The sequence below is a fragment of the Coffea arabica genome, chromosome 8e (genome assembly GCF_036785885.1).
Source record: "Coffea arabica cultivar ET-39 chromosome 8e, Coffea Arabica ET-39 HiFi, whole genome shotgun sequence".
Classification (NCBI taxonomy): domain Eukaryota; kingdom Viridiplantae; phylum Streptophyta; class Magnoliopsida; order Gentianales; family Rubiaceae; genus Coffea; species Coffea arabica.
This window is the reverse complement of record NC_092324.1, coordinates 49174529-49243770: the sequence shown is the minus strand read 5'-3', so window position 1 is coordinate 49243770 and position 69242 is coordinate 49174529. Positions and strand designations below refer to the sequence as shown.

Genomic DNA, 69242 nt, shown 5'->3' with positions numbered 1-69242 from the left:
AATTTTAGAAGATGAAGAAATAGCAGAAAATTTACAAAATATAAATAAGAAATTAGAAAGTGTTCTGGTGAGGTGGCACAATAGTCACCTCTCATTTGTAGACCCAACCTACCCAAGTTTTTGCGTCAATATGGTCGGGCATGCCAACTAAACTACCGACGAGACACATGACCACCACAATTTTCTTTATGTGCTTCAATTTTAACTCATATTCAGGAGGATCAATATACATAGTCGTCCATGCAAGCTTTAAAAAGCCCAACTCACCTAAAACTTCTCCAACATCAAATTATAAAACCCTACTATCTTTTACCTATTTCCTTTGTAAATGTTTCAAGTTTTGGATATGGCCTCCATGAACACTACTAGGGCTATTGCTCTCTTTCTTTGTTTCCACGTTCTCTTTTTCACTTTTGCTAGTGCATGCGGAGGCGGTTGTCCTCCAAAACCAAAGCCAAAGCCAAAGCCAGGCAAATGCCCTAAGGATGCACTAAAATTAGGTCTATGTGCAAATGTCCTTAGCCGATTGCTTAATGTTACTATTGGTAACCCTCCAAAGAAACCGTGCTGCACATGGATTCAAGGTCTTGCTGACCTCGAGGCTGCTGTTTGTCTTTGCACCGCGATTAAAGCAAACATTCTGGGTATCAACCTTAACGTCCCACTTTCCCCAAGCTTGCTACTTTCGTCTGTAGCGAGAAGGTCCCAAAGGACTTCGTATGTGCCCAGAGAGCTAAGAGGACTTTCTCATTGAACTTTTCTTTCCTTCTGTTTTGTTTTTTCCTCTCTTAGTTTTGAAATTCTTGTTGTGTGTGATAAACCAGAAAATAGTTTGGCATGTGTATTTACTTGATAACTTCTCGTTTCCATTTTTACTTGTGTTTGTGAGTTTGATTGTTTGACATTAAATAAATTTTCAACCGTAAAATCACATGATGAGTCACGTCACATCTACAAAATGCTGTGTATGTACCTGCAAGTGCTCACAAACTCTTGTTTGGATAGCCATTTTTTCTCAAAAAGCTTTTATACTTTCCGTGAATATATTTTTTAATTATATTTGTATGTTAAATGCATCAAATTACTATAGTACAATTTTTCTACAAAATCTCAGAAAATTGCAATCCTAATACAAATATTGAAAAATCTACACATCGTTTTCGCGCCATAGAGTCAGACCTTAACATTTTTATCTTTTTTTTTTCTCACTTAGTACTTTGTCATGTAAATTACTAAACCATGTAACTGACAACTCAGGACAAACAAATTGACAGACGGCACATCTTCAACAGCTTTAAAAAAAAAAAAAAGTCAATATGAAATAATGGCTAAGATCCATCTCCAACTTCCTTACTCAGAACTATGCAATTCGGTTGCAGTTATTGTAAGTAAGTTTCCACCGATAAATTTGACATAAAAAATGTCATATGTAAATTTTCAGTAAACGGACATATTGATTGATCTCAAAAATTCATTTTCTCATTCAAGCAATCATAATTTGTAAAAAAGGAAAAAAAAAAACAATTTGGACTATGCTATGCCAATCGGCCTTATTATTAGCATTTACTATCCACGGATTGTCTATGATAACCATGACATATAAAGAATCTAGCTAGTTCAAAGTTTCAACTTTAGATGCTTAAAGTCCTAGTTTTTGTAGACTCTCAAGTCTCTCTCTTTCTCTCTTATAAAGTTTTAGAGCCTCCTTTAAAAAGATAAAAAAAAAAAAAATCTAGTTTTTGTAGAACCACCGATGAATGTGTCAGAATTCTATTTAATTCAATATAAAATGGAGAAAAAGCTTAATTCTTGCTCATCTTTATCCAATCTCCAACTCAACTTTTAGGTGCTCATTTTTATAGCTCAGGGTGCGAGAAAAAGTAAGAAACTCAAAAATTAGAGGTATACGCGAGAAGCATATAGTTATAGTTTGCTAAGAAAATATTATGCAACTACACTACCATCAATAACTTCTTCATGTTTTCATGTTTGTTTAAGAAATAAGAAGGAAAAGCTAAGAAGAATGACATGCAAGCCAGCACAGATAAAGTTTCACTTTGTGATGTTCAGCCTTTTCCAGATGATAATAGCTCAATTAAACATGTGCAACCTAATATTTTCTTTGTCTTTATGAAGCTTATTTGAATACGCTATACTAAAATACAACAAAATTCAAACAAATGTACGTAACACAGGGTGATTACGTCTATCTTAAACTTGTGCCACTTCCTTCAAGTGGTAGCAAAAGTCCTAATTCCTTCGTATTTTTTAAGGGAAATGTTATTTGCACCTCTCCTTTTTGTTATTTACACTCTTACTATTATTTTTATTATATAGTTTCCATTTATTAGACTACATGATATAACAAATAGTGGGATCGCATATAATAAAATATGAAATGCAAATAACATTTTTTTTTAATTGTAACACATACTTTCAGTAGATAACTTATATTTAATGGTGATATACATTTTCTCCCTAATATTTAATGGTTATGTAGATTTTTTCCTTAATGCACTTACCATGCTGCACAGATTAAAATAAAACATTTTTTGCCTAAACAGTTTTTCTCCAAGTCAACTTTAAAATTAAAGGACACAGTCCTAATTCCTTCTTTTGACTTAACTCAGTTTCAATTTGTTGAAACATTTTAACTCTACACAATATTTATATGTGATCCATTTGTCTAATTTCCCTCCAAAGTAACCTTTGGTAAATTATTTTACTTACTACGAATTAATTCTATAAGAAACGAAAAAGCCTTGTTTCCACTTCTCGAGTTCTCCTGAAGGGCTCAAGGCCAAGAGGGCCGCATGGTCTGCTGTTTGAGTAGCCTGATGTAACTTGAAGAGAGTTGATTGATATGATGGCCCGTCTCCTACGCTTAACAACGATGGATCGAACACAAATTGCGTGTTATCATTCTGACAGGTCATGCTTATCCCTACACGAACAAAACAATACAAAAAATAGATCAAAATCGAGATTTTCTACACGAAACCAAACAAAAATAGAGGAAAGGGAATCAGCTGATAATTAATCAACCACAATGCCTTAGCTTAACTGGACTTTATAGGTTTTTGGTTCTTTGTGAACCAATTCGATTTGAATATTGATACAAATATAAATAAGACCAAGTCCATCCACCTATTGAAGTCTTCCTCATTGATAGGGAAAGTCGCTGCATGGGTATACAATAATAAATTTAAGTAAACGGATGTTGATATGACCCGATTAGTTTCAAGTGTATATATCTCGAGAATAAGAAACGAAAATTGCAAAATTATTATTTCATTTCTTATTATAAGTTCCAAGGAAAGAAAAAGATTCAATCATTTTATTGTCTAACGACCTTTTGTGTGATTCTTTGCACGTAGAATATGAAATCTTAGACGAAGTGTCACAGGTTTTGCATCACATAAGGGCTTCGTTCTCCGTTAATTACGTCCAAATCTACTCTCAAGTGATCCACAGGTACGATAATTAACAATAAATAACGGGGATTAGTTGGTGAGAATGGAATAAAAGATTTGTTAATGACGGTGTTGGACATGTGATTTTGGCTGGAAGCTAGTTAACATTCTGTAGTCGAGGCTGTGGAGCCCGTAGTACATTCCATAACGGTGGCCAAGAAACGCCAATGAAGAAACTTGCTACCGCATAATTCCAAGATGCGAACCAGTTTAGTCTTTTCTTGTCTAATATGTGAACAAATTTCAAGGTGAGTCGGCTGGACAAATGAAGCTCATATTGACTAGCACAAATTGTATCAGAGTTAAATCAAATCCCAGCCCAATTAGTGGATGATATGGTAGAAGTATGGTTAACATCAAATGTACTGGTCATGCACTTGACTACTTCTGGAAAAGAACGTTGCTTTTACCGAGTCTGGTTTCCCCTTGTTTAGGGATGAAAATTATCACTCAAGTTGATGCCATGAAGTCTACACGCGGCACGACCTCGTCTAGATAGCTACGCATAACCTAGGTTCTACCCACACGTGATCCTCAGTGTCACTTTTTCAGTGCCACTTCTATATTTATGTCAAGTATCTTATTTATTTAATTTGTCATATGTTGTTTATTTAAATTTCCTCTACCATCACGTGATTAGTGGGATTGACACTGAATTTGACATCCAGTAGTAGCACGGAGGATCCCAACTGAGTTCCACATGGGGTATAAAATTGAATGGCCAGGAAAATTTTAGGCCCTGCAATGACCTCGACCTCAGAACTTGGCTTGTTAGGCTATTGGGGACCTTGAATGACTTGGGATTTTTGTTCCTTCGCGCATCGCGGATACAGGGATTGAAGGGTTAAGGTTTGAAAAATTCCAGCATGTCTCGCAACGAAATGACTGCCATTTCTTATTCTGCCAACAAAGATTGATGGGTGAACTTCAAAATCTCCATGTATGTACTAGGAGGTACTGATGGTTGTATTCCATCACTGCTAACGAACTGTTGGCGCAGATATTAAGAGAATTTGCTTCCTTTGTTTTGTACATATAATTTAAGTTTTTTTCAATATATAGTCCCTTTTATTACAAAAAAAAAAAAAAAAAAAACCAACTGTCTTTTATTCTCATTTGCTAGGTTTAGCTCCAACACGAGTCAGGCATAAATTAAGTTTTACGAGAAAGTCTAATAAAGTTGCTTTTGAATCTCTATGCCATTCAAGCCTTCTTTTTTGGACCCGGTAGAAATAAGAGAGCTGCATAAATAACACAAACTTTTGCCATTCCATCCAAGCTATCTTGTAAGGAATAAACACATTAAACAAGAAATAAATAAACCCACTAGAAAGTAGAAAGTTTACAGCATAGCTAAGTTTTGGTGAAAAAATGTACTTCATGTGGAATATGTATAGTTTGTAATCTGAAACTACCATAGATTAGGGTGGGATAAACTCTAATTCCTGTCCAGACTCCAGACTTGATCTTGAGTTATCGAGGAACATGGCAATTTGCATTTTCCCCACCTCACATGCACGCATCCAATGGGTTTGCCAAATCTATGTTTGTGTTGCCAGCTAAAATCTCCAGGGCACATGGGTCCAACGCAATTCTTTAATAATATACCTTCAACATAAATCAGAAAATTCACTCCTTGCTCACTATAAAAACCCTCAACTTCTTCCAAAACATTGCACAGCAAAAACCCTTCTTTCTTGACTAAACCAACAATACTTAGCTACTATTGGGGCTTGAGAATATGGGTTCCAAGGCCACTACAACCCTAGCTCTCTTTCTTGCCTTTAACCTTATCTTTTTCACTCTGGTCAGTGCTTGTGGTGATTGCCCAAAACCAAAGCCAAAACCGAAGCCATCACCACCACCTGCTGTACCATGCCCGCCTCCTCCATATTCTCCTACTCCCAATCCTCCTCAAAAATATTGCCCAAGAGATGCCCTCAAACTGGGTGTATGTGCTAATTTGCTGAATATAATTGGGATCTCCATCGGATCTCCTCCAACAGAACCGTGTTGCTCTCTCCTTCAAGGCCTTGCTGACCTGGAGGCAGCTCTTTGCCTCTGCACAGCCATCAAAGCCAATATTTTGGGCATCAACCTTAATGTCCCAGTTTCCCTGAGCGTGATTCTGAATGATTGTGGCAAGAAGGTTCCAAACGGGTTCCAATGTGCCTAAACAGACTTGCTTGTTTATTGTTCTAATGTGCTTTTCATTTGTTGCTCAACCATGAATTTACTTCTAAAGAGTCCTCCCCCTAAACAGTGGTAAGGGTAACTTCTTGTTACTTTTGTCTAAATGTTTTCTCAGCTTTGATGTTTGTGATTTCTCATAAGGTCTAAGCTTGTATCTTTCTATGTCGTGATCAATAAAAAGTTAATAAGCCTTTTTTAGTACATTCATGATGCCATTTTCTGATTCTGTAAAGGAAGATTACTAATTTTATAAGCATAAATTTTGGATTAATGCATGGATATTCTCGTTGTTGGTCTAAAGCCAAGATTCTACTGCAGTAAGATATCCGCAACCTGCAGTAATCAATCGATTCTTGGTTAATTATTACTAGTATGTATTGGAGACATGTTTACAAAAATGGATGTCTAATATACTGCTTTCTTGATCTACAAATTCGTACGTTTATGTTTGGTAAATGGCTTCTGCAACTTTCCATCGATCAATCAATTCCATTAGCTAAGAACCTGCGTTGGGATTCTTTCTTATCTAATGGGACTTGGGAAGCGGACGGAATTACGGATCAGTACCCAATACGATGTTGATATCTGTTGATACGTACACTCTTCCGTGTACCAACTACGCTTGCAGCACTTCCCTGTCCTCCTGATGATGGAAAATGGACGAGAGAAGTCGGGTCCATAATGCTTTACCTAGGCTGTGAAATATCGACGTCCTAAAAAATTCTGTCCTTTATTTTTTGTGTTGGTGGGAGTGAGAAAGAGAGTATATATCTTTAATCCGTCCTTTATTTTTTGTGTTGGTGGGACTGAGAAAGCGAGAATACATAAAAGATAAATATGTGGTGATTAAGCTACTCTGATGTTATTTCGGTTTTGGGATAAATTTTATTTATTGAAAGTAATAATTGATCCTTTTATCCATTGCCAAATTGCCGGACAAATTCGTCACAGTAGTATTAACTTTTAAAATGTTAAAATAAGGAGGGACAAAATGGTATATACAAGGAGGATGAATCCTAGAATGAGTCCAGAAAGCAGGAAGTAGAGTTTTATGGATATCTTTTAAGCACATCCTTGTAGAGTTGGAGTTTCCACAGGACTATCGCTGTAGAGGCAGAATATATTCTTTCCACTTAATTAGGAGATAACAAAAAAAAAAAAAAACTACGTTTGTTGTGCATGCAGCTAATTCATCCACGTACTTAACTAGTTCTTTTGCATGTTCCTCTTTCATCAACTGCCCAATTATTTGCAACCACTGATAATTTTTGTTGATTTACTTTTGCAAAAGTTTGTTTACCTTGAAATGTTTAAAAAAAAAAAAAAAATCGTTCATCCCAAAAATAATTGTAATTGCAACCCTAGGACTTTTTTCTGCGTTAAAGATTGGAGCAAAGCCGAAGAAAGCCAGAAAGTACGTTAAAAATAACCAACCAACATATATTTAAGTATTGTCAGTCTAAACCTTCGAATATTTGACACTATCTCTGGTGAGTGAGGTTAAAACATAACAGCGATTTTCCATATATAATGACCCAAAATCAGGCAAATTTCCAAATTAAACATGCTCAAACAGTACGACAAAGCAGTCTAATGATCTTTTCGAAGGTGATTACATGCGAGTCATTATCAGTTAACCATCCTGCATACAATATTACATTCTTTTGTGTGTGTGTGCCGACATCATTTTTTTTTTTCCCTTTTTGACAAGATTGTGTGCCTGACGTTTATTATCCTTAATTTGATGATGGCCGTGAGACTGCCCCTGATCATGTACGTATTTCCTTTCCATGCAACTTGATCAAATATCATTAGTCCCCCGATCCCAATCACTGGAAAAGTTATACGACTTAGCCTAAACTAATAATGTTGACCTGTGACCAGTAGTAATATTCGCTCTTCACTAGCTTACCCGACTGAAAGCAAAATGAAGATAGAAATATTTCCAGACCAGATAAAATAAAATGTGGACTGAGATTCTTTAGAGATGTATGAATTAGTTAGTTCCACATGACATGATTGCGTTCACGGACCAGGACACATTTTAGAAGAACGTTATCTGGAGACCTGTTGAACAGTAGATGCTAGCAATGCCCGTGATGCTGGGTTGGTAAAAGTCCATAACTCTTCATAGCCAGGCAAAGAAAAATGCCTATCTCACGTATGTATGGTTGGTTTGTTTAAAAGCCAAGATTCTTTAGCTCCTTGTTTGTTTGATATCGACTGCTAGCTCCAGTATTTGGGAATAAAAACTTCAGAAAGATGATCATCATGTACGTCCAGAATCCGTTGACTACTTTTCCAGTCTCCTTGACATCGAAAGACTTTGAAAATATCTAGTCGGTATATTGAGCAAGTTTTTGTTTCTACATGGAAAGGACTATTACATAAGTTTGATTGATATGGAAAGGCTTTGTTATTGTTTTAATGTTTAATATTAGGAAGACCTGACACAAAACTCTAATTTCATTAAGACTAATCCCATAATGACAAAACTAATCCCATATATAGTCATGTTTGCCCATGCAGTGAAGTTAAATTAATGATGAGTGAAGAAAAGCTAGCTAGGTGTCATTTTCTCTTTTGATAGCCATTCCATAGTAATCAAATCACTAGGGATCCTGTAACCCACTAGCATTAAACTACTTTGGTGATCGTCTTTTTCTTTATCCTTTTTTCCTTTTCCATTTGTCAAGACAATTCTAAACTAATTGCCCTTAACTAATCTCATCGTACTAACTTTCGTGTACCATAGCATCCAGGAATATCACTATAGCCACCCACTGGATTACAAAATACCACACAGTTGTGGCTTGGATATCTCCTGATTTCGCTAGTATCTGCGGTCCCCTCTTGTTGTAATTGCAATATAGTAATTGCCACCATTATAATCACCAAAAAAATCCCGTGAGCCTTCTTTGGCTCAATCCATTCACATTAATTCCGATCGTGCGTCACTCTCTCAATAACTTCTGTAGCTGTTATTTTCAACTCATCGTTGGCTGATTATAACGTCAGATCTTTGTTTTTTTTTTTTTTTTTTTGGGGGTCTGGCTACTTTCTGAATCAAAATTGTGCACCTACATGAATGGGAACGAATTTTACAACTGTGTGCAGAGATATGTTATGGAAACTATACTTGGTGCATGGACATATTGGAAAGCTACATTATCTAGCTAGGAAGAAGTATCAGTAAAAAATTGCAGTGGCAGCTCAGTCTATGTATGCATGAGAAAATTACGTTAAGAAAGTTCAATCATCAAACACTACCCGCTTACATTACTTTCATTATCTACAAGCTGAATGTTGGAACTAAACCCAGTTTTTGATATGAACCATGACTAAAGTGAATGTCCGATTCACAGCAAACTATATTTTGTAGCCCAATTGTATGCTCTGATGTTAGGGCTTCCTTTCCAATCAACTTCCAAGTATAATATTGTGCAGGAAAGGGAAAGTAGTATAATGCAGAAGGAAATCTTAAATCACCAAAACAGACAATGAGGTTCCTCGAGCAAGTTACATAGAATGATAATAGAAATAGAAACAACACAAAATCTTCTTGCCCAATATTAAAAGAGAAGTAAAGAGAGAAAGAAAAAGAGACACATAACAACAAAGACTAACTAGGAAATAGAGGACTTATTAGCAAGAAAACACAACAATCAGTTAAGGAAGTGGAGGACATACAAAACCGGGGGGTGGGGTCAGCCCACAAGTTATTAGGACTTGAAGAGCCAGAGGAAGGAAAATGTTGAGGTTAAGGAGCTTAAGTCTGATGGTAGTACACAGACAAATAGCTGCTTCTAGCTCAAGCAACCCTTGAAGCACCGGACAACATACGTTCTCCACGGGATTCCCAATCCCAACATGGATTAATCCACCAAGCACATCCAAACAAAGCCCTAGCTTCAGCGCATTAATAGGGCAAGTAGCATTGCCTGGTGGGGACACACCTGGTGGTCCACCACCTCCTCCTCCGCCTCCGCCTCCGCCTCCGCCACCGCCACCTCCTCCTCCAGGAGGTGCAGGCGTGTAAGGTGGGTAGCCGCCTCCCGAGGGAGGCGGTGGCACAGTCACCGGAGGGTTTATTATTGGAGGACTTATAATAGGAGGAGTGATACCCGGAGGGTGCGTGATCGGCGGTGAGATTATCGGTGGAGGCTTAATGATAGGTGGAATAATACCGGGAGGGTTGTTGATCGGCGGTGAGATTATCGGTGGAGGCCTAATGATAGGTGGAACAACAACTGGAGGGTTAATTATGGGCGGTAAAACTTTTGGAGGTGGTCTGGTAGGTGGTGGACGGAGCGGAGGAGCTCTGGGAGGGTGTGGCCGCGGAGTTGATGGAGGATGAGGCCTTTTGGGAGGGTGTGGCTGCCTCGGAGTTTTAGGCGGACTAGGGCGGGTGTAAGGCGGGTGAGAAGGTGGACAGTCGCAGTCTTCCCAGGCATAAGCAGGTGGCAATGCAATCAGCATGAAAAACATGCAGATGAAGAACATAGCTGAAACCTTTGGCGAAGCCATGGCTTCGGGTTCCTAAAGGATCGCCTTATTCTTTCTTTCTTTCTTTCCTTGCTGAATGTTTTGTCTTGGGATAAGTTGTGATGATCCTAAGATTTTATAGCGCAAATTTATGTCGAACCCGTGAATGCATGAATAATTCTGTGGACTCAGAAATGATGAGGAGGAGAGTGCATTCCAGCTTTTTTGTACGTACAACACATAGCCATGGTTGGAAAGGGTTGTACTAGTACTATATGATGGAGGATTCCAAAGAGATGGAGTGAACTCTGATGATAGAAATAGAGAATTTGGAGGGTTGCTGGGCCTTCGCGAATTTCAATAGCTAATCCGTGACTGGCTGAATTGAATCCGTGATGGTGGAGGAGTCTCTTATTTCAGAATAAAGTCAGTTTTTGCACGGATTTTCAGGACAGCCCCGCTGGCTGGCTGGCAGGATGCTCTCCTATCCTGACTCTGCTTTTCTTGTTTTCTTGCTTCATTTCATCCTCTACCCTCTACTGCTGCTACTACTATATTTGCTTTACCCTATTTCTCATGGTGGAGGCCAATTCAGTAAATCATAGACCCCTCTCACCAAAGTTCTGCTTTTAGGACTATTGTTGGATTTATCTGGGATCGTGCTCTATTCCTTTTTTTTTTTTTGGGTAAAAATCGTGTCCTGGAAAATTATTATTGAGGGTGTGAGCTATCTTTCTGAAATTTGTATACATCAGAGCATGAGTTCTCCTGTATTTCCATTCCATTATAATAGACCAAGTTGGCCAGTTGCGTTAAGTGCAGAATTGAGGATTCTAGTCCCCTTGCGACCAGAAAATGGAGTTTCAATTGCATGGTCGCTGCCTGCTGCTCATATGTTAAAAAAAAAAGGTAATAAAGCTATATAAAAAAATCATCTCAATTTTGAAGTCAGGCGGAAGGGGGATACTGATAGCGTCTCTGACAATATTGTTGACAAAAAATTGTGTATTACATTATTGATTAAGTTCTATAATCCATGATTTGCCTTAAAGATGAAATGTCTTTCTATTTTAAAGGGATCATGCACGTATGATCTATATATCTACCGTCTGTATACAGGATTTCCGCTGAATCGGTCGTGTTTCAGTTGGATTGGCATCATGCGTGATGATTGATCTTCTATTAAAGAACATGAGGAAAAATATAAGAGGAAGAGAACATAGGGTTCTTTGATCTTAGAGAAAGATCGAGCAATTAAACAAATATCACTAAAAACTTAGTTTGCGGATTCATGCATTACTTCATCATGTGCTTATGCTCGTCTCTATATGAAACAGACAAATTTGATCCATTTGATGAAATAGCAGTCTACTGGCAGTGCAAGTGTTTTCTTCCCCCCATGACTAAAATAGTTCACACCCTTAACATTGAACAATAGTTTTTCATACAAATGCTTATTCTTCCTTAGAGGAATATTGGTATGGCTTTGGAGGTCACTTTTAAGTTTCATTTAAAAATTAAGGTTCGTTAAGAAATCCTTTGTTGCTCCACTGACTCACTTTAATCCAACGGTGTTTTGCTCACCCAAATAGAGAGGAAGAAAAATTCTACATCCGCTATTAAATTTACCATTGAACAGGTGAAAACCAGATTTTCTAAATTATCTGATGCATATAGGAGAAATTTTTATTCTAAATTGTGCGTAAAATACTATCTCAAGCAAAATAGAAGGGCTAGCCAAAACATATTAAAAAAATGTAGTGGAACTCCAAAATAGAAATGGGCTCATATGGAAATGGAAAAAATAGGGCCAGTATGGATATTGCCTACGTCTGTGAAAGTTACTGTTTACTTACTGGTTAGTGCGCATAAGAAGATAAATGTATCATGTTTTCAGGACTGGCCAACAACCGTTTTATTTGACCATATATTGTCTTGGACTGTAAACATGAATGACTTTCTCAATGTTTTCTTCTTTCTCAAACGAAGAATGACCTGAAATACCTGGAACTATCCTGAAAATGTGGTGGAAATTAGTCAATTTGAGTGTTATCTACTTGCATCGCATCATGTGGTTAGTGGTTACTTCTTCTGACAAAGAAGAAAGCATGAAATTGCAAGCAAGCAAATTTTCTAAATATAGGCACATTACATTCTTAGTGAAGTACAGTATTAAGTTTTGACCGCAGAAGATAGAGCGGCCATATGGACCGGGTATCCACAAGAAAACACCTAATTTCTTGTCTCTCTCCCTCTTTCTCTCCCCAGTACCAAAGGAACATCCAAAAAAACTAATTATTTTCTCTTCTATATCCCTCTCTTTCATGTAAATTTTTTGTGTCTGAGCATGTTTTCATCATTTGAATTGAATAACAACATGTTTTTGGTGTTGTAACATCCATAACCACGAAAGTAGCAGCCATGCAAATCAACAAAGTTGCCTACGTTCTCAAGTGTATAAAATTTTAAGAAATTGTGATTATTCAGAAGGATAGGTTGATAGTTTTGATACAACAAAGGAAACAATGGCGGACGAAGCAGCAACAACGGCAAACTCAACTGATGAGACAATTGTTTGTTATGCACCGACGATGATAACAACAAACGGTATCTGGCAGGGTGATAATCCACTGGACTATTCCCTACCACTCTTTATATTGCAATTAACGTTGGTTGTGGTTGTCACTCGTATTCTTGTTTACATCTTGAAACCCCTTCGCCAGCCCCGTGTGATCTCTGAAATTCTTGTAAGTAAGCTTCTTTAATTTTGTTTTTTTTTTTTTTGGGTCAAAATCATTTTGTTTCTAATGAAATTTTGGATCAACTTAGAAATGCAGTATACTCTAGATGATTGACATGGATCTGAAATTTGATCAATTACTGAATTGGTAGTTGATTGATTAGCTTGTTGGAACGAACAAAAACGAGCCAAACCTGTTTGCATAGACCTAAGTATTCGGTCCATCAAGGGTACCATTTGAACGTATGCGTCAATCAGATAATATCTCATAGCAATAGCAAATTCGAAAGAGTTGTAACATATGCATCACTTTCCACCTGTTGAACTTTTATGGAACTGAAAGTAAGATACTTATAAATCCAATTTTCTAACATGTTTCACTTTCTGCCAAAGTAAGGAAAAGGATTATAATCTATTGAACAGCTGTTCCACAGTTGAACTGCGTTATTGTCGTAATCTTAGTCCTACTTCCATCGACTGCTTCCACTACAACTTTGTTCATGTGTAAATATCATAAGACAGAGCTTTACAGTCATGCAATCCCAAGTAGCTACCTCTTTCTCTATTTTCTATAGGCAACTAAGCAGCTGCGTCCGTTTAACACTGATTAATTCGATTACTTAGTAATCTTTTGCTCATTAATTTTCAGGGTGGAATAATATTGGGTCCATCGGTACTAGGACAAAGCACTAAATTCGCAAATGCAGTTTTCCCCCTCAGAAGTGTGATGGTGCTCGAGACAATGGCAAATATAGGTCTTCTTTATTTCCTTTTCCTAGTTGGAGTAGAAATGGACCTCGCCGTGATCCGTCGTACTGGGAAAAAGGCCTTGGCAATTGCTGTCGCTGGCATGATACTACCTTTTCTTATTGGTACTTCATTCTCCCTTATGTTGCACCAGAAATCACAGTACATGAAGCAGGGCACTTTCATACTATTTCTTGGAGTTGCTCTTTCTGTTACTGCATTTCCAGTGCTTGCGAGAGTCCTAGCAGAGCTTAAACTTCTTAACACGGAGATAGGTAGAATCGCCATGTCGTCCGCCCTGGTGAACGACATGTGTGCATGGATTTTATTAGCTTTTGCAATTGCCCTGGCAGAGAATGCATCCGTGTCCTTAGCTTCCGTTTGGGTGATCCTGTCAAGTTCTGCTTTTGTGCTTTTCTGCATATTTGCAGTTAGGCCTCTTATTTCATGGATGATACGACGAACCCCAGAAGGTGAAACCATCAGTGATTTCTTCATATGCCTAATTCTTACTGGAGTGATGATATGTGGTTTTATTACTGATGCCCTTGGGACACATTCTGTTTTTGGAGCATTTGTGTTTGGCCTAATTATCCCAAATGGACCTGTCGGTTTAACGCTTATAGAAAGGCTAGAGGACTTCGTTTCAGGACTTCTGCTTCCTCTTTTCTTTGCTATTAGCGGGCTCAAGACAGAAATTAGTACAATCAAAGGAGTGGGAACATGGTGTATTCTCTTTCTGGTCATAGTTCTTTCTTGTGCTGGGAAAATTGCTGGCACACTTCTCGTCGCTCTCTACTACAAGATGCCATTTTATGAAGGTCTAACTCTTGGCTTTCTCATGAACACTAAGGGCCTCGTGGAAATAATCATCCTCAATGTTGGCAAAGACCAAAAGGTACTCTCTCTAGCTGATTACCACCTACATCGATTGAATTTGCATCTACATGCATACGTATCCCTACATCTTGATTGTTTCAAGCCTTTCATAACTTAGCGAATCAACACGTGGAACCCCTCTAATATAAGTACCAATGAAGTAATGTTAACTGTTCTTATTCCTTCATGACCTGATGCGAAAAACATAACACGTTGCTTGGCAGAATCAAAGTAAATGGTCGCCACTTTCTACAACTGAGAAATTATAGCACGGAAGCAATCGCGTTAGTCATTCTATCCTTTTTTAACGGTTCAATTAGGTTCTTGGACCAAGACGCCAGAGTTTATATCTGTAATTTTAAACTTATCTAGGATTCAAGGGATGAGAAAAGATAAAGTTCAATAGCCAAATTAGCAAATTTCTTGTTTCTGTCATTTGCGATGTTTTTGTAGCAAATTGCTTCTTAAACTGGTTACATACACCTGAGTGCAGGTCTTAGATGACCAGTCTTTTGCAATCATGGTAATTATATCAGTGGTTAAGACATCAATCATCATACCAATTGTTACACTAATTTACAAGCCAGCAAGAAAGTTTGCACCCTACAAGAAGAGAACAGTTCAGAGATCAAAACCAGACAGTGAGTTCCGAGTACTTGTATGCGTCCATACTCCTAGAAATGTCCCAACAATAATCAACCTCCTTGAGGCATCTCACCCAACCAAAAAATCTCCAATATGCATATATGTCCTGCACCTGGTTGAACTTTCAGGCCGTGCATCAGCAATGCTAATTGTCCACAACAGCCGAAAATCGGGCAGACCAGCCCTCAATCGAGCTCAAGCACAATCAGATCATATTATCAACGCATTCGAAAATTTTGAGCAGCATGCTGGCTGTGTTTCAGTCCAACCTCTGACAGCAATCTCTCCTTACTCCACGATGCATGAAGACATCTGCAATTTAGCGGAGGATAAAAGGGCTGCATTCATTATAATCCCTTTTCACAAGCAACAAACAGTTGATGGAGGGATGGAATCAACCAATCCAGCTTTTAGAACTATCAATCAGAATGTTTTAGTCAATGCACCTTGCTCAGTTGGTATTCTTGTTGACAGAGGCCTTAGCAGCTCCACAAGGTTAGCAGCAGGCCAGGTTTCTCACCATGTTGCCATACTATTCTTCGGTGGTCCGGATGATCGAGAAGCCTTGGCATATGCATGGAGGATGAGTGAGCATCCAGGGATTAATCTAACTGTGATGCGGTTTATTCCAGGGGAAGAAGCAGCTGAACCGTCATCCTCATCAGGGCGGAGAGGGGAAGCCAGTGCTCCTGGAATATTAACGGTGGTAACAGATGATGATAGAGAAAAACAACTAGATGAGGATTACATAAATCAGTTCAGGAGCAGAACAATGCATGATGATTCTATAGTTTACACGGAAAGAGTGGTGAGAAATGGTGAAGAAACGGTAGCAGCAATTAGATCTATAGACAGCATTCATGATTTATTCATCGTTGGACGAGGACAAGGCACGGTATCACCATTAACGGCGGGGCTTACTGATTGGAGTGAGTGCCCCGAACTTGGTGCGATAGGGGATTTATTAGCGTCATCAGATTTTGCTACCACGGTTTCGGTGCTGGTGGTGCAACAATATGTAGGGATGGGTGTACATGGGGATATGCTTGGAGTTCAAGATAGCCCAAATGAGCAGCCTGAGCATTTTATATACAATCATACGAGTCGACGGCCGCCACTGCCAAGAGGGCCGGAGTTGTTCCATTCACAACCTTGAAGACCATAAGAAGCGATGTGCATATGTCAATTCTTTATAATGTCATACCAGCACATTCCTCTCTTTTGTTTTTTTTTTCTTTTTCCCCTGTAAAGTGTATGTGACGTAGATCAAAATTTTGTCCAGGGATTCCTGCTAATTCGATGTTGTAAGACAGGAATCTAATTCCTCTAAGGTAGAAACCAGAACATGATAATTCTGATTAAAGAATGTGGAGCAGAAATTCAAATAACTTTTTGTGGAACACAAATTATTCATCTGAAGATGGAAAAGCAGTAGTGTATTTACTTGTCTGACAATTGGGATATAGGCCCATAAGAAAGGTGAGAAAATGTCGCATCCAACTAAACTAGAGTATTAAACTATTGCTTCGCCCTTTCTCAAAGACGTGAGACCAGAAAGGCAGTACAGTCACGTCTCCAAAGAAACCCATTCTCTTGGGGAGAGGCGTGGTTAGAAAAGGGGAATAACTTCGTGCCACTGAAGACAAGCGCAATTTTTCGATATGTTACGTTAGTTTATTCGAGGATTTAAAAAAAGGATAAATCAAAAGCAAGAACAATAGCGGAAGACAAAAATAGCATAACATCCTTTAAGATGGAAAAACAAAAGAAAAAAATCATGAGAAGGAAGGTTAGAACTTAGATGTTTCCTCCAAATCAAATAATCAACAAACAAGAAGCAATAGTCTTCCCCAAAAAATGGTAACAGAAATAAATAAAGGGAAGAACTTAAAAGAATTGGAAAACAGGAAGCAGCAGAAAAGTAATTGAGCTTGTTTTAATATCCGCATTGGAACCCAAATGGGACCTCTCTTTGGCAGTGCTTGCAGAGCAAGCTAAACTTAAGAGAAATGTCGTATATAAATCCCAAGACATTTCCTTTGAGGGCAGTGCACAGGCATAGAGCGGCTTCAAAATCATCAAGACCCTCAACCAGACTGCAGCAAGTTGGAGCTTCTGGTGGTGTTCCAACTTTACCATTGGTTACCAAAAAGTCCAACGGGTTGGCACATGTTCCAAACTTGAGAATGTCAATCGAGCAAGTTTCCTTGGGATAATAGTAATGAGGTGGTGGAGATGGTTTTGGGTAGTAAGGCTTGGGAGGACTGGTGTATCTGTAGTCTTCTGGGGGTGGAGCGGGGTTGTAAGTCTTTGGAGGACTGGTAGTGTAGCTATAATCCTTTGGTGGTGAAGGAGATATGGGGCTGTAAGGCTTGGGAGGACTAGTGTAGCTGTATTCATTTGGTGGTGGAGGCGATTTGGGGTGATCAGTCTTGGGGGGAGGACGGTTATAGCTATAGTCTTTTGGAGGTGGGGGAGTTTCTGGATAATAAGGCTTCGGAGGGGTACTAGTGTAGCTAGAGTCTTTTGGTGGGGGAGGGGGAAGGGGTGGGAGTGGGGGTGTTGGGCATGGGAGGTTATTAGAGCTTACAAAAGTGATGAAAAGGAGGTTGATTGTGATCAGAGCAATTGCAGTCGTTGCATGAGTTTTTGAAGCCATATTGGAGACACTCGGACCCTGGAAATTCTCAAAGATTGGTGAATGCTGATGGAAAATGGCAAAGAATTTCAGGCTTTTATAGATGAAACTTACATCATTTTTCCACTTTTTTTTTTCTTTCTGCATAACAAGTTCCATGTGGGAAGATCAAAACGAAATCCTATAGGATTTTGAACAAGCTGGCTTTACAAATTAAACATTAGCCCAGTTGTTCTTGAGTTTTTGGACATCTGCGTTACTTGCCTATTTTCTGTCAAACGAGGGAATCAAAATTAATGTTTTATAAACTGATTCGTCTTTTTCTCAAGTGGGCGATAACGGATTTTTCTCGAGGATCTATCCGAGATGAACGTGCAAGGTTTTACCATGTTGAGTCAACAATAATAATAATAATATCTATTTTATGGATCAACATCTTGCCCTTTTGATGCTCATGAGCTTCAAGAACAGTGTAAAGAATTGTACATTCAATCGGGGGGTTAGTATTTGCCAGTGCCACAGTAAGCAAATCAGAGCTGAAAATTCTTGCTCAGATGTACTTGGGGCTCTCAGAGTTATGCATAGTGTATATGTATAGATTATTACCAAAATCGCGGTCTGCGATTCGGCAGATCTTAAGGCTAATTGTTTGACTTCCTCGCACATGCTACATATATATATACTAGTTTTTGGCCCCCGCGCCCAGCGCGGGTAGCCCGTGACGAAGCCAGGGAGTTAAACTTAATTTTCAAATGATTGCTGTAATATGAAAGGGTATTACTACAATTAAAAGTCAAACAATATTAGAATAGCTCCAAGCGAACACAAATACTGAAGTGTTACCAGAGTTGAATCTTAAAGCTTGTATCATAATCACTTATCACTTGCCGCAGGCATGCTCTTCTTCCAGCTTATTTATCCACAAAAAAAAAAATCAAATCAGATAAGCTAGGTAAAGGAATTAAAAAAAAAATCCCTTGACAGGCGATAAAAGTAAGAATTCTTGTAAATGTTTTTCTAAAAAATAACTTGGATGAATATTTGGTGCAATATTAGTGCGACATTTAAGGATAACATTCCCTAAAGCAATAAATAAAAATTAAGGAGATTTGGTGTTTCCATAATGACAAAAAAGAGAAAAAATTATTTTTCTTCACATATTTTTAAAGCTTTGCAATTGTAACATTAGAAGAATTCAACGTAGATAGCCAAAAGAAGAAAGAATGCGTTAGATTTATTAGAAAACAAAGGAAAGTCGGTCCAAAAGAAAAGGGCACATTTTTGGGATTATAGTAAATCTTGCACTTGCTTATACAATATGCAAGCGTTTAATTGTTGAGCATATAAACCACAGAAAAAGAATTCTAAACATAGGATAAGAACTCAAGTCAATTTGTTTTCAAAGTTTCATTTGCAGTTTGTCTTAGAAGTGTTTGGATATGTTAATACTAATATAACTATGTTTTCAACCATGTTAATACTGTTTGTGCAAAGTATTTAAATAATTAAGAGAAATGTTAGCGCAAGCCCTCCTTTATGTTATTATACTTCATGAAATGCAGAAAGGTTTATGCTGGATTTGACAAAGTTGTGTTTTGAAAATGTAGATAACTTAGCAATACATATTTTAAGAGAGTCTGAGATTTACAATAACGGTTGAATAAGTTGAGATTTATAAGTCGTTTTAAGCTTAACAACTTAACAATGATATTCATCACATATATAATTAATTTGTAAGATTATCAAGAAATAATTTGCAAATTTCAATAATAGAAAGGCTACAAGTGAACATAAATACTAAAGTCACAACCTATTACCCTCAATCTTAGTAAGTATAGAACATGCTTTGTGCTCTCCGCAATATGCCTTGAACCACAAATTCGAACCATAGTTGAGGATTTAAAATAATTGTTTCTTTTTTATTTTTCTTTCAATTTATCTAATTTTTAATATTTATTTTAAGATTTAAAATAATTATTGATTCAAAACTATTTATGGAAGCAAAGATATGATTTTTATAAAATAATAAGCAAAAATTTTTTTTATTTTTTTTGATTGTTTCAGGGTTAATAAAATAAAAATATGTTTTTCTTTAATGCAACATGGCCTCAATAAGGACATTTTCGACATTAAGGGGGTTTTTGTTAAATGTTTGATCATTCAAAGGGTGAGACCGTTATTTGGACAAATTACAGGGATTAATTGGTAATATGATCAAACCTCAGGGGAGGTAAATGTAATTAACCCATAAGAGAATGATTGATGGGAAGATGAGCTGAAGAGTGAGACAACGACGAAGAAATGAGAGAAAAAATGGGCATTTTTTACTCCTGGGGCTCAACCCCATCGGGTAATCCCGATAAGGTAAAGGAAAAGAACAATAAAAGAGCACGAATATCGCAACGGATCTTCTGTCCCACACCCTGTGCCACTCTCTGTCCCACCTTTTATTATATTGATATTTCTCATACATGAACATCATGTTTTAGTTCTTTTTTGCTTCCTTATGATTCAATAACTATTAATTGAGTAATACACAAAATTTAACAAACTCAAAAAATCAAAATACATAAAAAATTAGATTTTTTATGAATTTTCTGCTGTATTTTTTAATTTTCTATTATATATTATTTTTTTGAAGGTGTTGTATTTATTTTTTACTTAATTAATAGTTATTGGATCATAAGGAAGCAAAAAAGAACTAAAACATGATGTTTATGAGTGAGAAATAGCAATATAATAAAAAGTGGGACAGAGAGTGGCACAGGGTGTGGGACAGAAGATCCGTTGCGCACAAATATGGTCAAAATTATAAGAAAGGCTAACCAAACATTAATAAACGGACACACAAGTCTCCAAATTTACGGGCAAAACCTGAACACCAAGGGCATTATAGAGAAAGAAAATGTAAAGTCAATATCAGAAAATTCAGGACCCACAAATTTGACTTTTATGCCACATTAGAAAGACCAAAATACCCCATGAAGTCATTTGAATTACTATCGAAATCGGCCCATGACTGCACTGTAGCAAATGGGCGTTACTCCTTTTATATATTTTAGATTAGATTAGATGTTAATAATTAATAATAATAAGGGAAAGACATTCTCGTAGGCTATTGTAAGCCATTGAGGGGAAAAGCTCCTGTGTTGACTTTTCCTTTCCTTGGTAGCAAATTGAAGTCCAGCCGCAATTGTGGACTTGTAAAGGAAACATTCTCGTAGGCTATTGCAAGCCATTGAGGGGAAAAGCTCCTGTGTTGACTTTTCCTTTCCTTGGTAGCAAATTGAAGTCCAGCCGCAATTGTGGACTTGTAAATCTTTCCTTTCCCGCAGCTTGGATCGAATTGGCAGAGAGCAACACATTAATAATTGGCAGAGAAAGACCAAAATACCCCATGAAGTCATCCGAATTACGCTGAAACCGGCCCATGCTGCACTGTAGAAAGTGGACGTTCCCCCTTTTATATATTTTAGATATATATATATATATATGTGAAATGTGTGTGTGTGTGTGTGTAGATTATTACCGAAAAAAATACGTGCAAAATCGTGGTCTGGGATTGGGCATACAAACAGCTAATTGTTTGACTTCCTCGCAATGCATATGCTAGTCTGCAAGATGGATGGAGTGCTGATGCACATGTTTTAGTGGATACCATAACTAAAGCTAAAGTGATTATCTAGTCTTGGCATGATATGATGTAATAATTGTGAGTTTATATTTTAAACCGCGTGGTTTAGGAGTCAAATTCTCTATAGGCCTATACCCATCTGTTGTAAATTTTGCAAAAGTTAATTATAGAAAGAAATCAAAATAAGCTAAAGCTCAAAAGTAGTGTAAACAGAGATAATCTCTTCGCAAATCACAACCTTGAAGGCCATTAAAATCAAAAAAAAAAAAAAGTGAAACTTATTTATTTGGGGAAGGTTTTGACAAATGATAATGATGATGATGATAATTCAAAAACTCCAGAAGATCAAATAATTAATATTTCATACAAGAGTGATTCTAATCACAGCAGAAGTTTCTTAATGTATGCATGCATTTTGGGATTCTGTACTATCCACATCCAGGGTATGCGCGTTTTGGAAGTGCAAAGGATTTCTAAGTTCTAAACATACGAGGAAGGGTTTCATTACTTGTATCAATATCGAAGACGTCATAAATCTGGTCCTGTTCAATGTGTTTATCGTCTAATTCATACTACCCAAAGGCGTAAAGTTTATAGTGCCTCCTTTCACGCCTTCATTAATCTTGGCATAAGAAGTGGAGTATCTTACATGTGCCTTCAAGGGATAAAGCATCACTTTAAAAGTTTCCTTTGGACGGAATCTCGGAGTATGACGCAGAATTGTGTAAAAGATTAGAAATATGAAAGCAAAGAAACCTGAAGTTTAGAATTCGAACCCTGATAACAACAGGGAGAAACCCAGCCCTATCTGGTCATGCTTGTTAACAGTTGTGAAGCAGTAAATCGTCCACACAAGCCAGATGACAGAAAACATATGAAAGGAGCCACAAATGGATTAAAACAGAATCAGTATTCAACTGTTTGCCAGAAAACGTTAGATACAGCAGGATTATTTCATACTATTGACTTAAAAAGGGACAATTAAACAAAACACCCATGAAATGCATTTGCACATTTAGGTTCAACAAGCTATCTAGGGTTCTTCACCAAGCTCCGCTCTGAGATTGTCATATGGATAGACCTTTGGCGTCTGGTCAAAACAAAAACAACAACAAATGAGTAATATTGCCCAATGGCAGATTAGTCAAGAGTGCAATTGGATTAATTGCACTTCAGTAACTTTGTAAACCATATACAATCAAGGTACAGTTCCCCCCTCAAGCCTCTCTACACACTTTAAACACACGTAAATAAATAAATAAGTAAAGCAATACAGATTAAGCACTTAACAATGTCCATATTGAAGGTTACAGGTTACACTGGGCCTCTTTAAGTGGCTGCCTGTCTTAGACAGACGGATCCATCATAATTTTTACACATAATGAAAGATTTTTTGGTTGTCAACCGCCCTTCATCAGTTTAGAGAAAAAGATGGTCACCTACTTGACGATTTGCATCTCACCAAAAGTGACATTCTCGTGCTTACCACACGTCAAGAATGGTCATCTAGAGCGGTACAGATTAAGCACATTAACAATACCTGTACAAAGGTTACAGGTTGCACTGGGCCTCTTTAAGCGCCCACCCTTTTGGACAGACAGAACCCATCAGAAATTTTACACCTAATGAAAAGTTTTTTTGGTCATCAAGTTCAGAGAAAACAATGTTCATCTTCTTGACAATTTGCTTCTCACCAAAAGTCACATTCTCGTGCTTACCACACGTCAAGAATGGTCATCTAGAGCGGTACAGATTAAGCACATTAACAATATCTGTACAAAGGTTACAGGTTGCACTGGGCCTCTTTAAGCGCCCACCCTTTTGGACAGACAGAACCCATCAGAAATTTTACACCTAATGAAAAGTTTTTTTGGTCATCAAGTTCAGAGAAAACAATGTTCATCTTCTTGACAATTTGCTTCTCACCAAAAGTCACATTCTCATGCTTACCACCCACCAAGAATGTGAACATCCTGGCATCATTTTGAGTGAGAAAAGAGCGAGGTCTCATTCAAAGATTTACTTGTTCTTTCAACTGCTGGAATGATGAACAAAATAATGACGCCTCCCCTATTAGAGAGAGATCAAGAGAGGGAACTGAAAGAAAGTATTCTTTTCACAAGTGAGTTTCCCCATTGTAAACCATTTTTATTTTCTAACAATTCAACAGAAGTCACCCAGAAATTACTGCAGGTACCAGGGTTTTTACTTTCATGAAAAGGAGGACGAGTGAAACAGTAATATTTTGTTAAAGGAACATGAAGATCCATCCCACGATTAAGCTTACAAACAATTAATATTAACAAAAGTCTGGCATTTGTATAAATGCGACAAATTTAATTCATCAGAAAGTGCAGAGTTGGTGACTTCCATATAATAATAGTAACAACCATGTGCATAAAAGGAAGAACATGCCCCCAAAAAAGAAATCTTATAATAGTGAAGGCCAGAAGACTTCAGTCCTTCATCTAACAAGTTATCTAACAAGTTAGACACCTTGAAATATTCATCTTTTGCCACAGGTAGCGTTTTTCAGCATTTCTTGAATAGGTGATTTCATACCATGTAGATACAAAAAAAATGAAAGTCATGCAAGGCTTTTCTACCATAAGATAGTGCAGACAGCCTAGTACAGGCACCTTTAGCAATCAGGACACCCTGCTTTGTACTAAACTATAATCCAAGATGGTTTTCCGAGTTGAAAACTCTCACACTCTTTTCTAGAAGATCACCCTGACTTATATTGTCAATCCATCCATGTCATACATTATATCTCACATAAGCCTGGACTCCCATCCAGTACCTTATCACCGAAAAAGAATTTAAAAAAATAAATTCTCAGCTTCCAATTGCAAAAATCTCAGGCTTTAAGTTAGTAAAAAAACAGGAATAATGTAATACCCAAAACTATTCCGACTTCAAAACTTCTTCGAAAAGAAGATCACACTCAACTCAATCATCATAAGATCCAATTCCACACATGCACGATCAAAGAAAAGAAAGAGGAAACGATGCACATTAAGGTGTATCTTTCGTGAGAAACATTTCAGCACACTATATTATCGGAGACTCTACAGTGCCACCTGGTACCACATTGTTACTTCAATATATTAACCAGTTAGATAAACATTATTAAACCAATTGCATAGTTAAATTCAACTAATGGATAAACATATTGAATGAATGGAATAGATATATTGAACTACCGGTATAATGGCTAACAGCAATGGAGCATCACAGCATTTTACATTGCAACACAGCTTATCAGAATCGAAAACGGTTAAAGAGGGGTCATAAGTTGTGGACTTACATATGGGATTTTTGAAGCTTTGTCATTCCAAACAGCTAACAGTCCAAGGCTCGCGAAAAACCCTAATCCTCCACACATCCAAGCCAATGCTTCATACTGAAACAAAATAATTATGATCACCCAATTGAATAACCAACAAATCTCAAAACCCTAGAATTTCCAACTTTAATTCCCAAAATAGAAAACCCAAACTATGACTCATACACTTCCACAGAAAATAATGAAACGATCTAACCTTTCCAACTGTTTCAGCAATTCGATCAACACAAGGTTCCGGAAATGGAGTTCCGTTGTCCCATACCAGCTCATCATTCACCGGAAGCTGAGAAAAGAAACGGAAATGTAAAAATTAAGCAATTGGAAAATGGAAGATAGGGTCTATCAGGAAGAGTTGAGAAGGGAAAGCTAATTACAGGTTTGTCTGGGACGATATGTTTGCCAACAGGGAGGCCCATGCCAGAGCGGAGGCGAAGGGATGAGCCAACGGAGCGGGCGACGACGCCATTGCCGCCCATGATGCGGGATGCCATGTGACTCAGTCTGCCAGCCATTTTCGCCGGATCGGTGTCTTTCCGACTGCTAGTTTCACCAGTCTATTATTAACTCCCAAAAAAAAAAGTTTTTTGGATTTTGAGAAAATTACTGGAAGTGTTGACTGTCGAGCAACGAGGCTAGAGTTGCTACTTTTGCCAGTGAAGCCAAAGACAACACCGCCAAACGATGTCGTTTGGTCAAGGACAAATGAAAAAGGTGTGGTATTGTTCACAAATTTTTCCCAGAATTATGAAAAATGCATAGGAGTAATGGGAGTTTTCTTTTTAAAGATTTTTTTTTAAGTAGGAGGTTGAAAGCAGAATCTGTTATTTGCAACTCCTTCTATTTTACCATTGAACCCAGCCCAACCCTCCCCAAATTCTAGGAGTTGATCTCTAGTAAAGTTTCCTCCGAGGTAGAACATTTGCGAAATTTCTTTTGTACAACCTTTTAAATTGATTATGTTTTATTGGGAGGAAAAAAAAAAGAAAAAGAAGTCATTACGTCATTTATTATTGAAAAGAATATGATTTTTAGTAAACTTTGATGCTAGAGTTGTTGAGTTTGCACCTTTTGCACCTTTACCTTTTACATTAGATAATAGTAAAGGTGAAAAAGTTGTGAACTCGGCAATTATATTGAATTAAGTTTATGAAAAGGTAGAGAAATTTTTGAAGCTTTAAGGGTTTCTTATATGGGATAATTTCAAAAACCTTCCTTGAAGTTTCTAACTATTTCATTGACCTCCCTTCAAGTATTAAAAATTGCACTAACCTCTCTTGAAGTTAATTATCTTATAACATTTAGACCCAATTGATAATTAAAATGTGATATTATGAGGGAGAAAATAACATGATTCCATCATTTCTCCTAATCTACATTATTTAATTAATTTAATACAAATCCACACATTAAAGAAAAACACTAAAATTTGCTATTTATCATTGGGGATCAAATCACATATAGCACCAAAAAATAATATATCATTTTATATTTTTCACTTAATACAATATTTAAATTACTCTTTTCAATTACTTAGTCAATGTTAAACATGATCAACAATAAATAATTCAAAAATTTGCAATCAAAATATTACAGAGAACAAACTCTAATATCATAAATATTCTTGTCAACATATTAAGATTAGTTGTCGAGATTTTTATAGTATTAAAATCCACTCATTATAATATTTTGGTCACATATTTTTAATTATTTGTTATTGATCATGTTTGATAATAGGTTTCTAATTGAAAAGAGTAATTTAGATCTTACATTAAATAAAATATATAAAATAATATACTATTTTTGATACCCTATGCAATTTAATTCTTGATAATAAACAGCAAATTATAGTGTTTTCTTTACTGTTTGGTTGGGTATTAAATTAATTAAACAATTTAGTAAATTAAGGGCCATAGTGGAATCATATTATCTTCTCTTTCTTAATATTACTTTTTAATTGTTGGTTGGACCGAGATATTACAAGATAGTTGAAAACCTTAGGGGAGGTTTCTGAATTATCCCTTCTTATATTGGTCTTTTGTTTGGAAGTAGATATGTTTCATTTGTTGTATCTGATGAATAAATGTGCTACCATTAATATAATTTTTCAAATCTTTGAAATGGTGACTGTTTTTTTTTTTATTTAAATATGAAGTTATAGTATGGTGTAAGGTTGTACAATGATCAAATAACCTTGATTTGGGTTTATAAATAGTTAATCATTTGATACTTTATTTCCCCATCAGGATTCTCACATTTTTCTCAGGTTGTTAATTGTTTCAAATTTTCAGGTTTCTCTCGTCACATACAGCACAAAGCTTTTTCAGTCTTTAAATTTCTAAATTACCAATTGTATGAGTTGTTTATAAATATATTTTCTTTCTTTCGTTTTACTTAAATGACAAAGGATTAATGCAAGGTGGGATCTCGGCAAAAAGTAAAGGATTAATTAATTGAATAAACCAGTGTATACACGAGTAAATCTAGATGCACGTCACATATACAAAATTTGATGTTTAAATTCAAATTCAAATGATGTGGCATTATCCAATCTCGTGTAGTAAAGATTAATCCTAATTACATTTACCTTCTTTGGGGTTTGCTAAAATTATAAACTATACCTTGAGGTTTGGCCGTATTACAATAATGTCTTCATAACAAGTACACCCCTACTGGTACTACTTTAATCATTGACTGTTAAACATCTAATGAAGTTAGCTTAAAACATTTTCAAAAGCCCCAAATTACCCCCGGGCTCTAACGTGACTTCTTCATCTTCCTCATCCCCTAAAGATCAGCCACAATGGGATGGCTCCACAAATTTCAGCAACTTTTATATTTCTGAGGAAAATAGTTTTCCATCATCTTTTCTTAATCTTAGTCCGTAGGGATATTCTATTTCAGACTTGGCACTCTTTCATCCCTTTATTATTGAACATTAGTTTAGTATTTTGTACAGAAGCCTTTTCGTCATTTCATGGATTCTATTCCATGAGTTTAAACGTCGTTACTAACAAGAGGGTACGTAATTATTATTTGGCCAAACCTTAAGCTTTAATTTGTAATTTGGTAAAACTATAAGGGAGGTCAATATAATTAATCCGAAAATAAATAAACACGGGTAAGCTTAGGAGTCTCAAGTTTCAAAAAAAAAAAATTTAAAAAAAACCATACTATTTCTTAGCTATTACACTATAATAATCATGTCCCTCTCATCTTCAGCTTTAAGCATCAATTTTAACTTAGTTTCATAATAAACACTGAATTTGCAATTAGTAGAGAATAGAGATATTTCGAATGAATTTCCGAACTGTTGACAATAACAACACAACCAAAAGAAGAAATATGACAAATACTACTATCTCATGAAACCGCAAAAGAGAAACCAGAAACTAAAAAAATTACGAAAATAAAGATTAGTGGTATGAGAACCTAGAAAGCAACTTGAAAAGTCCAAAAAATTCCCCATGCAGAATCTGATCTCATGAAACCAAATGCCAGTTAACTTGGAAGTTTGAATTAAAGGTCCTCGATATCCAATTGGCTCTGCGCCTCCAAAATCGTAGTAGCAGAGTTCCTGAGTTGCCGTGCTTCATAGTCCGTCAACTCCACATTGGCCACACCCATGACTCCAGTCCGACCAAGTTGAGCAGGCAAGCTCAGAAAAACATGTCCACCATCAATTCCATATAGGCCTGTAGCAAGAACCGAGACAGGATGAATCCTTCTCTGATCCCTCAGGAGGGATCGAGCCAAGTTAGCCACTGAGTAGCCAATTGCCCAAGAAGTGTAACCCTTAAGATCAATTACTTCATATGCACTCTCCACAACTTCTTTCCGAATGTTTTCGAGAGTTTCTTTCTCGTACGCAATTTTCTGCCTGTCTAAATAGCTAAGCACCGGCACTCCTCCCACGGTTATGCTTGACCAAAGCGCCACTGAACTATCTCCATGCTCCCCAACAATGTATGCCTAGTGATAATAATTTTCATATATACAGGGAAAAGTAAATCAAATACCGTATGCAATAAATATATATATATGTATATATATTAGCCATTTATAACAGCATTACCGAAAAGTGATCTCGTTCTCGAGCCAGATTATTGACAATTTATAAACAAAACTGTAAAAGTTAAAGAGGCAAACTACAATTAAAGAACATATTCCTGCACTATCAGGTTTAATCAACTTAGTACTAGTACTGTAACTAAACTTGCCTGCACGTCCTGAGCATTGACGTCGAGATGATCAGCAAGCAAAAACCGGAACCTAGAAGAATCCAAGTTCGTTCCAGATCCAATAACTCGATTTGGATGAAAACCGGAAAGTTTCCAGGCCACGTAGGTCAAAGCATCTACGGGATTGGACACGATCAGGAGTATAGAATCCGGAGAATACTTGGCCAACGGAGGAATGATATTTTTAAACAAGACCAGATTCCTCTGGATAAGATTCAGCCTACTCTCGCCCGGGATCTGCCGGGCACCTGCTGTGACAATGCAAAGATCCGACCCTGCCGTGATTGAGTAGTCCAGGGAAGCATGGATTTTGGTCCTTGGTAAGAAAGCAGCCGCGTGTTGGAGGTCAAGCATTTCTCCGCGGAGCTTGTCGGGCTGGGCGTCAACGAGGGCTAGCTCATCGGCAAGGTCTTGGGTGAGGATGGTTTGAGCTATGGCCATGCCGACGTTTCCAGCACCGATGACCGAGATTTTGGTGTGCCTTTTTGTGGGTGAAGGTGGAGCGGAATTGAGAATGGGTTTGAAGAAGGCTTTGGAGATGTCTAGGCCACCCGGGCCTAATGTGGAAGATGATTCAGCCTTTTTCATTGTGCGTGATATGAGTGTGTGTGAAGTAAAGAGTTTTTTGTTTGCGAGGGAGGAGAGGGTTTAGATGGTGGTGGGGTGGCAGTGTTGCAGTTATTTATAGGAAGGCGTTGGATTGGAGGAGGGGAAAAGACTGATGAAACTGGAAATTGAGGGCGTGGAGAAGAAGACTAAGAAGAAAGGAAACTGGAAGAAGGTTCGTTCATTCGTTGGTAGTTGGTAGTTGGTATTTTGGCATTTTCAACGGTCAACGGTTTCGTGGAAACTAGATTGGAGGGAGTGAATGATCACCTAAGGGCGCATGAAAAAACTCATCAATAAGCTGCAGCTTGTATCAAATTGCAATAGTATTGATCATTAGGGGGGAGTTCTTTTTCTTTTTTGCCTTTTCCCGTGGTTTTGCACAAAGGAAATGATGAATTTTGACATGAAAGATCCCGCTGATCTCTTTTACTAAGATTTGTAAGTAGGATTTAATCACATTTTAGCTAGAAAGATTTTGAAACGTTAGCTGATGAATTTCTTTTTATTTTCCCTCCCCCCCAAACCCCTTCTTTTTCCCCTTCATTAGGTACAAATGGAAAGGATACAGACTAAAGTCTTGTTCCATGGATCTCAAAAAGAATTTGTAAACGACTCGATATTTGATGAGATCTTTTCTGAATTACGGTTGAGATTAATTTTGCATTTTGACAAAATGTGTGTGTATATATATATATATATATATATATATATATATATGATAAAATCTCAACTATCCCAATGAGTTTAAGGGAAATGCTTATCACTTTACTTTTCTAGCATAATCGATCGAGGTGCAATCCTTTTTCCCTATTTCATCACCATGAAAATAAACTGGGTGACCACTATTGTTTTTTTAGCAACTAAACATTTGTATTTATTCTTGAATTAAACAATGCATGTGAAAATTAGATGACAACATGTACATATCTCATTGAGTCTTTTAATTGTAAGTATATTGTTTTATGGACTTTTTATTTCTTATATTTTTGGACTAAAAGAGATTGTATTATCAAACATTTTTGTCCCACAGGATAGTTCAGTGATAAGCGAACTCTTAGGACTCCGTTAATTTTGAATTTGAATTTTACCCTGAATTGGAACCCTCGTGACTCGTTTGGGGTGCGTTTGTGTGAGATCACGGAATATTCCTCAGATTTGGTGCGTCGACTCGATCCAAAATGGCTTGATGCTTGAATTGAGCATGTTTTGGGTTATCCCCAAAAAAAAAAAAAAAGCCCCCAACTTTTAGCTCATTCTTTTAAGGGAAAATGCACCCAAAATGACGTACTCATAGCATGCAAAAAAAAAAAATTTAATGCACGTCCCGTTGGCTATTTCTTGTGTGGATCCGAGAAAACGATTGGGTGGAGCGCAAACCAGCCGTACATTGACAAATCCGGCAACCCACCGCGTTGGCTGTTTCTTATATTTTCTTCTGCTTCTGGATATGATAAGTTGCTTTATTAGCCCCCTCTATTTTCTTCTCTAAAAAGTACAATGCACGAAAAGCAAACCATAAACCAAAGAAGTTTCCCTAGTTTCTTTTTCTTGGTAAGCATTTCTGTTGGCCACGAAACAATTTTTTTTTTCCCCGTGCAACTTTTGAGTCAGAATGTCTCGAATTGGATAGCATACTTTCCCTCAAAAAGAAAACAGAAAAAAAAAAAAAGATTTTGGTAACATTCTTCATGAGCTAATTAAGCATTGAAAAAAAAAACTCCAGCTGTTTCTTAGGAGACTCAAGAGTCAAGACAGCCCATTGTTACAGCAGCCGCGGTATGCTATTGCCCTCCTTTTAAGGACTAAAAATTTCCACCTCTTGGGTTTCCCATCGTCTTCTCGACGTTCTCGTGAAAAGTAAAAGATTTGAACGCAGAACCAGAAAGATTTGAACGTAGCTTCCGTTTTCTTTCCAACTCTAAAGTTTTTTTTGTTGCTTCTCAATATCAACTTTTCAAAGTCTTTTTTTTTTTTTTGGGATAAGTCAACTTTTCAAAGTCTTTTTTTTTTTTTCGATTGTCATCTCTACTCTTACTCCTACTCCTACTCTATCTAGGGGGAGGTTCAACTGAGCCTATGGGGACCAATGGGGACAGAACCACCACCGGACCAGACGGGTGCACTATGCACCCGTCTAGATTTGAAGTAGAGCCACAAGAGTTGCCTCCCACCCCACCAAAGCCATAAAGGCTTGGTGGTGGCCACCAGCCCAAGAGCTGGTGATTCAACTTTTCAAAGTCGAACACTACAATATTGTAAAGTATACATGGTTGAATGCAAAAAAGGCTATAAGTCGATGGATCTTAACGGGGTTATCATGTTATAATTTCATTTGAAACTCTGTTCTTGCTCTTTTCTGCTTTGTCAATTTAGATTTCATTTTGCATTCTAGTTTAATGATGGAAATGATTGTAATATTCATTAAAAAAAATAAAGTAAATGACAAATAGTCATTTTATTATTTAAAATTCTCCACTTTAATCCCTTTGAAATTTTAATTCATCTAAAATGATCGTTCTACGAACAAAACAGTAGATATACGTCACATCACTATTAAAAAACTTACACTTGTAGTAACTCAATTAGTGAACCAAAACAAGAAACTCTAGTGACAAATTGCGCAATTTAATCTAAAAATTATTTTTTTTAAAAAAATTAATGCATTAATTGATCCAAAGTAACATGCTACTCTATTAATTCATATGAAGTTTAAGCCTCCAGGATAGAAATGTACAGCTTTATATTAAATTGAGGTATAATCAAACCTTAAAAATCAACGACATCAAGCGATTCATTTTTCTTTTATTATATCTAAAAAGAAATACAATCGAATAATATATGCACGCAAAAGGTGATAAAATGAAGAAAATATATAAAAAGAAATCATTAGACCTCAAATAAATCATACATATAATAAAAGGGATTTTTTGGGCACCCATTAATATGGACAAAAAACAACTTATTTAATAAATGCATTAATTATTTCATATTTTGAAAAGCTATGTTTAAGGGGATTCACATGCTAAATGACATATACAACCTTTTTTTCTAAAAATAAACCTAGTAAACCAAGCACATACAATTCATTTAATTAAGCGAACTAGAACATCATATATGATTTGCTTGTTTTTTTATTTTTATTGAATTTATTATTTACATTTTTCTATTTTATTTTTTAAAAAGTCTTAAAAAGTTATTATTCTATGTCTTCTTCCAAAATAAATTGTATTTTCCCTTTCAATTTGTCATTTTATGGGGTATAAAAAGTTCCGAATTCATAATGGTGCCCTTTTTTTTGGGTAAGTTGCAATAATCTTGTTTTGATTTGGTTTAGAATTTGGGAACTTACCATCTCTTTGTTGTTAAAAAAATTTAAAAGTATAAGAATGAGTTATATTTATCTTGAGAAAATGACATGTTTCATCCCACATATTTCGTAAAAATATTCTTTTCATCCCTCACATTTAAAACGAAACAAATTGGTCATTCACATTTAAAAACCCAAGCTTTTACATCCTAGAAATAAACTCTCAGTTGTGAATCAAACCATCTAACAACCCGATTACAAATTTTGGGGATAGAATTGATAGATCACTCGCAAAAACATATTTCCAACAAATAAATTAAAACAATTAAAAAATCTTAATTAAAACCCATTTGTTTCTTCAAAAGAACGAAATAGTGCTAAAGCTCTCAAGCACTAAACCCTTAGTGCAACAAAACTGAGGAATATGTCTAAGGGTTTAGTGCTTGAGAGTTTTAGCACTATTTCGTTCTTTTGAAGAAACAAATGGGTTTTAATTAAGATTGTTTAATTGCTTTAATTTATTTGTTGGAAATATGTTTTTGCGAGTGATCTACCAATTCTATCCCCAAAATTTGTAACCGGGTTGGTTTGATTCACAACTGAGAGTTTATTTCTAGGATGTAAAAGCTTGGGTTTTTAAATGTGAAGGATCAATTTGTTTCGTTTTAAATGTGAGAGACGAAAAGAATACATTTACGAAATGTGAAGGATGAAACATGTCATTTTCCCATTTATCTTCCTTGATGTTTGACCAAATTATAAATTCAACCTTGAGGTTTGGCCATATTACAATAATGTCCTTCATCAGCATTCTCACATTTTACTCACGTTGTTAATTGGGTCAAATTTTCAGATTTCTCTTGTTTTACTTAAATGACAACAGATACATGTAAGGTCGGGTCTCAGCCAAAAACAAACAAACAAACAAACACAGGCAACCTTAGAAGTCTCCAGTTTCAATTTGAAAGAAAACTATCATAGCTATTAGTTATTCTACTGCAATAATCATGTCCCTCTTTATATATTCAGCTTTAAGCATTAATTTTAAATTGGTTTCATAATCAACACTGAGAATCATGCTAAATTTGCAGCTGGTAGAGATGTTTCAGATAAATTTCGCGAACTGTTTGACATTCATTAACAGAACAAAAAGAAGAAATATTACAACATACTACTATCTCATCAAAGAGAGAACCTAGAAACTAGGAAGGTTAGGAAACCTAGCAAGCAACTTGAAAAGCCCAAAAATTTCCCCATACAGAATCTGATCTCAAGAACCAAATGCCAATTGACTTGGAGGTTTGAATCAATGGTCCTCGATTTCCAATTGCCTCTGCACCTCCAAAATAGTAGAAGCAGCATTCCTGAGTTGCTGTGCTTCCCAATCCGTCAACTCCACATTTGCCACACCCATGACGCCACTCCGACCAAGTTGAGCAGGCAAGCTCAGAAAAACATCTCCACCATCAATTCCATAGAGGCCTGTTGCAAGAACAGAGACAGGATGAATCTTTCTCTGATCCCTCAGGAGGGATCGAGCCAGGTTAGCCGCTGAATAGCCAATTGCCCAGGAAGTGTAACCCTTGAGATTTATTACTTCATAGGCACTCTCCACAACTTCTTTCCGAATGTTCTCAAGAGTTTCCTTCTCGTATGCAATTTTCTGCCTTTCTAGAAAGCTAAGCACTGGCACTCCTCCCACGCTAATGCTAGACCACAGCGCCACTGAACTGTCTCCATGCTCCCCAACCATGTATGCCTATTGACCGTAGTTTTCATACAAGAAAAATCAAATACATATATTAGCAATTTATGACAGCGTTATGGAAAGTTACGCAAAAGGACTGCAATCAAAATTTGAGAACAATGGTTAAAATAAACTTGGCAATTTTATAGAACCAAATGGCTTGAAACAAATTAATAGCTTAACTGCAACCTACCAGCCATGAATGCACACGCCACCCCCCAAAAAAAAAAACCAAAACCAACAGTTCATACAACTTAGCTCCTGTTTGATAATCCAATTCAATACTTAAATTTAATGGATTCAAATCTTAATATATTCAGACCGTTTGATAACGAAAAATTTAACATCTGAATGAATTAAGTGGAACTGAATTTTCTAAACAAAAATTGCTCCCAAAATTAAGTGATAATCTATTCACTTATCACTGATGAATGTGATATGCACTCAAATGTATTAGATTTAATATTTAATTCAATAACTTAATGAATTCAAATTTCAGACTTCAGTTTTATTAAATACACGCTTATTGTTTTAAAATTCTTGTTCCTGTTCTAACTTTTGGATATCCCTATTACATTTCGGGATTTAGATAGCTTCTATGTATCCAACCTGCAATGTTAGGGGTTAATTAGAAAAGAATTGCACTGAAATCTACCCCACCAATTTTCTTTTCTTTCTCCTATGCATATGAAAATCACCATCTGCAAGTTGCCACTTCAATACTAAATCTTTCACCAATGGGAAGAAAGAACTAAAATAGTCCAAAAGTGTCGCTTTAGAAATTGCGCCTCCAGTCAGGCTAAAGCTATTGGAGGACAAAGTTGAGATGAGCAGCCTTCTTTCCAAGCCATCAGGCACTAAAGCTACCCGATAGCCGATAGGGCAGGCAGTGATCCTTTGACTTATCACACGCAATGTACCATAAAAATCCTTTGACTTCATCACAGAAGATGGAACATAAAACACTTGTTTGTGCAGAATAATTAGGCCTTAGATTTTCCCCGCTAATTGCAGCGCGATTTAGAACTAAATAATATGCTATATGATTGAAATAGAAAACAGTCCATGACACTCTTGTTAGGACCCCACCGTCAATTATTATCATATAGCTGTCATCAGGTAAAGTTCAAATTCTTCTCGAGCCTAATCATTCAAAGTTTTAACAATGAAAAAGTGTAAAACCAAAAGAAGCAAAATGCTGAGAGCAAAAATAGCTCCCCCCACCCCCCACCCCCCCCCCCCCCCCCGGGGGAGCTGGGGCAAAAAAAAAAAACTTACAAGACGTCAGATGTTAATGAACTAAATAGTAATAGTAGCGGAACTAAACTTGCCTGCACATCCTGAGCATTGACATCGAGATGATCTGCCAGCAGAAATCGGAACCTAGACGAATCCAAGTTCGTACCCGATCCAATAACGCGATTAGGCGGAAACCCAGAAAGCTTCCAAGCCACGTAGGTCAAAACATCCACAGGATTTGAAACGATCAAGAGTATACAATCCGGAGAATACTTGGCTAACGGAGGAATAATAAGCTTGAAGAGAGCTAAATTCCTCTGTATAAGATTCAGCCTACTCTCACCGGGGATCTGCCGCGCACCCGCTGTGACAATGCAAAGATCCGACCCGGCAGTTATTGAGTAGTCCACGGAAGCATGGATTTTGGTTCTTGGCAAGAAAGCAGCTGCGTGTTGGAGATCGAGCATTTCTCCGCGGAGTTTTTCGGGCTTGGCGTCGACAAGGGCTAGCTCATCAACAAGGTCTTGGGTGAGGATGGTTTGTGCAATGGCCATGCCAACGTTTCCAGCCCCAATAACAGAGATTTTGGTGTGGCGTTTGGTGGGTGAAGGTGGGGCAGAGTTGAGAATGGGTTTGAAGAAGGCTCTGGAGATGTCCAGGCCACCCGGGCCTAATGTGGAAGATGACTCCATCTTTTTCATTGGTGTGTTATGGATTGAAAATACAAAGGTTGTTTGGGAGGGGAGATGTTGGTAGTGGTGGCAATGGCGGATTTTGCAGTTATTTATGGCAAGGCCTGGATTGGAGAAGGGGAAAAGACAGAGGACAAATGGGAAAGTGGGGGATGAGGGCGTGGAGAAGGAGAGGAGAGTGGAAAGTTGGGCATCTTGGCTTTTTCAATGGTCAACGGTTTCCTGGAGACTTCACATTTGGAGGGAGGAGTGATCAGGTACAGGGCCAAGCAAATTTATGCCACCTGGCAGTAGACTAGTGGCAGGCTGTTAGCTGATCATTGACGTTCATTTTCGTTTGGGGAAACTATTCTCCGACCCCTAAACTATTTCCATTACACTATTTTAGGCCCTCAACAATACATATTGTCTCAAACAAGTCTCTTAACAAAACAAAATTTGAGTGAGTTGCATTGAAATTAATTTTGAAATTTGACATAATTAACCCAATTGAGTTTAAAGTGAAGTTTTTTTTTTAAATTTATTAAACTTTTAAAATAAAGGAAATCTCATTGATAAAAAAAACCAAAAAGTAATCTCTTCATCAAAGATGGCAACAATGCTCCAACCATCAGTTCATTTTTTAAGACAAATGCAATCAAAATAACATATTCATAGCATGCGAAATTACACAACGCGTCCACACAAATTGAACAAAATAGAGAGGTAACTAATCGAAAAGGCAAAGAAATAAATGTTGGTTGGTGAATTCTAGATTTTATATTTTGAACCCAAAAGGGCAAAAAAAAAAAAAAAGAATACTAGATTTTACTCCTGGATTCTATTCCTAGCCCCTTTGTCGAGATTCGACAAAATCATTGCGTCGAACGCAAACATTTGACGATTCGGGGGAACCACAGTGCTTTGGTAGTTTTCTTATGCTTCTAGATGGGATAAGCTGCGGTGCAATCCACCAACACTAATGCATCGCGTCTCGTCAGAATTCAAACATTTGACGATTTGGTAACTTTCTTATGCTTCTAGATCTGATAACCTGCTTTATCAATGCCTCATTTTCTTCTCTGAAAAGTAGAAATTGGCCAAGTTTGTTTGGATAAGAGTTTATTTGAATGATTTATTTCAGATAATTACTATAGCATTTTTTGTGACGTAATATATGTGAGATAAAAAAATGATTGAAAAGATAAAAAGATGATCGAAGTTTATGAAATAAATTATTTTACTTTAAATCTTGTTTGTCCAGACACATGGTTTCTCTAGTTTCTTGGTAATCATCTCTATTGGCCAGAAATCAATTATCAATGCATAAAAAAAAAGGGAAAAAGAAAAAGAAACTACACCTTGATAGGAGCAGACTTCAAACATAGTAGTTCTTTTTTTTTCTTTTTTTTGCTTTATACTACTAATTGTTAGTATAACCAAGTTGTAAAAATCAAAGATACCAAATGATTCAATATTCTTTTTAAATTCCTAAAATGAAAAACAGAAAATGAGACGCAATTGAAATCTATATACTCACCAAAGACTTTTCCAATAATGCACACAAGAGGAAATTTTTTTATTCTTATTCCCAAAATTCTTTTCCAATAATGCGCACTTTTTCTATTCTTATTCCCAAAATTCGCAGCTCACCCGATTCGCTCTAATATATGAACCAACCAAAGGACACAGCAGCTGAGTCGGACCCATGGAGGCGTTAGCGGATCTAGAGAAAGTCCAAACCCGGATCCTCCAACGAGTAACAAACCTCGAACTCTCTCTCCTGCACGGCCACTTGTCCAGCTCCCCTTCTCTCTCCCCTGCTTCCGAAGACGCCAGCTCCGCCGTCGCCACCGCCACCGAAGCCCGACTCTCCGCCATCCTTCGCTCTAACGGCGTTAATGACTTCATTTTCAAACGCGTTTCCTCCGATTATTACTACGATTGGACCTTCGACGCCCGCCGCGACGTCCTTGGCGCCGCTTCTATTCACCATCTCTGCAAAAGCATTGTCTTGGTATTACGGTGTTCTTTCACATCTTCGATTTTCAATTACAAATTTCCTTTTTTGTTCTACTCTTCCGTGCTAGCTGCATTGCCTTTATGTCTAATAATAATTATTTATGCTTGTTCTGGCCTTACTGAAGTAACTAGGTGAAGTAATAATAACCGAAAGATTCAATTTTTAAATGAATGATTGTAGGACGAGGGAATTGTAGGCTTGTGAACGAGGACAATGGAGGCAAAAGCTTCAGAATGAGCTTAAAGTTGTATTCGAGCTAGGATCATTGTCATTCTACTCGAGCTCAAGTGAGCTTTCATATCAAGGCGAGCTTTGAATAGATAATTTAAAAGTTAATTTCAGGTTTTATGCTTATAGAGGCGTGCTTAAAAAGTTAACAAACATGAGATGAGGTTTGGTTAGCTAACGAACCAATCTTGAAAGCTCGCTCCTTGAATCGTGCTTGATTCAAGTATCAAGTAGCTTTGTTCATCTTTCACCCTAAGTGAATGACAGAAGAATGCCTCAGTACAGAGTGGCTCTCATTTCATGGCAAATAAATTATTGGTAACTGGCATCCACGAGTGTGATAGATGTCTCTTTGAGACAAATTTATTCCCAAGGATCAGTTTAGCTGAAATAACTATTAAAAAAAAAAAGAACCAGATAAAAATGTAAAAGTGTAAAAATGTTGGGCAAATGCAAACTATTCATAATAGGTTTTAAGAAATTGTGATCCTTTTAGAAGTTGTGAAAGTATTGCTACATCATAGTGACTAAAGAAAACGGTTTTGAAACTAATTAATTACATTCTAGCTGATAACTAAGCACAACTCATTATTCCAATAGGAGAAAATCATATTTGAGAATCATCGCTAATTAGTTTCCTATAAAACTCAACTTCTGTAGCTTCTTCTGAAGCTTCTCGCTTCATGTTATTTTTCTGGAGTTTTTGGTAATTATCTTGTTGTCTGTCGATTTTTTTTTTTGGTGGCTTGCTGTTGGACTAAAATCAGTGCCACATGCCTGCCTTCAGCTTCAGTCCCATTCATCCTTTTCCTTTTGTTTCTCTTCTCTGTGAGTCATATGTGATTGTGTTCCTGACAATTCAGAAGTAAAAGAATATCAAGATAGATATAGGTTATGAAGCATAAAGGTGTCTAGTTGATTGAGTTTTTTCGAGTCCCTTCTATCTTTACACTGTTAATTCTGACACTCCAAACAGTTCATCTCTCTCCATGATGTGTTAGATAAGTTATTGATCAAATCTCCTTGTGTTTACTGACTGACTCTTTTTTCACATTTAGTCATTTTCAATGCTACACCAACCAGAAAGTTAATTATCATCTCCTTCGATATTCCAAATAATGTGCCAAGAGCAGAGTGGAGTCCCTCCAGAAGCAAAAATTGCGCAAAACCTGATAATATCACACCCCAAAAAAGTGGTGACAGCCATCTCAACCTCCCATTTCAAGACTGTCCTTCAAAAACAACTGCTTCCCTATCCATACCAGTATTTATACACTGATAAAGAATTTAATGTTGTACTTTATGTTACTGAGTCTGAGCTTAGATGTACCAAAGCAACAAAGTTTTCCACCAGGCCTCACTTTGTATGTTGAGCATTCAATTTAAGTAGAACACTTCCTAGGTTTGCTGATTGATAATGACCATGACGATGTGCTTGACCATTGGAGCATCAGACTTTTTTTTTTCCACGTATATACCTGCATTTTTTGAGATTAGGCCCTGAAGTCTCTTTCTGACACAGTCTTTCTACATGGCACAGGTAAACACTCAAGCCCCATCAAATGTGACCGACTGTAGTGATCGCAACTATTCAAAGTATTATGTTGTTGTTGTGCAGGTAGTTTTATAACTTATTACTAGTTTCTCCATTATCATATTGTGCCACACAAATGCAGAAGACAGCTGAATATGGATAAGAGTGACTTTGCACATTTGATTGCAGTATACTGCTCGGTTTAGTGCTGAGGCTGTGAAGAATTTTCTATATGCACTCAACAATGGTCAGATAGCCAAAAAGAAATTTAATAGTAAGTTGGCAGATGACAAGTTTAAGCAGCTTCCTGTATTTGTTACTGACATTTCATAATCATTGTGTAGACTTGTTTTTGATGATATTTCTTGGAATTGCCTGCACACTTTTGCTTGTCTCAAGTTGAGATGCAATTAAACTTTCTACTGGTCAGAATTATAGTAAGCTCATTGAACTTTTTGAAGTTTTGCTGTGAGGAGAAGCTGCAGGTTTCACTCCAAGCTTGGTTACAGTAGTTGTAGGCATTGTCATAATTCAACTGATATTGATTCATACACGACCTACAATTGAATTTATGATTTGTGCTTGGAATGCATGTCATAACAATGAGTTGTGACATTCTTTTCCTTTGTATCATCCTTTTGAGTTAGTTACTTTGTTTTCTAAATCATCGCTGTTAATACATTTCATAGATAGTTATTTTATGAGTTTGCATCCTTGCTTTAAGCTATTTAGTTGATTGTCATGAGCGGCGTAATTGGACTATTATGTTTGCTTCTACCTGAAAGTGTTACGACTTAAAAGATCTTTCAAATGCATAATGGTAATGCTAGTTTCCAGTCCTTTTCTTTTTTCTTTTTTTTTTTTTTTTGGTCGGGGAATCAGTGGCTGAGACTGGTCCTTAAGCTGACTATTGTGTAGATTGGGAAAATTAGTCCTCCTGATGTTAATGTTTGGCATATCTTGTGCAGTGAGACTTGCTCCTGAGGAGACATCAGTCAAGTTGACTGGTTATGAACACAATGCCGTGACATGTATTGGCATGAAAACAGACATCCCGGTAATCAGAAATTTTGTGAATCAAAATTCTTGTTATTGATGAGTTCTGGGTGTGTTATCTCGAATCTGGCATGAAAATTTTCTTGGTCTACATTAATTGCAATTATATCCAGAAGCAGGTATTTTTTATTTTCATGAGAGAACATGAAAAAAATACAAATTAACATTTACATCAAAATTATGAACGATTTAGTTAGAATAAGTTGTAGTCATAAATGTGGCAAAACATTTCGGAGCTTGTGGCTATCCTCTTATTCATCCACTTGCTTATTATCAATCTATAGGAAGCACCACGGTATTCTTGCTGTTTGGTGCAGCTTGAACAAATTGGGCCCTAACCTTTGACAATTGAGGTCATGTTCCTCTGTCTATCCTGTTATAGCCTATGATTGGCTGTATAAGATACTTGCACAAAGGTCCCCCATGCTCCTGCTTATAGATGGAAAATGTCGATATTAGGTGTGAATTTTATTCTTGTCATAAATTGAGTTCTGCCATTCATTATGCCAGCTGTTGTGTTGCTTGCTGTCCTAACATATCATACCTGTCAAAATTTTATCTCCCAAAGGTCAGCTTGAAATTGTATCTGCTGTGAATCATTAGTTATGCTGCTGTGCTATGGAGAAATTGCAGTGGAACTTTAAACATACAGCTACTTATGATCTGATATGCACATATAATTCAGTTGCATTCCTATTATTTTGCAGCTCTTTTGTTTTGGTTCTCAATTCGTGTGTTGTCTTATGCTAGTCATCTTCAATTGATCGTTGCATTAGATGAATTAAGTGTTAATAATGTGCAACTCTTGGGCCGCTGTCTACGTTGTTTAGGATCTAAATTCAGCATCTTTGTTTCGGGAGCATTTGAACTGTGAAGATGTTGAACAGAATCCTCCAATGATGAATGTGATTCTCTAGTGGCACAACTTCTTGTAGGGATATGTAATGTATAATTAACAGCTCAATGTGACATATGGTGATTCATAGATGGACTGAGTCTGTAACAATGTTCTTTTAGCTAAACAGGGGTTTTTTTGCTAGAACTATAATTGAGATTGCATGATCCTAAGCGAACGTACTTTTGAATTTTGCTCTAGTTTTCATCCTCTTGTTGTGCCAGGTGGATTCTTATTTAGAGATGTATAGGTTTTAAAATTTGAGATCATGATTAACATTGTCCATTACCATAAAGTTCTTATCCCTATTTAGTGAAGTTTAAGTCCCCCAAAAGGAACCAGAGGTCCCAATATGCAGCACCTCCTTATTCGTCTTTCACGTTTGTGTAAGCTATATGTGGTCACAGAGCAAAAGTACAATGATGATCACGTTTGCTTGCCGTATGTGCGAGAGACATGTTATTATTTTATGTATCATGACAGTATCACACTGATGGTAAAACATAATATCTTCCCAGGTGATTTTGGATGAAGCAATTGTAAAGCTCAATCCTGATTTCTTCTGGTTGGGTGGCGGTGAGGTTGATCTAAAACTTGGAGCGAGAACCACTGAATTCATCAAGTTTGTGAAGCCATTTATCGTGAACTGTAGCAGTACTTAAATTGTTTTACTTGCTAAATTCTTCTACTTGGCTAAAGGTAGCTTTTTGCTGGGACATTTCTCAAGTTGATATCCGTACCCTTGCCCATGCTGACATCATGGACTGCTGCTCTTGTTCAGTTTTCAGGTGCTTGATGTCAGAAACCTGTTTGCTTCATGTATCTCATTCATCTTATTTAAGAATAATGACCAGAAGTAAGCTTGGGTTTTCTTTACCTCATTGCGATGGGCACTAGGCCTGTCACTATTGTCTCTCTCTTTGTACTTGTTGGAGTTGATTTCTTGTCCGTCAAAAGAACATGAGTTGCGGTGTAAATTTTGCGTAGACCACATTGTCGGTCAAATAACAATTAGGCTCGCAAGCAAACTTGGCAATGGCGCCTAGAATTAGCACGACCTTCTTCCATGTAACTGGTGAAATTGGGCATCAAATCAAGCTATTAACATGCAGTTTCAGTCACTGTTTCCTCGCTGATTTGTGCCTGAATCGGCAGAATGCTCTTGTAGAACCTGGCGGGTTTTTCGTGAAGAAATTCTTGAGAAAATGGTGGTGACGTTCTGAAGAGGGGCCTCAAGACTCCGATCTTCCTCTCTTTAACCAAGTGCATGCGTTAATTCAATTCTACAACTTCTTTTTCTCTCGTCTTTTAATTTCTGTGTGAGTAGTACATTGCCCGCAAGGAAAGAAGTATGGCAGAACTGTTGATACGGTTTTAACATCAAACCTAAGCCGATTGCACGCCCTAAATGGAGAGGGTTTAATGATTTAGGCCAACATTCAGAATCCTAGAGAATTTTCAGGTTATACTGAATTAAGCTTCTCAAAGCCCAAGGTAGGGCAAAGAGTATAGAGCTACGGAGCTATACCGTAAAAGCCACACAATTTTTTCAGAACCTGAAGAATTGTTTCCAATTGTGGCATTCGCAAACTCAAATTATTCATCGAGTTGGAAATTCCTATATTTTATTGGTAGAACTAATCCACCTCTCTTCAAGTAGGAATTCAGGTCAGAGACAGCAGATCTTTTTGGATCCACTTCTAGTAGGTTATCTGTTTTGCCATGGCCTTCACGCTGGTTAAAACCTATTTCTAGGAACATTTGCTAAGGGTGTCCACATGTATTATAGGTTGTTCATCAACTTGGCTGTTTCAATATTTTCCTCCATTATTTGGGGTCTTCTCCTCACTGTTTGCGAATGGGATAAACAATTGAGTACTGCAGTGCATGACCTGTTGCTCCTATCATTGGGACAATCAACGGAATGTGCACAAACTAACACTTAGAAACTGTTTCCCCCATTCAAGAGGGAAACCAACAGATAAATGTAAAAGACTAAAAGGACGTATGCACATATTTAAGAAGCATCCTGCTATTAGGTATATTTCTGTAGTGACTCATAGATATAAACTAAAATAATATTTGAGTTGACGTTTTCCGAAACTACCTGTGGATTGCTATACCCATATTCGTAGGTTATACAGCAAATAATTCATAAAAACCATGAGAGGCTTCTAAGGCTACGTTACTCCACTTTTCCTCGGGTGCAACCGACATATTTTATCCCCGAGGAGAGGGAATAAGAAAAATAAGAAAGGTCAAAACAGAAGAAAATTATTGAGTGAAGAGAGATTGATTTTGTTTTAGGGTCTTCTGTTATGGATGGGTGGTTTGCGATGGGGCTGTGCATAATCCATGACCACTATGTCCTCCCCCTTGTCATTTTCCATAGAATCCACAGTCTCCTCTGCTTTGGCTGTTGGTGATTCCATTATCGATCGAGCTCTCCTCTCCTGATCCTACAAACAGCATCCATGGTGATGGTTATTTTCATGGGGCACCTATTGCAGTTGAACATTTCGTGTTTTTTCTTTCATAATCCTTACACGTGCTTCATGCATGCATAGAAGTGCGAGCGTAAAAATAAGTAGCTAGTGCATGCAATAAAAGACCTTAAGAGGTTTACCTCCAATTCTGATGTCTCATGGAGATCCTTTTGAGGTGATGGTAGCAGAACACTATATCCTACAAATCATGCCAGCATATGTTAGTAACACAGTATCATTGGCAAAATGGAAAGTTTCTCCTGAAAAACTGAAGAGATAGAAGATTATTTTCCTCGTGGGGAAAAGGAAAAAAGCCAACCTTTATCATCTTCATTTTCTTTCCCTACTGTCTGAGAATTCTTCTCCTGGATTGTGTTTGCACCACCCCAATCGGGTAGACTCAGTCTTTTGTCAATTCTAGCCCCCGATGGTTCTTGGACTTTTAGACCTTCAGCTCTCGAAGGCTCAATATTCTGTGGAGAAAGAAGAAACTCTCCTTAAAAACTGTAAAAGCTAAGATATGTGTCAAGTGCATAAAAAGCGTCCAAGTTAGTAGAAAACTGATACTGACCTTGTGAGGAAGCTGAAGCCCTGTAACAATTCTTTCTATATCAACAACTCCAAAAGGTCTGGCACCGCATGCATGCAGAGAAAGACAAAGAAGAAGAAGAAGAAGAAGGAATAGAGACATATTATCAGAGATGCAATATTTTGAAGGTTTATCAGACAGAGGAGGAGTAGGTTTATCGGATGCAAACTTTAATTTGATATATGGGATTTCCATGTTGCAACTCCAAGTTATATATGTATAGTGAAGGAAGTGGAGCAATAAATGCAGGTTCTGGTAAAGATGAAGGGTTTGTTGTAGGATAACATGCAGGTGTTTAAGATGCTGAACATGGAAAACAAATTGAAGCTATTGGCAGCCTCCCATTGTCCCCTCTTCCACTCTTTAATCAAAATGCGGGCCCAATCACAGACTAAAAATGAGAGACGTAAATGCATGGTGCGTATAGAGTATAAAAACGGGTCACACGGAGGGAGAAAGAGCCTCTTCTTTCCTTCATGTAATTCTTTTTTACAACCCTCCATGCAGTGCAACTTATGGAACTTTCTTTCTTTCTTGTTTTCCCCTTCCTTTTAGACTATTTTCGAGGTAAAACCATGGAACAGTTTTAAATGGTTGATTTCATCTGATAGAGAAGTATAAATTGATGATCTATCGTATCAGAGCTAGGGTTCAGATGCATCTCCTGCATAATCCTCCTCATACCACCTGCTTTGTTATGCTAAAACGGTAGAAACTAGAAAAACAGCAAGAACTACTAACAGTAAACAGTTAAAAAGAGCAGAGCTAGGACTCTCCATGTGTCTTTGCAGATATCCTGACCTATCCTAGTGTCCTTGTATTAAGGCATGATTTAGATATATGGCATCTTGCTCGTTCTGCCTTCTCCAACATAGTTTTCGTATCATTCTCTCAAATGTGGGTGAATCCATTAAATGAATTAGGTGCAAATTGGAATACTTGGATAGAGAAATGACATAACAGCATGTCCTTGATCGATGTTGATGATCCTGCTCTCTCCAAGAAAGACTGCAATTTGGTAAAGAACTCATGCCAACACATTTGGAAACCGTGTGTTAGCCCACAGAAAGCGAAAATCTTGACAAGAAGGAAGAATTGTAGAATGTAGAGCAGGCAGCTTCTTAAGATAAGCATATGTGTTGGTTTGCTAGAATTTTCAGGGTTCTGTCATTTTCCAGAAGAAAATAAGGTTCTAAAATTCAGAATCTAGTTGTTCAAGTATGAAAATGTTTCGAGGGAAGTTCTTTGTCAGGAAAAGATAATCTTATGATAAGCCCTGACAAAGAACAAAGACCACAACCAATTCTTATGACAAGCCCAACACAAGAATTTTCAGTCCTTCCTTTTATCCAAAAACCGTTCCCTCTTCCTAAGCTACTTTACTTTTAAAAAAATTTGGAAAAGATAATCTTCATTTATTATTTCTGTTTGTTACAATGATGAAGAACTCAAAATAAGCAGCATCCTAATGGCAAAACAGTTTCAAAATTTACAGTTGCCTAATAGCAGCTGACAGTAGAGATGCTGCTTGAATTCTTGAAGTTCCGTTGCCTCTGCATAAACTTTAGTAAGGGCGGAGCTTAATTCTTCTGAAATATTTCACTAGTATGATTTTGATCATAGAAAAGAGCCCGATGAGATGATAATCGAAGAGGAATACTAGATTAATGTAGCATGTGAATCATAAATGAGGTATTGTCAAATCAAATATTGTGGTACTCAAATTTATACTTCACCATAATGATACGAGCAAGTAGTACTCAATACGGCCGTGGAGGCTTCAAACAGCGGGGACCTATGGGTATGGGAAAATAGGGAATAAGGGCCCCGAAAGAGAGAAAAAGAAATGGGAGACAAGTTTACATGGCCAAACCGGCAATTGCACCATCAGGCCAAGACAGCAAAACCCCATCGTACATGCATCAAATCAAAGTATTCAGGATGCACGCCAAGTGGCAGTTGATCCATGTGCCACTCCCATGTGAAAATATATATGTTGCCACATAAAAACCAAACTGGGGTACCATTGCTGCTGACCATCGTCTTATTCTTCAAGAGAAAATCTTTGTCATGACTCATGATCCAGGTCCATTTGAGTTTTCTGTCTTCTTTTCCTCTTCTGTTTTTGGTTTGTATTTGTATGTTTAGGCAGGATTATTATAGCTGAAGGGAACAGATTTAGGTCCCCCCATTCGCAAGGAGAAGGGATAATGATGCCAGAATTCATCAATGTTAGTACGGTTTATTCATCAAACTTTGCTTCATACACTGAATTTGGTTTTTATCTCATCTCATCATCATTTTTTTTCTTTAATAACTGGAGTTAGGTGGAGAATGGAACTATTTTGATCATTATAGAATGCATCATTTAATGTCACTCTATAATACCTGATGTCTTCACTAATTAACTCTAATTTTGCATTCCAATCTTTTATATTAAGGAAACTCTGTAGCCTGTGCTTTTGGATCAATCCTCAATTCATTTAAATGTCTAAGATAGTCAGGCTTTGACACTTAAAACTGACAGAAGATGAATTGGCTTGGACCCTTGGATAGACTTACCTGGTGCAAGAGTGGTAGGCTTGCTACAGCTGCACGTTAGCAATCAATGGAAATTCTCAACAGAGAAGAAATGAAGCTTTTGTTTGTGATCCCTGTTCTGTATATTGTCTACTTCAGTTTATTCCACACATTTATTATTCTGTCATCTTAAGTACATCCTGTAATTGTTTGGTTATTAGTTTTAACATCAATGAAAAGAGCTTATTTATGCCCACTAACATACTTTTTGTACCCCCCAAAGAGGGAAAAAAAAAAACTACTTTTCGTATTGGGCATGAACTATGAAATACACTGCTCTGGTGCTTCTCCTATTAGGGTAATAACTAGTAAGTTGATAAAGAAAAGAGATTTGTTCATTGCAAGCTTTGTTAACCTCTGCAAAAGCCTAATATGCAGAACAATTTTAAGTCAATGCAAATAATATTCTCATGCAAACAAAGGTTAATTCGACATAGTTTTGGCAGTTGAATTTATAGACAACACTAATTTTCGAATGCCAGTGTCATTGAACTATTATTATTATTAATGCTTCGGAGGCTCCCCGATGTGGAAAGAAGAGGTCTGCAAGGGAGCGATTACTGGGGACCCAAAAGCATAACCAAGAGGCAAGAACCAGCTATAAGGATAAAATCAGGACTATAAGCTTGATCATACTTCCCAGTTCCTCACACAGTCAAATTGAGTGCGTGATCCAAATAATTATTGAAGATTTCAAGTTATGTTCCAGCAGGCAGGGATGCTGTTGGAAGCATTCAAGAACTGTACAGAGAAAGCTATACACTGATGCATGGTTACTGCATCTTTAACGAACGATGGGCACGATAATCAAGTGATTGCCACAGTATTATAGTGGGAGCAAGATGGCGAATGGTTTAAGAAATTATGAGAGAACGTCTGTTGGTGGCTAAAGCAGGATCTTGCTTCCAAATGTATTCTCTCCACTGTAAGTAACATAAAGGAAGCCATCTTCATCCTTCTTCTCATCATATATGGCTGACATAATTCCCCCTGCAACAAGCATCATACAAAGGGCAAATGTTTCAAGCAGCTTCAAGTCCAAATCACCATATATCATCAGTTATGATCATTTTGTGTTTTTGGTTGTTTTGTGTTTGGGGAGAAGGGGGGGGGGTGGTGTAGATAAAACAAACACGTGAGATTAAGAGCTACCTGTTGGTGGCAGGACATTGTCGACAAAAATAAAAATCGCTTTCTCTGCACTCAGCTTGATCCTTTTGCGGATTACATAGACAAACTGCCCTACAGTCAAGTCAGCCGGAACTAGGTACCTGCAGTGATCCAATCAGAAAACTGAAATTTAGGATCTCTTTCCCAATAAGGTAATCAAGTTCTATACCTACACATATTGGTAAGTTTGCAAAATAATTACAAGGAAAATGAAGACTCAAGAGTATAATAACAGATTAATTTTGAGTAATGCCTTTTTTAAAATAATTTCAAGTCCATTGCAGAATTTCACAAAGAAAAGGACTATAATTGCATCAAGTTAGCACCCTAAACAGACATGCATAAATTTGCTGCAACTAATGTTTGCACTATTATTAAGAACTCCACAATGAAGAGTATATGGCATCAAATGAAAAAAATCACCAAAAATATTAAACAAATTTAGAAAAGACTTGAAGTTCAGTTTTCAACAATTAATTAGTAACTTCAGCTTTGCACAGAAATTGCTTAAATCAAGATAAATCTTCAACTAACCACACCAGAAAATTTTCCTTATCTTTTTTTTTTTTTTTGAGTGGTGGGTTGGGGTGTGGAGATGACTGGCAACATAAAAAAATACTAAGGTAAAGAACAAAAAAGAAGCCAACTGGTTACATTTTTTGCTACAACAGTGATGAAGGCAAAGACAAACACCACTCCCTGTCAGAGCTAGTATTTCAGGACAATATTCATTCTTAAAACATTAAGAAGTTCCTTCACCTTCTCTTCCAAAATGAATGATTGTAGAGATAAGAGCCAAAACCAGTCAAACTTAATACAGACAACACAGTGGAATATTTCCTATTTGGAATTTTCATCACTCCTTGACCAAGCATTCATCGTTTTGGTTGCAGTATATCAAGGTTATCTATATTACTAACCATTCTGGATCAAGTATCAAACTATTTCAAAAAGTTTATCTAATTGGAAGCATCAAAGCAGGCTTACAATCAACACTAGTAGAATATGCTATATATAACACAGATGCAGTAAAGGCACGGGGAAAGCAGAGATGCAGAGAAAGAACATACTTTTTCTTATCGATGCCGGGAATATCACTTTTCTCTGCCTTTTCCACAATAACCTATAAAAAGAGACAAGAGTTTGACAAAGAATTATAAATTTGTATCCTACCAATGCAGGTGACAGCAGCAGCATCCTGGAAAAAAGAAATCAAACATACACATGGCTTATGCAGGAACTCAGATGAAAGAACCTACAAGATCAATCTGTAACTTGTACAGCCACTATTTTCGGCAAAGACGTTAATCTTTCAAGTGTGATACTTAGTAAAGTAAATGTAATGATTGGTTAACTATTCTCAACTCACAGATAACTATAAGCCTCAAAAAGTAATATGTTAGACTTAAAACTCTGACCTAATTCCACTAAATCCCCTGATTGTTGATGTCTACTTATATGTTAATTGCGAAAGCAACATTCGCAACTCAAATCATCAGCTGAGAATTGCCTGGCATGAGAAGGAAGAGGCACAAGCAGCTAATAACACTTTTCATAGAACCAAAGTGCATATGAAATGACCTTTCTCCAGTTAAATTGCCACTTGACTAGCAACGTGTGTAGAAAATAATTTTGGAAACATTAAATTGTCAGATTCTTTCATCCAAGTTTAACAGAAAGCACTTCCTTACTTAATTTGAATTGTTTCTATGCCTAGGAAACAAGCACTAACAAATAACCTCAAACCTACTTGTCCTTCCAAAGCTTCACCACTTTAGTTTCTCCTAGTTTTTCCTTGAGTAAAGAAACCCGTTTCTTTCATTTGAAGATTGAAAAAATGCAGTCGTCGAGAACAAGATGAACAATGACAGGCAGTCTGATAGAAAATTAGCATGCTAAAGACCTCTCTCAGTCTACATGAATAGCGATTAGTTCTGAAGCAAAAGCTCAATAATCAGATTAAAAATCATCTAGAGACGCTATATTCCTAACTGAATTTTCAGTTGTCAAGAGTCCAAACAGTAGTTAACCAGCCACTACAATTCATCCCCACGCAATTACTTCAACCTCACCGGTATTCTATCTGGATATTTCTCCCTAATCCTGGCAGCCTCAGCACGCCTCTTCTCTGAAAACAATAGACGTAAACAGATTCAGAAATTTCAAAGAGTTCAATATGTTGGAAACTTCCCAATAAAACTCAAGGAATATAGAAAGGCCGGAACAAACCAAAATCATGTTCTTGCTTGAATGAACTCTTTGCCATTTCCACCCGAACTTACAAGTCCTTAAACCAGTATCCTGACATTAATATACATGAGCAGGTGCATGAATTTCAGTTTCTTGATAAAAACAAATGAGAAAAATTCTTAAAAAAAAAGCCATCTCCGAATAATATACTGAATCTTGATTATCATGAATTCCTATCATCTGCCATAATTTCGTGCTAAAACAAAAATATCATCTTTTTATTCTCTGTTTCAAGTAACAATTAGGGAATCATACAACGTATAAAATTCAACTCCAGCAACCACCCACATGGATAATTGGATTTGAAAAAGCCCACCAAGAATTCAGTACAATAAACAGAATCAAGCAAAGAAACCCATCAAAACTGAGAAAGCAAGAATACGATCGAGCACTAAAAAGTCAACGTGTATAGCAAAAGAAAAATTCTTGACAAACACGTGTAAGGCAACACTGCTCCAAAGAACGTACCTTTTTGTGCACAGCGATGATGAAGATATATTACCAAAAAAACGATGATGAAGACAGATAGAAAGAAAGGGAAGAGATGATAGAATTCTGGCGGAAGAAAATAAGGAAACTGATCAAGGTTGAGTGAATGATGAGCTTGCTTTTGCTTTATTATTGGAACTATATTGGAGTATTCTACTGTAGAACTATAAATTATTGAGGAGCCCATATTTTTTATTGGTTTTCCGACTCTTTGGTCCAAGTACTTTGCTTGTGATCGCTGCCATGCACAAGAGTTGGTAGTCTTCTGCATCTTGGACTTTCAAATGGGCTGGACAGCCCAATAGATCATTAGAATATTCAACTTTTCTTTAATTTTTCAATCTCAGCCAAAATTGCAATTTATAATACGATAGAAACTGATTAAAGATATATTAGAAAAAGCTTAAAGTGTCTAATGACTTATATAATTCAAGAATTTGGATTCTAGCCCTCGTTATTTGTCGGAGGATTCAACCGTACATGGCGTTTAGCCTCCAGTCAATTCCAACCAAATTGATTAGACAGCCAAAATAAAAAAATCGAAACAAAAGAGGAATCTTCATCGAGGCTAAATTCTCAATGGAAAATAATAATAATAATACTAAGCTCACGCCTAGGGAATTAAAATAGTAAATGGATTGACTTTTAGGTTTCATCTAGCAAGAGACCAACATCCTCTAGTGTGTGTGTATAGAGTATAGGCATACACACATCAAAGAAGTAATAGTTGATGAAAACGAATTTTGTCGTCTTTTTTTGAACTTTCAAATTAACTTTGATACGTCAATAATCTACAGCAGTTTAGATATACTAAGTGCTAATTTGTTTCTTCGTTCACATAATCACCTCTAATGTGAACTCTACTCTACATAATGAATGGTAAGTAGGATCTTTTGAGAGAATGTGCACGTCAACTCATCCTTGGAGAAATCTTTCAATCGAGAAATTGGTTTGCTGTCCCATCCACCCAAAATGCCCTCTTCTTTTTGTTTCTTCTGAATTTGAAGAAAACTCTCATATATATTCAGAGTCTGGTACAACTCTTTAAAACTTGTGCAACTATTGCAATTAAAATGCATGAAAACAAATACATGATGATGCATTTATAAGTAACGGTTGCCATAACAGTTTCTCATATTCGGTTAGACATGCATCCACCATAATTTCTCTGAGAACTTGAGTGCTCTAATAGGGCAGCCTCCTGGACAGATATTGTCACCAATCCATCCCACTCATAGACGAAACAAGAAACCAGAAGATTACTTCTAACTAACTTACTCAACAATTACTGCTGATGTAACATTTCTATCAACGCCGCTTTGGGATGATTCCCATTCCCAATTCGAGATATGCAAAATACATTGCCGTCTTATGCAAGAAGCAGCTATGCTACGCCTCCTTTCTTCCTTCTGTAATCTTTGCTACTTGCTGCAGTTTCCACCCCAGAGAAACACGCTCCATATATAGACATTATTTCATCAGTAATGAGCCAAACAACCATGGCTTGTGTTCTGCTGTTCTCTTTTATTTTCATGCTTAGTTTCTCTTCACACTTTTTTCAGGAAACAAAAGCCATACCATTTCAAACTACACCAATAAATTCTACCATAATTGGGCAGAAAAATTTAGAAACGTATATTGTCCATGTAAGTTTGCCAGCTGATCCTCATTCTTCCAAGTTAGAAGACTTGGAAAGCTGGTACTATTCATTCTTGCCAGTAAATCCTACCACAGGGTTGAATGATGCATTGCGCATGGTTTATTCGTATCGCAAAGTTGTTAGTGGTTTTGCAGCCAGATTATCAGCTGAAGAGGTAAAAGAAATGGAGAAGAAAAAAGGTTTTCTGTCTGCTAGACCTGAAGCGCTCTTGGCCCTGCAAACAACCCACAGCCCTGACTTCTTGGGGCTGCATAAGAAGGTTGGCGGGTGGTCTGATGCAAACCAGGGAAAAGGTGTGATTATAGGTGTCATAGACACAGGAATTACACCTGACCATCCGTCTTTCAGTGATGAGGACATGCCACCTCCGCCACCTGAATGGAAAGGGCGATGCGAATATGGAAATCCGCCATGTAATAACAAGCTAATTGGTCTGAGGAGTTTCATTAGAGACAGGCCTGGGCTGCCATTTGATGAGGTTGGGCATGGCACTCATACTGCAAGCACAGCAGCAGGAAATTTTGTGGCAAATGCCAATGTGTATGACAATGCCAATGGTACAGCTGTTGGCATGGCCCCTCATGCTCACTTGACCATCTACGCTTGTTCCAGACATGGATGTCGTTCAGCTGATGTCTTAGCCGCAATTGATGCTGCTGTGTTGGAAGGCGTTCACGTTCTCTCTCTTTCGCTTGGTTTTGATTTCCCCATTTCATTATTATAGGACGAAATTGCTATTGGGGCTTTTGGTGCAATTCGAAATAGAGTTTTTGTGAGCTGTTCTGCAGGCAACTATGGTCCATTATACCAGTCCTTGAGAAATGGAGCACCTTGGATCCTGACAGTTGGTGCTAGCACAACGGACAGGGATGTAAGAGCTACAGCCGTACTAGGGAACAATCAGGAATTTGATGGACAGTCTTTTTTCCAACCCAAGGATTTCCAAACAACATTGCTACCCTTGGTGTATCCAGGCATGAATGGTGACCCATTTGCTGCAAGTGAAAAAGGATCACTGGACAATATTGATGTTAAAGCGAAAATAGTACTTTGTGATGGCTTTGGAGTGGAAACAGGAGAAACAGTGAGAGATGCTGGGGGCGCTGCAATGATTCTTATGAACCAGCAAAGCTCAGGATATACGACTTCTGCTGAAGTTCATGTTCTTCCTGCAACACAAGTGAGTTTTGCTGATGGACAAGCTATCAAAGCTTACATAAATTCGACATCTACCCCTAAAGCAACTATACAATTCAAAGGGACAATTATAGGAGTAAAAGATGCTCCTGCAGCAGCAGCATTCTCCTCAATGCAAGCCCTGGCATCTTGAAGCCTGACATTATTGGCCCAGGTGTTAACATTCTTGCGGCATGGAGTGAATCTGTCGAGGACAAGACAACAAAAAAATCAAATTTCAACGTGATCTCTGGCACCTCAATGGCATGTCCCCATCTCAGTGGCATTGCAGCCTTGATAAAAAATGCACATCCACGATGGTCACCAGCTGCTATTAAATCAGCTATCATGACTACAGCCAACTTCACCAATGTCACTAGTAGCCCAATCATAGATGAGAGGAGGGTGCCTGCTGACATATTCATGATTGGCGCTGGCCAAGTCAATGCTTCAAGAGCTCTTGACCCTGGGCTAGTGTATGACATCCAACCTAATGATTATATTCCTTATCTATGTGGCCTGGGCTACTCAGACCAAAACGTTAGGACAATTGTGGGTAAGCCAGTTACATGTTCCACTGTCTCCAGTATACCAGAAGCACAGCTTAATTATCCTTCATTTGCGATTCAACTTCCTCAGAATACTACTCAGACGTATTCAAGGATAGTGACAAATGTTGGGATTGCCGTTTCTTCTTATCATGTTGAAATAGAGGAAATTCCAGGGGTTGAAGTATCTGTTCAGCCTGAGGTACTTAAGTTCACAGAGTTGGATCAGCAGATGACCTATCAAATAACTTTTCGAAGAACAACCATGTCATCCAACAAGTCCTTTTTTGTCCAGGGAGCAATTACATGGATATCTGAGCACAGGGTTAGAAGCCCAATTGCTGTCTTATTAGCTGCAGATACGAGTTATGACAAAGAATTTATAGCTCTCGAACAATCTGAGCAGGTTACCAATACTGTGTAATTAGTTTTCCATGTATCACTGGAATGACATTGATTGTCTTGAAAAGTTAATAATCTTTATTGCTTGCATGCATTTCACTTGATGCATGAACCTGAAATTGCCGCTCCTTAACATAACGTAATTAACTAATAGCTTAGACTAAAATGCGTATATCATATTTTCCGCTCTCAAGTTTCAACTTTCAACAACAGACTTAGCGTGAATATCAAATCATGTATCCAAAATTAGCTTGACGACAAGTAAGAGCATACAGTGCGAGAACATACATCAATATCATGCATAGGTTATCTTGTGATTTGACTGCATTGAAGGGAAATCATATAGTAGAGAAATCGATCCAAGATGTAAGAAGAATATCTCGGGGGCCAATTTATAAGCCCAAATGTGAGTGTTTTACTCTGTATTCATGCTCACACCTCGGCTGAGATAAAGGGAACGAAGAGAATTGTGTGTATTTGACAATTTCAGCTCCAGATATCACGAAACTGTCAAGCCAAAATGTCCTGTTTTTACTCGGCAGAAATGACAGGAACAAGGCCCATGAAAGCAAGCAAGGAAGCGGAAGTAGATATAGTCTGTGTCAAACAACTCCACCACGCTACTAAAGAAATCTCCATCAGAAACATTATCAAACTTTTTATGCATTTTCCAGGAATGTCGAAGGATCATCTACGCATTGATTGCAACAATGATGGCGTCAATTATGTTCAAGGGTCGATTTTGTTGCTGTTACCAGTTGTTGCAGTGCTGGGAACTTCTGATGGTGATCTGGCTCTGGATGGAGAAAGCAAACAAAGATGGTCGTGCATCGGGGTACTGCAATGCTGACAAACAAGTGATGGGATAGAAGAGCCGATCACTTTAAGGGAAAAAGACATGAAAATCATGCAACAAGATCCTCAACTCGTGGCATTTGCTTCCTTGGATCCTAGTCCCTTGTGTCCTTAATGGCCCTCTTCGGCGAGTTGAAGGAATCCCACACGAATTGTCGTAGCAAGCACACCTCTGAAGAATGGGCTAAAACCATGTGAAAGTGGCCGTGTTTCATGTAACGGGAATGGTTCGATTCAATGGGCTTAAAAAGAATTTAAACTTGTTTGGAGAAACATGAAATGAACCCCCGACCAATAGTGGCTCTCTCCTTGATCCCGTTTACTCAGAGATATTTGTTTGGGGGAATAAAATCCTACCTATGTGAAAGTTGTATCCAATATATATACCTTTTCTTCTCTTCTTTTTTGGTCAAAAATTGAAAACGAACGTTCGATTAAATTAATTGTTACTTGGCCAATTTTCCCTAGATCACTACTCACAGTCATATATCCTAAATCCTAATACTGTATTTAGGTGCAAAATTAACTTCAAACTTTTATCCTCAAATGCGACAACAAAAATCAAGGATTCCCATCTCTTACCCCAAAAAAACACCAAAAAAATCACGAATGGTCCATATAATGCAAGAAGACAATTGATACAATCTTACAACTGATATAATGCAAGAAGACAGTTACTTTTTTTTTTTTTTTGGAAAAGATCAGTTAATTTAATGTGGAAGATAAAAGAGCTACTAAGTCGAAAAAAAAAAGCCACTTTTGGTGAAGAGGCAAACATTCAAATACTCGCTAAAATCAGTTTCCAATTGCAACTGGTTATTACTCCCCCCCCCCCCCCCCCCACATCAACACACAAACAAAATTCTACTTGAGGTTGTAAAAACTTTCTTGCTTAAAGACATGAGGGGTGTAACTTATGGTAACGTATTTAGCCTTAAAATCTCAAGCCCAAAAAAAAAAAAGACAAGCTTGGATAAAAATCATTGTGGAAATTTTCAAAGTGAAGGGGACTTGAGATAGATAGCATTCATAAAGTGCACAAATGAGTATTGAATAGTTTACTATTTGAGTCAAGCACTGCAGTTATTGTCAAGATGATATTTGTCAGACTCAGACATTTGAAGGATGAATTTGCAATCTGGAGGGCCAATCAAATAAATCGTTGTATAATATTGGATACCATGCATGCCTCCATCAAGTAAAGCTTTAAGCAATCCGACCTGTAAAGAACCACAACCTGATCTACTCCAACTTTTACCCCGTAAAAAGGATTTAAGTGGGATGGTCAAGCTTTTAAAGCATGATTAAGGTGGATTTTCTTCACCAATTCTAAAGCTTCCGTGATCCAGTTGCTGCTGCAAGACTTGACTGAGCTTTATTACCAGTCTTTGCAAGTGATACTCAGTTCGAAGTTCCTTTTCCTTGGAAATTGGTTAATGCCTTGAAAAAGTCAGGTTCCGAAGATCCCAACCGAAAAAGGAAAGTTTCATGTGTAAGTAGCCAAAGGACGGTCATGAATGGAAACAAGTAAAGGTTAAAGCAGATTACCGCGATATTTGGTCAAGAAAATGTTCTTCTTGATGCATTAATTATCTTTTTTGGACACTAACATATGCTAGTATAATTAGCAAACCTGATTATCCCCGAAAAGTACAAAACATCCCAACTCATAATCATAATACTTTCGGCCCGAAGAGAGAGAGAGAAATATCCATCTCAGGTTTTGAACGAACAGCATGGACAGTATATAATGTAACTTACACTCAAACGGGCATTGCCTAATTTTGGCAGGACCCTCCCTGTGACTACGAGAGGCACTCTTACATCAGAGAAAACACAATAACAAAAAGCAAGAAATTGTAGTACATATGTGCTTATCAAATTGATGCTGAGACTGCTTCTTTTGCCATGTACTAGCATATTAGCCAAAGCCACTTTCTCTTTGGTGAATTCTAATCAAATCATCCTCCTAAATCTACGAGTCTATTCCAAACTATGTAACAATGTAACAACAGTTGTGAGTTGTGACACCACCACGAGTGGCTGCAATACAACTCTCAATATGTAAATCCTGTTCATAGGCTACCAGTTATTCCACTTTGAGTCTATCTCTACGGTCCGAGGTCTAAGAAATACTACTATTTCCAAAAAAACTAATGGTGCTGGTCGGTAATGAATACTAGAACATAATACATGACCAGACAATCGTGAAATTCGGAAGCTTAAACTACATTGGATGGGGGCTCCACGCAGATAGCATAAATTCGTGTACGTTTTTCATAGTCTGAAATTAATACCTTCTACAAAATTGTCCAACTAGAATGAATGAATGAAAGGCAACCTTAATTTCATTAATCTCCATGTTTTTGTTGTTAGTCGGAAGAAATCAAAAGCTAGCTTTAAGTTTTTTTTGATGTTTAAGTATCTAGCTTGTGAAGAGAGAAAAGCACATGTATGTTATGATACCATACATTTCTCTCTTAAAAAATGAACCATTTGAAAAGTTCCCACAGGAACAAACTGCAACATGTATGTAAGTTGGTCCACATATGAAGAAAACAACCGAAAAGAAAGATTAAAAATTTTGTAAGCAGTTTAAAAGCTATTCCAATCTCCCTTGCCAAGGTAGGAGTTTACAAAGCACTCGACAGGGGAAGGAAGAAACAAGCTTGAATAAAGCTAATTACAGTAACCAGTCACGGGACGTTTAATTTTACATCTGAAAAACTATAAGGAAGTCAATAAGTTGGCCACCATTCCCATTTCTTATTAGGGTTGGGACTTGGGAGAGGAGTTTGTTAGGCATCACATGGGACTTGGATAAATAAAACCGGCATTGGGACATGTCCAAAAATCCAAATCATTGATTGGTTTTCCTAAACAACTGGTTCTTCACCTAAGCATGTCCCCTTCTCTTAATTCTCTCATGCACCAACACCTAAATTTCTAATAAAAATTTGTAATGTATGGACAGGGAGACACCACACCTCTTATTTGTCATTGCAACCTGTTGGCCTCCCTATCGGCCCTCTTTGTTTGATGATCTATTATTATTGTTTCTCAATTTAAATTCTCGTCTAGAAACAATGGACACAAAATCATTGAGATATTTTCCTAGAATATCAGGTGTGGTTCGAGAAGTCAACCTTAAAATCAACTTAAAGTTGTGGAATATTAATCTCAAATCATAACTTGTAAGAGCTTCTTACTAAACCATGTGATAAACGGGATATAAAACTTAGACCAAGTCTACCAAATACATTTCGAAATGGGAGTAGATATTGGTTTCATGGAGTTCTTGGTGGCAACACTATTGGCAACTAAAGCTTATATAGTGATGTCAACTCTATATCATATCCAGAATTTCATATTGTTTTAATAGTAATAAATACTATTTCAAGAACAATTGTACTCACTGACCTCCGGAACTGCAAATAGATTGTTATACACAAACACTTGGCTAGTAAATTTTTTCAGTGTGATGGTGCACGATGTTATGTAATCATCATATGTTTTTCTATATTTTGGTGGAATGGTTTGTAGATTGCTTCGCAGAAACGGAGTTAGTTGATAGTTTTGCAATGAAAGTTTAGTTCTCTTTATAGTAATCAACTAAATGTTGGGATCGAGATGTACCTCGGTTTTTAGAAACAGAGATAGTTTTTTTCTTTTTTTTGGTCGCTTTGCGTTTGTTTCTTTAGTAAATACGAAAGCAATTGCTAGATAGTAGTATTACTATAGTAGACTTTTACTTTTTTCTACTTGCAATTTGACTATTCTAACAAATACTAGTAATTTAATTACTTGATATTCTGCTAGATCGTTTGGATTGTTATTTTTTAGAGTTTTTATAAAAAAAAATTGTACTGTAACAATTCAATATACATGAGATAAAAAAAGATAATTGAGAAATATAGTTATGAAAAAAAAATTTTAAAAATAGCAATCTAAATAAGACCGACGTCAATAATAAGGAAGAACAAAACCGATAGTGCAGCAATAACAACAAATAACTAGTGTAGCTGCTGTAAATGCACGATCCATTTGCCCATCCTGTAAATGCATGTGAGAGAGCATATTACACTTTCGGCCAAATTATTTTATCAAAATTAGTGGTCATGAATAGTGATCCTGGCAGTTTATTTGTACTGGAATCTTAACTAGAAGAATTGCAAAACAGTTTAGTTTGTCTCGACTGCCAACAATAATGTTTGGTAGCAGAACTTACGCTTCGACTACAAGATGCTATTGTTTTATTAGTAGTTCTCTTCCTATTAAAAAGACCAAAACTAAAGGGGGTTTTCTTAATTTACTATAAAGTGTTTCCGTCAACGACATAAATGAACAGCTTTAAACTAACAATAGCCTAACCTGCCCAGTGAAAGTCGTAAATCAAATCCTGATTCCGAATTTATTTAGTCCTCATTTTCTTAATCAAGACCATGACCTCTCTTGTTCTTTTCCCCACTCTTTCTAATTCTTTTTGGTGTTCAATGAATTTTCTCTTACCGGTGTTGTTGGCATGCTTAATGGACGTCAAAACTGATCAAACATGCAAAATATATATATATATAATTTTTTTGTCAATCAGCAACATCTACATCTACTCTGCTCCTACTCCTATTTTGAACCGTTGATCTCTCACTCCACAAAAATTTAAGGTCATGTTTGAGTTACATTTTTCTGATTTTTTTGTAAAAAAATTATTGTAGCGATTTGATATATGTAAGATAAAAATATGATTGAAAAATATGTTCACAAAAAATATAATAAATTTTTACTTTTCCAACAAGACCTAAATCTTTTGTGGTGACCAGTAGTCCAAGAGCTGATCAAATATGCAAATGCTATACTGAATTTCACACTTCATAGCCATACCATCAAATATACAATGAAAGATATGTCTCCTAACTGCGTTCTTTATTCGCTCCATAATGTTGTTTTCAATTCTATTTTTAAGATGATGTGTGAGTGAAAACAATAAATGATTCATGTACGAAGCTTCAGTTGCAGTAAGGACATGTACCAACAGAGAAAGAAAAAAGCTATAAGGAACCAAAATGAGATAAATAATCGGGAGGGAGTTATAAAAAAAAAATAAAAAAAAAGCGCATGCATACGAAATTTGTTTTGCCTACAAGAATTATGCAAAGGAAAGCCCCCAACGCAACGCAACGCAACAGTGATGAAAATTTTCGCAGTAAAAAGGGGGAGACAAGAGTCAGACAACATGATTTTCATTTTTAAGCTTTAACTCAAATGTCTGTCGTTTAGAAAAAGCTACTGTACTAACTAACCCCCAATCTCAGAGCTTGAGATTTGCGCAGCTCCAACCGGTTAGTTCAGTTGTCCGTGAATCCCTTGAAGTTTCCAGGCACGTCCTTAGTCCGTCTTCATTCTTGAAGTTGAAGGTGGCCATCATTTTATAAGACCAGAGTTCTAAATGAGACCGAATTTGTACTATAAGACTACATTAAATATTCCAAGTAAATTCTAACGGTTGATCAAAACTTTGAGTTTGGACAGAATATTATTTGAAATGATTATTGTAATGTTTTTATGATGTGACATATGTGAAATAAAATGATAGTTAAAAATATAAAAAATATGAGTGGGTTGAAAAATGTATTTATGATAGAAGCGAAATATTATTTTAAAAAATTTAATTATGCAAAGAAACCAATTTTGTTCGAGCAACATCTGCATGGTACTTACGTAGAAGAAAATCACAGACAAAGAAAAAATGAACCTTACTAAAATAAGTAAAGATCATACCTACCAATAAATGCTACATTAAATAGTTCAAGCAAGTGGCATGGATTAGCATAATTAATCTTCAAAACAAGTTCTTTTAATGTATACCAAAATTATTCTCGTTCTAATAAGCTATTGAACCTATAACTCAAACAACGTACTTAAAAAGGGTGGACTTGTGTGACTTTTGTAAGTATCAATTTGGGTTGAATCAACTCGCATGTTTGCAAAGCAATGAAAACATTATTATTATTATGTTTCCACGTCTTAAATCTTACTCCCTCCCTTTTTTTATAACTGACGTTTAAGGTTTTGCACACCAATTAAGAAAAGTTTTTCATTGTTTAAATCTATACACTACTTTCCTTTTGTACCCTTATTAATTGTCCAATTCACCCATGTTTTCTCTCACTAGAGTATTAAATGGTGCTGTTTTACTAGGCCAAAAGCAATGCAAACTAACTCCCACCAATTATGAAAAGAGAGATAAAAGGGTAAAATTGTGAAAAAATAATTAATGCTGCATGGGGATAATAAAACGACAGATAAAAGTACTTAAGAGCAAATTTCTTAAACGTCAGTTATAAAAAAAGGGAGGGAGTATGAGATAACACAAGATTTGATGTCCAAATTGTCATTCAAATCAAATAATGTGCTGGGAATTGGCGTGGTTTGTGGTCTTCATTTCAAGATCATAAATGTCTCGAGCTCTTTCTATCTGTCTGAATTTTGTCTCCTGCTTATTTCCTAAATGCTCAAGCTAGTTGGAAATGATGATTAGTTGGGGGTTACTTAGAACTTACAATTAATCCACTTCTAAGATTAGTGGATCCAAGATTTAGTGGTGTAAGATAAGATGTCTGTTGGACCAAAAAGACCTCAAGCAACAATCCATTGGATAAAAAGCCTCTTCAGCTTTTCCAAAGTGAAGCAAATCATCGCCCCCCCGCAGTACTTTTATTTTACTGCTTTTTTAAAAAAAATCTTTTTTTTTTATTATCACACCTTTCCAGCAGCAGGACAGTAGCTTTTAAAAAAGTGAAAAAAGGAGGCGGTAAACCCAATCAACAGTAACACTTACAAGTGAGTCACCCCCGACCTCGCCGCCATTTATTTGCTTTCGCGGCCTCAACCAATTGACCTTCATTGACCAACGCTCCTTTATCTCTGCGCGTTCAAATCCTCCAATTACACGTTGCCACGTGTCATTGCTGCGACAATGACCGCTGCTGCGCTGAATCCTTCGAGGACGCAAAGACGATGCTGGGATTTTTTTTTATAACTCTTGTTAAAATTTGTGTGTTTTTGTTTTATTAATTAATAAACTTCAATTAGGAAATCCGATGTATTTCCATCCTGTACTCTACCAAAAATAATTTTAAAAAATGGATAGCAATGAATATGTCACGTTGTTTGGACACTTGAATTTTTTTTTTTGGATAAAAAAAATTTGAATAAATCTTATATATATTGACAGTATAAACACTATTATCATTAGATTCATGACATGTGTACAAAAATTAAATTTCAAATTCAAATTTTGTATAATTAGCATTCATCTAACGCTGATAGTGTATGCACTGTTATTGTAGAAAAAATTAATCCAAAAAGTTTAGGTGAGTCGACCACTATTACAGGTCTAGACATGCTTGCGGGATCATAGAGCTCTTATAAATCGCCTATCAATAGAATTTTCCCGTCGATAGCGAAATTTGAGTACACAACTTTTTTATGAGAAAATAATTCGTTCTTATTAATTGAATTAATTTGTGTTGGCGGGGCACTTGAATGTGCAATTATGGCTCGAACCAACTTATGGCTTGTAATATTCTGCCTACAACTTTTCTGTATCGTGGCCCAAATATTTTTGTCTTCATATCTTACCAAAATCACATGATTAGTAGCAAATAGGTTGAAATAAACTGTCACTACATGATTTAATCTTTAGAAAAGACACATAAATCTCGATAATTGCAATAAATAAAATAATATATCGAATCACATTAGTGCGATGGTCTCTTTTTCATTTTTCAGTTCTCCTAAGCAAATTGGGCTGTGTGAAACGCAGAACGTTGGTTACTTATTTTTTGAACATATATTCTTTTGAGTATAATTCCACCACAATTGATTTGTAGTATTTTACTTTTCCAGGTTTTTAAAGATATTTATAGAGTCGGTCCAAGTTTGATTTTATAACGCAGAAGTATGTGGTTCATGATCAGTACTATCTAGTAATTTTGTATGCAATGATAATTGATAAAAAGGAAAAAAATTGATAATTAATAAATACTCTCATTTCGTTACTCTTTTCTCTTTGTCCATGATAATTGATAAATACTTCACATTTTGCCAGCCAAAATTAAAAAGAAATGAGCAAAGAAATGAAAGATACATTTTTTCAAGAAATCAATGAATGTCACCACGGCCAAAAAATCTGCTGATAAGTCTGGGACAAAAAAATTGAAAAAAAAAAAAGAGAAAATATTTTTGGTGGTCAAATATGATGATGACATAGGAGGATGGTTGGACCCAGACGACAGTGGGCCGGTTGGCCCTTGGCCCTGCAATCAGAGAAAAAAGAAAGGGTCGTCATTTAATCCTTCTAAAATAAGTGAAAGACACTTACAGCGAGTTTACTCACTGGGACAACAAATTGGTGTCCCCTCCCAAGTCCCAAACCAGGGTAATAAATCCCCATACAGTCACTATGGAAAAAAAAAACAAAAAAAAAAAAAAGACTCGGCAAAATAACAGGGAAAGAAACAAAGAAGGAGAGAGTCCGGTGTGTGTATTTTGGGTGGGGATAGGGACTAGAGGGAGGGGAGGAAAGAGGAGAGAGGAGGAGGGCCACTTTATTGCCTTTTTCATGATGCACGCATCCATTGCAGAGCAGTGACGGGTACTCTGTGCTGCTGCGACAATAAGAGGGATTGTACAGTAGGACAAGAAAATTTAAAAGAAAAAAAAGGGGAGAGGAGAGAAAAAATAAAAAATAAAGCAGTCTGTCCCAGTCTATAGAGCCTATGGCCTAGAGTCTAGAGTGAAGGGAAGAAAACTGAGAAAGGGTGGAGAGGAGAGGGAAAAAGAAAGAAAAGAGGAGGGAAAGAGAGGGGGGAAAAAAACAAGCCAAAGGGTATGGGTATGGGGCTGAAATGGTGATATGGAGCTCAAAAGAAAGAGAAAAATCTGGTGGAAGAAACAAGTTCATCTCTTTGGTCTAATGGATTTTTGTAAGGATTGATGGTTGCTTTGAATTTCTCCTCGAAAGAAAAATTCAACTGCTTCATATCCTTGCTCAAATCGTCACGGAAGTGAGAAAAATCCCATCTTGAAGCCACAGGCAAGCTGAAAATGCTCGTATTTTTTCCTTGTTCCTCCTCCTTCGAATTTGTGCAGCCTCTGGTTTTAATCTGTTTGGGTTCATTTTTTTGGTTTTGCAGATGCTAGGAATGCAGTATAATACTAACTTGCAAACAAAAGGGGTGCTGGAAGTTGGTTGTTTTGCTTCTTCAATCTCCTCAGCTGAAGCAAAGTGCAAGAAAGATGGAAACTTTACAAGCAATGAGCCCATTTCTGTGCTGGACACCCGGAGTCCTAGCCCTTCAACTTCGACATCCACTCTTTCTTCCTCTTTTGGTGGCACAAATGGTGGCGGCACCAGTGAAAATACACCCAACCTGGTGGTAGGTTCTCACAGAAACACCCTGAAAGGAGCCGCACCGCTGGACCCCATTACCACCGCCTCCGCCACCAACGGAGAAGGTGGTGGCGTAAAGGAGGAATGGGTGACTGAGCTTCCGGCTGGCCTGGAGCTGAGCCAAGATGGGCCAGAAAGATACAATCTTGGATTGGAAGATTGGGAGACTTTTTTATGTGAATCGACAGGCCAAGACCAGTCTCTTATCAGGTGGATTGCTGGCGACATTGAGGACCCTTCTTTCAGCTTGAAGCAGTTATTACAAGGCGGAAACTCAAGTGAGATCGAGAGCAATGTGGGTGTTGGCGGTATTGATCAGAGTTCTGGATTTGAGGCCTTGGCCACAGGTGGTTGTACAGCCAACAATGGTAATGTGTTGCCAACCTTAAGTTCTTCTCCTTTAGGCCTTTCTGGTTCTGGGAATTCTTTTGATAGTAACAACGGAAAATTCGGCTCTGTCCCAAGCTCTTTAAACTCGAACAACAAAAATGGGAATTCTCAAAATCTATTTCCATTACCACCCAACAGTTCACTTGGTATGCCTGATGGTGTAAATGTTGCTCACCAACAGCAGCTTCAGTTTGCCACCATCCCTGAGCAGAAGTCTCCTAATTTTATGCCTCATGTTATGATTAGTACTCCTCAATTTCAGAATGCTCCAAATCTGAATCTTTTGAATTCATTGTTGTCTTGTACCAATCAAGACCAGCCTCAACCGAAGAGGCAGAATTTGGGGATTTTGAACCCAGCTGCAAGCTCTCAGATCCCTAAAGTCCCACTTCTTGATCCGGATCCCAACCTTCTGCTCAGAAAGCAACAGGAGCTTCAATTTGGGTTGGGACAACAGTTGAATTCGCTTCCTTCCAGCAATCCCCAGCAGAAGCCATTTATTGTGCCCAAGCAGGAGGTGGCTGAGGGGAATGGCAATTTACTAGTTGCACGCCACCAGCAGCAGGTTGTTTATGACCAGCTTTATAAGGCCACAGAGTTAGTTCTGGCCGGAAATTTCTCACACGCGCAAGGGATATTGGCGCGGCTCAATCACCAGCTCTCTCCTGCAGTAAAACCTTTTCAAAGGGCTGCTTTTTACTTCAAGGAGGCTCTACAGTTGCTTCTGCTTTTGCCTAACAGAGCTATCTCGCCTTCTCTGAGGATTCCTACACCATTGGATGGTATTTTCAAGATGGGGGCTTATAAAATGCTCTCTGAAGTTTCACCGCTTATCCAATTCAAGAATTTTACCTCCAATCAGGCCCTTCTTGAAGCCCTTGATGATGCAGCAAATATTCACATTATAGACTTTGATATTGGTTGCGGTGCTCAGTGGTCTTCTTTTATGCAAGAGCTTCCCAGGAAAAATAGAGGGGCAACTTCTCTGAAGATTACTGCCTTTGCTTCTCCTTCAGCCTACCATTCGGTTGAGATTAGCCTTATGCATGAAAGTCTAACGCATTTTGCTAATGATCTTGGTATAAAATTCGAGCTTGAGGTGGTGAATTTTGACTCTTTTGACCCAAGTGGTTATTCAGCATCTTCATTCAGGTCGTCCGAGAGTGATACGATTGCTGTAAACTTTCCTTTGTGGTCTGTTTCTAGTCGACCGACTATACTACCTTCACTGCTCTGCTTTATCAAGCAGCTTTCACCTAAAATTGTGATAATGTTGGATCATGGGTGTGAAAGGTTTGAACTTCCTCCGTCCCATCACCTGCTTAATGCTCTCCAGTACTATGAAGTATTCCTGGACTCAGTTGATGCTGCTAACATGGCTTCAGATGCTGTTAACAAGATTGAGAGGTTCCTTATTCAGCCTACAGTTGAAAGCATTGTGTTTGGCAGACTGCAATCACCGAACCAAATTCCGCCCTGGACAAATCTCTTTGCTTCTGCGGGGTTTTCATCAGTACCAATCAGTAATTTTGCTGAAACCCAAGCTGAGTGTGTTGTCAAGAGGAGCCAAGTTCGAGGATTTCACGTAGAGAAGCGCCAAGCATCATTGGTGTTGTCTTGGCAGCGGCGTGAGCTCTTGTCAGCCTCAGTTTGGAAGTGCTGAGAAATTTCAGTATTGTTAAGCAAGAAGATTGCTGCAGCATTGCAACTAACTCTACTCTTAGATATCGAGGCAATAAAATTCTGAACTGAAATGGTACCACCTCCTATGTAGTAGTTAATTATTGTCCTCCTATGTTGTAGTTAATTATTGTACTATGTTCTTGCTTGCGTATCTCTGTGTATTGCAATGTAGTCTATCTTCTAGACTGATTGTCTCTCCTGATGGAGAAACTCCTAACTGCAAGTTTAGTAGTCTTGTTAGAGTAATTCGAAATCTTGCTCCTGTGTATCTTGATATATTACTAGTAATTAGTTTTTGAGTGGCTATGTAGTGCTTTCTCTGGCCCTTTCCTGATGGCAGGGATCATCCATCCCATGTCTGCTAAGAACCATGATATTAGATGCGGAAAAACAAACCAAGGTGCTGTGGCTAACATGCACTTGGTTGGAGAGTTATTACCATTTCTTGTTTTTTAAACTAGTCCAGTTAGTCATATTTAGTTATGATGTGAAGACCTTTAAGATCATCTCGTTTGTATACGTTTCTGGAACCCATCTTCCTCCCCTGTCCATGTGTTTTTCAAATCGTTTAGTGCCATGTTTCTTATGATCAAAATCTTGCGTTTGCCTGTGAATGATCCTGATCTTGACTGCTGTTTTTGCTAAAAACTCAGAAAGGTGGCATGTAGAACTTGGGGAGATGGTCTAGTGCGTTTTGCTTTACCTTGTATGCTTACGTCAAAATTGAACATTAAACTGGAGTGATTCATGATGCCGCATTTGTATTCTAGTTACTAGAAATTCTTTAGATTGACATCAGAGTGTTTTTTTGCTCTGCAATTGTCGTCTGTTTTTTTGCTTCTAAACGTGGAAGTTTCATTTTGACGAGTGTCTTTTTAACTTTTCTTGTTATTTACGTTAAAGTTGTAGGAATTAGTCGTCAGGTGGTGGGGTCATTTAGGCAGGCGTTACCCGGATATTTAGTTCGGCAAAAAGTGTGACTGAATGAGATGCTGCCTGAAACTTGACGGGTTTTTTGTTCTTTGTCATCAGCAGAAAACTAGCACTTATCACTTGAGCTTGTCTTCGGTTTCTTGCAAGAATTGGAATTGAACTGGAATTGAAATCGGTATTCTGTGGGGTATCAGTAGTAAATCTCCCGTTGAATCCAATTCTAATTCTCTATTTCGATTCCAATTCCCAT

The 69242-nt window shown here is 37.3% G+C and overlaps 10 protein-coding genes and 2 pseudogenes across 11 annotated transcripts; 6 read left to right on the top strand and 6 right to left on the bottom strand.

Annotated features, from left to right (window-relative positions):
- Window positions 1-319: 319 nt before the first annotated feature.
- On the top strand, window positions 320-792 carry LOC140012836 (putative lipid-binding protein AIR1; annotated as a pseudogene).
- Window positions 793-5138: 4346 nt separating this feature from the next.
- Window positions 5139-5867, top strand: LOC140012906 (14 kDa proline-rich protein DC2.15-like). The gene has a single exon (XM_072061437.1). The coding sequence runs from the start codon at window positions 5215-5217 to the stop codon at window positions 5647-5649; it is 435 nt and encodes a 144-aa protein (XP_071917538.1). The 5' UTR covers window positions 5139-5214; the 3' UTR covers window positions 5650-5867.
- Window positions 5868-9129: 3262 nt separating this feature from the next.
- LOC140012905 (uncharacterized) lies at window positions 9130-10705 on the bottom strand. The gene has a single exon (XM_072061436.1). It carries the CDS (start codon window positions 10191-10193, stop codon window positions 9336-9338), a length of 858 nt encoding a protein of 285 aa, XP_071917537.1. The 5' UTR covers window positions 10194-10705; the 3' UTR covers window positions 9130-9335.
- Window positions 10706-12354: 1649 nt separating this feature from the next.
- Window positions 12355-16581, top strand: LOC113703291 (cation/H(+) antiporter 15). Its single transcript, XM_027224602.2, has 3 exons — window positions 12355-12898; window positions 13541-14536; window positions 15011-16581. Exons 1-3 carry the CDS (start codon window positions 12677-12679, stop codon window positions 16316-16318), a joined length of 2526 nt encoding a protein of 841 aa, XP_027080403.2. The 5' UTR covers window positions 12355-12676; the 3' UTR covers window positions 16319-16581.
- Window positions 16582-22307: 5726 nt separating this feature from the next.
- LOC113702674 (NADH dehydrogenase [ubiquinone] 1 beta subcomplex subunit 8, mitochondrial) lies at window positions 22308-25414 on the bottom strand. Its single transcript, XM_027223792.2, has 4 exons — window positions 25158-25414; window positions 24980-25066; window positions 24745-24840; window positions 22308-22524 (listed from the first exon to the last, which is right to left on the bottom strand). The coding sequence occupies exons 1-4, from the start codon at window positions 25293-25295 to the stop codon at window positions 22468-22470; spliced, it is 378 nt and encodes a 125-aa protein (XP_027079593.1). The 5' UTR covers window positions 25296-25414; the 3' UTR covers window positions 22308-22467.
- Window positions 25415-28069: 2655 nt separating this feature from the next.
- Window positions 28070-29821, bottom strand: LOC113703550 (L-lactate dehydrogenase B). Its single transcript, XM_027224949.2, has 2 exons — window positions 29001-29821; window positions 28070-28752 (listed from the first exon to the last, which is right to left on the bottom strand). The coding sequence occupies exons 1-2, from the start codon at window positions 29607-29609 to the stop codon at window positions 28300-28302; spliced, it is 1062 nt and encodes a 353-aa protein (XP_027080750.1). The 5' UTR covers window positions 29610-29821; the 3' UTR covers window positions 28070-28299.
- Window positions 29822-34011: 4190 nt separating this feature from the next.
- Window positions 34012-36815, bottom strand: LOC140012984 (L-lactate dehydrogenase B-like). Its single transcript, XM_072061810.1, has 2 exons — window positions 36016-36815; window positions 34012-34696 (listed from the first exon to the last, which is right to left on the bottom strand). The coding sequence occupies exons 1-2, from the start codon at window positions 36622-36624 to the stop codon at window positions 34244-34246; spliced, it is 1062 nt and encodes a 353-aa protein (XP_071917911.1). The 5' UTR covers window positions 36625-36815; the 3' UTR covers window positions 34012-34243.
- Window positions 36816-38220: 1405 nt separating this feature from the next.
- LOC113703056 (uncharacterized) lies at window positions 38221-43206 on the top strand. 2 transcript variants are annotated; one of them, XM_027224271.2, is made up of 5 exons: window positions 38221-38611; window positions 40386-40463; window positions 40569-40653; window positions 41348-41436; window positions 42266-42664. In XM_027224271.2, the coding sequence occupies exons 1-5, from the start codon at window positions 38303-38305 to the stop codon at window positions 42350-42352; spliced, it is 648 nt and encodes a 215-aa protein (XP_027080072.1). In that variant the 5' UTR covers window positions 38221-38302; the 3' UTR covers window positions 42353-42664. The 2 variants fall into 2 exon arrangements, with proteins under 2 accessions (XP_027080072.1, XP_027080071.1); XM_027224270.2 differs by lacking the exon at window positions 42266-42664 and adding an exon at window positions 42849-43206 and having other exon boundaries at window positions 38225-38611.
- Window positions 43207-44346: 1140 nt separating this feature from the next.
- Window positions 44347-45552, bottom strand: LOC113705039 (uncharacterized). The gene is made up of 4 exons (XM_027226903.2): window positions 45388-45552; window positions 45136-45289; window positions 44957-45015; window positions 44347-44789 (listed from the first exon to the last, which is right to left on the bottom strand). Exons 1-4 carry the CDS (start codon window positions 45505-45507, stop codon window positions 44634-44636), a joined length of 489 nt encoding a protein of 162 aa, XP_027082704.2. The 5' UTR covers window positions 45508-45552; the 3' UTR covers window positions 44347-44633.
- Window positions 45553-48586: 3034 nt separating this feature from the next.
- On the bottom strand, window positions 48587-52062 carry LOC113703939 (autophagy-related protein 8f). Its single transcript, XM_027225471.2, has 6 exons — window positions 51874-52062; window positions 51385-51456; window positions 51228-51283; window positions 50226-50278; window positions 49138-49256; window positions 48587-48975 (listed from the first exon to the last, which is right to left on the bottom strand). Exons 2-6 carry the CDS (start codon window positions 51419-51421, stop codon window positions 48872-48874), a joined length of 369 nt encoding a protein of 122 aa, XP_027081272.1. The 5' UTR covers window positions 51422-51456; window positions 51874-52062; the 3' UTR covers window positions 48587-48871.
- Window positions 52063-53393: 1331 nt separating this feature from the next.
- Window positions 53394-55757, top strand: LOC113703938 (subtilisin-like protease; annotated as a pseudogene).
- A 9225-nt stretch (window positions 55758-64982) lies between these two features.
- On the top strand, window positions 64983-68365 carry LOC140012915 (uncharacterized). Its single transcript, XM_072061465.1, has 2 exons — window positions 64983-65629; window positions 65730-68365. Exon 2 carries the CDS (start codon window positions 65730-65732, stop codon window positions 68037-68039), a length of 2310 nt encoding a protein of 769 aa, XP_071917566.1. The 5' UTR covers window positions 64983-65629; the 3' UTR covers window positions 68040-68365.
- Window positions 68366-69242: the final 877 nt, after the last annotated feature.

Bases quoted from the DNA above. Each gene is read 5' to 3' on its own strand.
- LOC113703550 (XM_027224949.2), bottom strand. From the start codon at position 29,609: ATGAAAAAGGCTGAATCATCTTCCACATTAGGCCCGGGTGGCCTAGAC. The intron at 28,753-29,000 runs GCAAGTTTAGTT...TATTATCACTAG, and splicing joins TCAATGCTCAGGACGTGCAG to GCATACATTGTTGGGGAGCA.
- LOC140012905 (XM_072061436.1), bottom strand. From the start codon at position 10,193: ATGGCTTCGCCAAAGGTTTCAGCTATGTTCTTCATCTGCATGTTTTTC.
- LOC113703939 (XM_027225471.2), bottom strand. From the start codon at position 51,421: ATGGCAAAGAGTTCATTCAAGCAAGAACATGATTTTG. The intron at 51,284-51,384 runs GTTTGTTCCGGC...TATTGTTTTCAG, and splicing joins CAAGCAAGAACATGATTTTG to AGAAGAGGCGTGCTGAGGCT. The intron at 48,976-49,137 runs GTAGCTCTTAAT...TGCTTGTTGCAG, and splicing joins CAATGTCCTGCCACCAACAG to GGGGAATTATGTCAGCCATA.
- LOC113702674 (XM_027223792.2), bottom strand. From the start codon at position 25,295: ATGGCTGGCAGACTGAGTCACATGGCATCCCGCATCATGGGCGGCAAT. The intron at 24,841-24,979 runs GTTAGATCGTTT...ATTTTGTTTCAG, and splicing joins TTGCTGAAACAGTTGGAAAG to TATGAAGCATTGGCTTGGAT. The intron at 22,525-24,744 runs GTAAGTCCACAA...TGTTTTGACCAG, and splicing joins AAGCTTCAAAAATCCCATAT to ACGCCAAAGGTCTATCCATA.
- LOC140012915 (XM_072061465.1), top strand. From the start codon at position 65,730: ATGCTAGGAATGCAGTATAATACTAACTTGCAAACAAAAGGGGTGCTG.
- LOC113703291 (XM_027224602.2), top strand. From the start codon at position 12,677: ATGGCGGACGAAGCAGCAACAACGGCAAACTCAACTGATGAGACAATT. The intron at 12,899-13,540 runs GTAAGTAAGCTT...ATTAATTTTCAG, and splicing joins GTGTGATCTCTGAAATTCTT to GGTGGAATAATATTGGGTCC. The intron at 14,537-15,010 runs GTACTCTCTCTA...ACCTGAGTGCAG, and splicing joins ATGTTGGCAAAGACCAAAAG to GTCTTAGATGACCAGTCTTT.
- LOC140012984 (XM_072061810.1), bottom strand. From the start codon at position 36,624: ATGAAAAAGATGGAGTCATCTTCCACATTAGGCCCGGGTGGCCTGGAC. The intron at 34,697-36,015 runs GCAAGTTTAGTT...TACGGTCAATAG, and splicing joins TCAATGCTCAGGATGTGCAG to GCATACATGGTTGGGGAGCA.
- LOC113705039 (XM_027226903.2), bottom strand. From the start codon at position 45,507: ATGTCTCTATTCCTTCTTCTTCTTCTTCTTCTTTGTCTTTCTCTGCAT. The intron at 45,290-45,387 runs GTCAGTATCAGT...CTTTCTCCACAG, and splicing joins GGCTTCAGCTTCCTCACAAG to AATATTGAGCCTTCGAGAGC. The intron at 44,790-44,956 runs GTAAACCTCTTA...TGCTGTTTGTAG, and splicing joins ATGAGACATCAGAATTGGAG to GATCAGGAGAGGAGAGCTCG.
- LOC113703056 (XM_027224270.2), top strand. From the start codon at position 38,303: ATGGAGGCGTTAGCGGATCTAGAGAAAGTCCAAACCCGGATCCTCCAA. The intron at 38,612-40,385 runs GTATTACGGTGT...TACATGGCACAG, and splicing joins TCTGCAAAAGCATTGTCTTG to GTAAACACTCAAGCCCCATC. The intron at 40,464-40,568 runs GTAGTTTTATAA...ATTTGATTGCAG, and splicing joins ATTATGTTGTTGTTGTGCAG to TATACTGCTCGGTTTAGTGC.
- LOC140012906 (XM_072061437.1), top strand. From the start codon at position 5,215: ATGGGTTCCAAGGCCACTACAACCCTAGCTCTCTTTCTTGCCTTTAAC.